This window comes from Arachis hypogaea, chromosome 1 (genome assembly GCF_003086295.3).
Source record: "Arachis hypogaea cultivar Tifrunner chromosome 1, arahy.Tifrunner.gnm2.J5K5, whole genome shotgun sequence".
NCBI lineage: Eukaryota > Viridiplantae > Streptophyta > Magnoliopsida > Fabales > Fabaceae > Arachis > Arachis hypogaea.
This window is the reverse complement of record NC_092036.1, coordinates 10,447,642-10,514,310: the sequence shown is the minus strand read 5'-3', so window position 1 is coordinate 10,514,310 and position 66,669 is coordinate 10,447,642. Positions and strand designations below refer to the sequence as shown.

At 34.1% G+C, this 66,669-nt stretch overlaps 8 protein-coding genes across 10 annotated transcripts in view; 2 read left to right on the top strand and 6 right to left on the bottom strand.

Annotated features, from left to right (window-relative positions):
• Positions 1–17,416: 17,416 nt before the first annotated feature.
• Positions 17,417–18,369, bottom strand: LOC112802526 (protein MAIN-LIKE 1-like). Its single transcript, XM_025845818.1, has 3 exons — positions 17,699–18,369; positions 17,523–17,604; positions 17,417–17,473 (listed from the first exon to the last, which is right to left on the bottom strand). Exons 1-3 carry the CDS (start codon positions 18,367–18,369, stop codon positions 17,417–17,419), a joined length of 810 nt encoding a protein of 269 aa, XP_025701603.1.
• A 5,450-nt stretch (positions 18,370–23,819) lies between these two features.
• On the top strand, positions 23,820–30,608 carry LOC112796056 (putative phospholipid-transporting ATPase 9). Its single transcript, XM_025838313.3, has 11 exons — positions 23,820–25,489; positions 25,702–27,059; positions 27,144–27,254; positions 27,401–27,677; positions 27,774–27,862; positions 27,959–28,067; positions 28,412–28,624; positions 28,718–28,843; positions 28,960–29,058; positions 29,162–29,353; positions 29,653–30,608. The coding sequence occupies exons 1-11, from the start codon at positions 25,088–25,090 to the stop codon at positions 30,283–30,285; spliced, it is 3,609 nt and encodes a 1,202-aa protein (XP_025694098.1). The 5' UTR covers positions 23,820–25,087; the 3' UTR covers positions 30,286–30,608.
• A 775-nt stretch (positions 30,609–31,383) lies between these two features.
• On the bottom strand, positions 31,384–32,216 carry LOC112796047 (probable calcium-binding protein CML15). The gene has a single exon (XM_025838306.3). It carries the CDS (start codon positions 32,042–32,044, stop codon positions 31,529–31,531), a length of 516 nt encoding a protein of 171 aa, XP_025694091.1. The 5' UTR covers positions 32,045–32,216; the 3' UTR covers positions 31,384–31,528.
• Positions 32,217–34,041: 1,825 nt separating this feature from the next.
• Positions 34,042–34,791, bottom strand: LOC112722174 (uncharacterized). The gene has a single exon (XM_025773438.3). It carries the CDS (start codon positions 34,632–34,634, stop codon positions 34,080–34,082), a length of 555 nt encoding a protein of 184 aa, XP_025629223.1. The 5' UTR covers positions 34,635–34,791; the 3' UTR covers positions 34,042–34,079.
• A 2,930-nt stretch (positions 34,792–37,721) lies between these two features.
• On the top strand, positions 37,722–39,756 carry LOC112802446 (transcription factor bHLH10). The gene is made up of 3 exons (XM_025845713.3): positions 37,722–38,283; positions 38,742–39,158; positions 39,594–39,756. Exons 1-3 carry the CDS (start codon positions 37,927–37,929, stop codon positions 39,675–39,677), a joined length of 858 nt encoding a protein of 285 aa, XP_025701498.2. The 5' UTR covers positions 37,722–37,926; the 3' UTR covers positions 39,678–39,756.
• Positions 39,757–40,396: 640 nt separating this feature from the next.
• On the bottom strand, positions 40,397–46,410 carry LOC112796034 (choline/ethanolaminephosphotransferase 1). 3 transcript variants are annotated; one of them, XM_072237340.1, is made up of 19 exons: positions 46,268–46,410; positions 45,615–45,812; positions 44,967–45,017; positions 44,614–44,691; positions 44,279–44,354; positions 44,169–44,191; positions 43,985–44,085; positions 43,599–43,693; positions 43,427–43,495; positions 42,976–43,045; positions 42,807–42,870; positions 42,686–42,726; positions 42,486–42,570; positions 42,285–42,347; positions 41,852–41,910; positions 41,709–41,761; positions 41,389–41,461; positions 41,092–41,139; positions 40,397–40,724 (listed from the first exon to the last, which is right to left on the bottom strand). In XM_072237340.1, the coding sequence occupies exons 3-18, from the start codon at positions 45,006–45,008 to the stop codon at positions 41,118–41,120; spliced, it is 1,014 nt and encodes a 337-aa protein (XP_072093441.1). In that variant the 5' UTR covers positions 45,009–45,017; positions 45,615–45,812; positions 46,268–46,410; the 3' UTR covers positions 40,397–40,724; positions 41,092–41,117. The 3 variants fall into 3 exon arrangements, with proteins under 3 accessions (XP_072093441.1, XP_072093437.1, XP_072093442.1); XM_072237336.1 differs by having other exon boundaries at positions 45,120–45,812; positions 46,268–46,370; XM_072237341.1 differs by lacking the exon at positions 44,967–45,017 and having other exon boundaries at positions 44,614–44,736; positions 46,268–46,369.
• A 2,673-nt stretch (positions 46,411–49,083) lies between these two features.
• On the bottom strand, positions 49,084–53,953 carry LOC112796025 (cytochrome c1-2, heme protein, mitochondrial). The gene is made up of 8 exons (XM_025838274.2): positions 53,622–53,953; positions 52,601–52,668; positions 50,858–51,072; positions 50,433–50,712; positions 50,276–50,347; positions 49,734–49,850; positions 49,555–49,620; positions 49,084–49,471 (listed from the first exon to the last, which is right to left on the bottom strand). The coding sequence occupies exons 2-8, from the start codon at positions 52,655–52,657 to the stop codon at positions 49,355–49,357; spliced, it is 924 nt and encodes a 307-aa protein (XP_025694059.1). The 5' UTR covers positions 52,658–52,668; positions 53,622–53,953; the 3' UTR covers positions 49,084–49,354.
• Positions 53,954–64,555: 10,602 nt separating this feature from the next.
• Positions 64,556–66,669, bottom strand: part of LOC112796018 (protein STRICTOSIDINE SYNTHASE-LIKE 10) — an 8,773-nt gene continuing 6,659 nt past the window's right edge. The window contains exons 2-3 of the mRNA XM_025838261.2: positions 66,383–66,652; positions 64,556–65,628 (exon numbers count right to left, since the gene is read on the bottom strand). Coding sequence (XP_025694046.2) covers positions 65,031–65,628; positions 66,383–66,652 — 868 coding nt within the window. The 3' untranslated portion in view covers positions 64,556–65,030. The remainder of the gene's footprint in view (positions 65,629–66,382; positions 66,653–66,669) is intronic.

Sequence of the window (66,669 nt, the reverse complement as noted above, 5' to 3'; positions counted from 1 at the left end):
ATGTCAGTAGTGGGCCCCCTATGGGACAGGCCCATATTTCCAAGGACGCTGTCCTGCAGCCGTGTGTGAGCCGTACAGGACGTGTGTCCGGGTCGGTCGGAGGGCGCGTGTCCGGGTCGGGTACTGCTTGGGTCGGGTCGGCCCAAAGTTGATTCTGGGCCGGGCCGTAACAATATGCAATAAAAAAAATACAATAAAAAAACATATTATTTTTATTTTATTTTCATCGATATTAGGACTTTCTCATTTTATTATTCCATGTGGAATATATTTTATCTTTTGTTGGATATTTCACTATTATAAAAATATAAAATTATAGGAAAAATAAAAAATGATAACTTAAAAACATTCACAAGTGATGATTTTCAGTGGCTAAGAGAAGGGGGGTTGAATCTTAGTCCCTTTTTCGCTTCTTAAAATTTGCTGGTCTTTCGAACAACTTCTCGAGATTTTTTTATTTTTGTCTCGTACCCAGCCACGAGACTTTTTCTTTTTATCTCGTAACCCGGCACGAGATATTTTTCCGTTTTATCTCCTATGCAGCAGAAACAGAAATGGAGTAGAAGAAAGAGAGAAAATCACACCACGAAATATCCTGGTTCAGCTGCCAAGCGCAATGCAGCCTACATCCAGTCTCCATCACAATAATGATGGAATTTCACTATAGTCTTCATGATTACATACACCAATTCTTCCTAGGAACTACTCTTCCTATCTGGGACAAGTCCAGAATCTAATCCTCAATCCTGAACTTGACTTGGTCACTGCCAAGCTTTTAACTACTAAGTGCTAACCCAACTTGCAAGGTAATTCCCACAGAATCATGAAACACAACACAGATGTACAAAGGACCTCTAAGGACATCTATGGCTTTTTCTTTTAATTTTGCACTCTCTACCTTTTTCCGCTCTATGGCTTTTTCTTACAAACCTCACTATTTGTCTTTTTTCATGAGACTCAAGACAGACAAAATTAAATAGAAAAATACAAAATGAAAAACATTGAAGGAGATGAACTTCTGTTAACTTGGGAAGCTATAGGAACTCTGTGCTCACTCTTTTCCTTACTTCAAACCCTGACTGTTCACCCTTATTTATAGAAGGGGAAGCCTCCAAGGTTGAAGCTCTTGAACCGAGCCAACTTCTTATTCTTCATGTAAAACCAGTTCGGCCAGAGAGAGAGGAGAGGAAACCGAATGTAAAACCCAACATGCAATTACCTCTGTGTCTTCCCTTTACACCAAGTTTCACCAATCCAAGCCATCCATCTTGACTTGCACTCCAAGAAGAATCCCTAGCCCTTGATGAGTTCTTGATGATGACATCTTCTTCTGCTCTAACTTCTGCATCTTCTCCACATAGCTATAGTAGCTAGCTCCTGTGGTAGTTGATCAAAAGCTGAGACAAACCATCCCTTAAGGATCTTCTTCTTCTGGCCGAATGGATCTTCTTCCATTTTTGAGTATGGAAGGCTTGAGAATATTTCACCTTTCCTTACCCATTTTTGGCAAAGATCTCAGCCACTCCACACTTCAGATTTTCTTTTTCTTGAAGCCATCATCACTATGGCCTCAAGCTTGCTTCTAGCTTCTTCTTTTTGCTTCTGATAGCTTGCAAAAGCTTTTATGCTTTCCCTGATGGAAGTGACCGAGAGTTATGAGAGAGATGGGAGAGAAGAAAGAAACATATTCAATGGATTTGAACAATTGAATTAAAATAAATTAATTTTTACTTCCCTCTTGCTTTAGGTAGCGTGTAGCACTAATGGTGCCATCAAATCAATTGCCTATTCTCTCTCATGTTTCGAATGCAAGTTAATTCAAGTTAATCGAATTTGAAATCCATCACAAATTGAAAGTGGGATCGGTTGAAAGCATGGAACTTGCTTTCTTTTAATATTGGTTTCAGACCAAGCAAGTTGGTTTCCAACCAAAATTGAATTGGGCTAATAATAATGATTAAAAAATCTGGCCCAATAACAAGATATTGCTTCAGCCATAACACTTAAACATTTTTTGAATAAGGTTGAAATCTTGAATTCACATTGGGCTTGCAATGATTTTCTTTTCTTTTTGGCCCAATAATAAAATTCGCATAACACAAAATTATTAATTAGTAAATGTGAATTAAAGCTCAAATTAATAATTTTGTAATTAATTATGTTAATAATGTTTGATCATCATCAACTTAATTTAGAGTTTTCCAAACTCATCAATCTCTCCCTTGATGACAAACATTATTAAAAATTGAAATGGAAGGAAATTAAAGATTAGAGTATTCCCTTTGAATATTAGGATTCCTTCCCTTTTCAACAATTCAAAACATAAATCACCAACATCAAAAGGCATCAACAAGGAATATCATGATCAATGACATCTAAGTTCTAAATCCAGCAACCAAAACAAATCATAAGTTTGTGTACAGGGGTGATCATGAATCCCTAAATATTTTAGCCCCTGTTTCTATCAACTTTTTAATTTCAATTTTTCAGTTTTTCCCCCCTTTTGTCATCAAAGGAAAACCTGCAAAAAAATGATAATGGAACTCACACAAATATAACTATAACCAAAATATCCAAGAGTTTAACAAAAAAACAGAGATCTAAAGTATCCAAACAGCCTACAAAGTTTCAAAATAATCCAAACAGAACTAGAGTTCAAATAAGCTAATCATCAAAGAGATTGTACTCAGATCCAGTTTCATCATCCTTATTAGCAGCCCCCATTTCCTCTTTGAAATTCTGAAACATCAGACCAACTCTTTCTTGGCACTTTGTCCAAGCTTTTTCATTTTTGTATGCTTGCTTACGAGCGGCCTTGTAGGAGTCCCCATCAGTTTGGACATGTTAGAAAATTCAGTGAGGACTTTCTTAATCGATTCTACCATTTTGGACGGCTCGGCTGGGCGGCTCTCAAGATCACTGTTAGTGGGCATTGACTGTTTTCCTTTGGTGCTTTTACCTGAAACTCCTCCTCCCTTAATTGATGAGACTTTGTTCTCTACATCTTTATTGGTTAGATCAACATTGAAATATTCGAAGATGCAGGTAAGAAATATGCCATAGGGAAGGTTAGCTTTTTTGGTGCTCCTAGCATATTCCCACATATGCCTTATCATGAGGTATGCAAAGGAAATAGGAGATGAGGTAATGATAGCAAAAAGCACAAAGAAATCAGAAACGGTTACTCTATTGTGTGAGCCACTCTGTGGTGTCAGAATGTGAGTAATGATCCTGTGCAGTAATGCTCTCTCTGAACCAAGGGCCTTGTGAGTTGGAACCGTGCCATCCAGCCCAGACAGATTTTCATAGATTTGTTGCAAAGCAATCTGATATGTGACTCCAACATGAGAATTCCATTTTTCTAACATATAAGATGTTGGACCTTCATCAACATAACCCAAGGCAACGCTTATTGTTTCTCTGCTCAGAGTCATGTAAACCCGCTTCACATAGGAGTGAATCACACCATCAATCAGCCTCATGTTTGCATAAAATTCTCGGACCAAGGCAGGATATACGGGTTTCTGGATTTTGAACAGAGGAGACCACTTCATATTCTCAAAAAGAGTGATAAAGTTGATTCCTTTAGTAGCAAGAGAGTCAAGGTTCACTATGTATGAAGCACACAAGTGACGTTTCTTCAACACATCCTTGTGAAACTCATAAGACGCACAAGAATTGAACCTTCCAGGATCAAAATGTGAATGATTTTTGTTGTATTTATTCTTGAAATCCATGGATTCTAGGTTCGGTGGTTCCTGTGTGTTACGTAGCACATAACTTTTGGTCTTCTGAGAGCTTCGAGCAGACGCATGTGGTGTTGCCTTCTTCGGTAGTGAGTGAGGAATGGAGGTTTGAAACTCCTCTTCTTCTTCTTCCATGATTGGTTCATTGTTCTTTCCAAGCTTTTTCCTTGATGAAGTTTTATGCACTATCACTTTCCTTCTCATTGTTTCGGTTTGTTTGGATGATGGTGAGTGAGATGAAGAGGATGTGGAGTGTATATGAATGTGTGTATGGGTTTGAGGAGTTGAGAATATGGGACTTTTTGGTAAGGGGGTTCGGCTACTCTTCCTTGGGGCAACCTTCTTTTTCATGTTAAGAAAAAATAGAGAAGGGAGAGGGAAGATGAAGAGAGGGGCCGAGGTGAGTGGAGAAAGGTGGGAGGTTAAGGAAGCATTAAATGCTGATTGGAGAGAGAAGTGGGGTAGTTATTACCCATTAAGGAGCGCGGTTATTAACCAAGGAGGGATTTTAAAATTAAAACTGAATGGTTAGCTCCTAGAATCAAGGGATGAGGGATGGATAAAGATTTAATTTGACAACAACACTTTCCTACAAGATTTGATATGACACCTTCCAAAAACAATGTGATTAAAAAATGAGAAACTCAAAAATGGGTCAGAGTAAAGTCAAAGAGATTTGGTGGGGCCCAAGATAATTAACATCAGTTCAATCTCCCCATGAATTATGGCCTGTTCATCACAGCCTGAAATTTGTCTTCTGCTTTCCTACGAGATAAAACCAAACAGAATCAAAAAATTTCACAAATTATCAATAGAGCTTAATTCTGTCATTCCCAAACTTTTTCTCAAAGCGCAGAATCTGTCTTCACATAGGAGTTTTGTAAAAATGTCAGCAAGTTGGTCTTCAGATTTTACAAATTGAATATTAATAATTCCCTTTTGCACATGCTCTCTAATAAAATGAAATTTGATTTCAATGCGCTTGGTTCTTGAGTGCAGAATAGGGTTCTTAAAAATGTTTATAGCACTCATATTGTCACAAAATAAGGGTATACTATTGATTTTTAATTTGTAATCTTCTAACTGAATTTTCAACCAAATTAATTGTGAACAACATGCAGATGTAGAAATATATTCAGCTTCGGCTGTGGATAGAGCCACTGTGGCTTGTTTTTTGCTTGACCACATGTTGAGTGAGCTTCCAAGGAAGCAACACATGCCGGATGTGCTCCTTCTATCCACCCTATCTCCCGCATAATCTGCATCACAAAAGCCCACTGCACAAAAGTCATCAGATTTTGGATACCATAAGTCATAATCACTAGTTCCCTTAATATATCTAATGATGCGTTTAACAGCCGAAAGATGGGATTCTTTTGGGTGAGATTGGAATCTTGAACATACACCCACACTTTGTACAATATTCGGTCTATAAGAGGTAAGATACATGAGGGATCCTATCATTCTTCTATACCGTGTTTCATCCACATCTTTGCCATCATCATCCTTTTCAAGTTTAGTGTTTGGATGCATTGGAGTTCCCATTGGTTTGGAATTTTCTAGGCCACATTTCTTGATTAGTTATTTTGCATACTTTCCTTGGTGAATAAAAGTGCCACTAGGAGTTTGTTTAATTTGGAGGCCAAGAAAGAATGTTAGCTCTCCCATTAAACTCATTTCAAACTCACTAGTCATGAGTTTTCCAAACTTTTCACACAAGGATTCATTGGCCGACCCAAACACAATGTCATCCACATAAACTTGAACTAGGAGAATATCATCATTAGATGCTTTAATAAATAAAGTAGTGTTGGTGGTACCCCTTTGAAATTGATTTTCCAACAAGAAGGCACTAAGCCTTTCATACCAAGCTCTTGGAGCTTGTCTAAGACCATAAAGAGCCTTTGAGAGTTTGAAAACATGGTTTGGAAATTCTTTATCTTCAAAACCGGGGGGTTGTGCCACAAATACTTCTCTATCAATAAAGCCATTAAGAAAAACACATTTGACATCATTTGAAACATTTTAAAACCCTTATGGGCAGCATAGGCAAGAAACAACCTAATTGCTTCCATTCTTGCTATCGAAGTAAAAGACTCATCAAAATCTATACCCTCTTCTTGATCGTAACCTTGGGCCACTAATCTAGCCTTGTTACGAACAACTTTTCTATCCTCACCTAATTTATTTTTGAAAACCCACTTAGTACCCGTTACCTTCTTACCATCCGGATGAGGTACTAGTGTCCAAACCTCATTCTTGTCAAATTGAGCAAGCTCTTCTTGCATGGCTTTGACCCATGATGGATCTTCAAGAGCTTGTTTTACATTGTTGGGCTCCATTTGTGACTAGAGGGCAAAGTTGCTTGGTTCGTATTGTTTTTTGGTTGAGGATCGTGTTGTCACACTTTGAGAGGGATCATCAATGATAAAGTCATGAGGATAACCCCTCATGGACTTCCATTCTCTTGGCTTCCAGAGTGATGTTGATCTTTGATGAGCTTCAGTGGGTTGATCTGTTCCAGATTCTCTTGCTAGCTCAGGAGACAAAACAGAAATGTCTCCTCCATCCTGGACAAAATTAGATGGACAGATTATTCATTTTGGGCAGATTTTAGATTTTCTTCACTGATTTTCTTGTTGACAGCATCTTCATAATCTGTATCATCTTCTATCATAGTACAGGGAATTGAATTAGAATCACAAAAAGAAACATGTATGGATTTCTCTATGGTCCTATGATCTTTGAGGTAAATTCTATAAGCCTTGCTAGTGGTGGAGTATCCAACAAACATCCCCTCATATGATTTTGGATCAAATTTACCAAGGATTTCTTTATTGTTAAGTACAAAGCATTTGCATCCAAAAACATGGAAATACTTAAGATTAGGAGGGGTTCCTTTCCATAGCTCATAAAGAGTTTTCTTTAGCCCTTTTCTGATAATAGTCCTATTCAAAATATAACAATCTGTATTCACAGCTTCAGCCCATAGGAATTTTGGAATCCTTCTTTCAACAACCCCATTTTGTTGAGGGGTTCTAGGGCATGAAAAGTTATGAGCAATTCCAAAATTATCACATAATTTTTTAAAGTCTTGGTTTTTAAATTCTTTTCCGTGATCACTTCTCAAATGGGCAATCTTTAAATCTTTTTCATTTTGAATTCTTTTGCAAAGGGTTGAGAAAGCATGAAAGGTATCATTTTTATGAGCAAAGAAAAGTACCCAACCGAATCTAGAGTAATCATCCACCACCACTAGACCATAGTGTTTACCTCCTAAACTTTAAGTTCTTGTTGGACCAAAAAGATCAATGTGTAACATCTCTAATGGCCTTTTGGTAGAAATTCCATCTTTTGGTTTAAAAGAGGTTTTTACTTGTTTGCCTAATTGACAAGCATCACAAGTAATATCCTTATCAAATTTAATGTTTGGAATTCCTCTTACCAAGTTTTTCTTAACAAGTTTAGAAATTTGGTACATGCTTGCATGACCCAATTTCTTATGCCATAGCCTTTTTCAGATTCAAGAGAGGTAAAGCATGTTATATTTTGATCTTTTAAATCTTCAAGAGTCAATCCATACACATTATTACACCTTTTAGCCTCAAACAAAATATCCCCATATTTTTCACATATAACTAAGCACACAAACTTTCTAAAAATAACTTCATATCCTAGATCACACAATTGGCTTACACTTAGTAAATTGTGTTTCAAACCATCAACAAGAAGAACATTATTTATACAAGATGAGAAGCTTTTACCAACTTTTCCAATAGCCACTATTTTTCTTTACCATCATCACCGAAAGTGACAAACCCTCCCTCATACTTATCAAGCTTTATAAAGAAGGTTGTCTTTCCGGTCATATGCCTAGAGCATCCGCTGTCCATGTACCACATATTGTCCTTTTGCTTAGATGCTAGACATACCTACAAAATGAGCTCAAGTGACCTTAGGTATCCAAATTTTCTTGGATCCTTTCACGTTAAACCATATCCTACGTCCCAATCCATTATAATAAAAAAATAAATTTGTAAACTTTGTCACCAATTATTCTTTCACCAAAGAAACATTGAACGGGAAAGTGGCCATTTCGGTTACATAGTCTACAAAATTTTGGAGTTGCTGTTTTGTTAAAGCTTGCTGAGTTTTAAAACCTTGTATCGTTGGAAGATGAAGCAATATTTTCAAAAGAAGGTTTCTCAACAGATTTGAGGAAACCCAAGCCAGCTTTATCATAAAGAGGTTTTTGACTAGCCAAGATTTGATTTAGATTTTAAGAACTTTGAGTGAGCTTGGCTCTTTAAGCTCATTGACCTCTTTAAGCAACTCTTCATTTCTTTTAAAACAGTCTACATATGCAACAATAGAATGATCACTTTCACAACTTTTAAGTTGGGCTTTCAGCTGCTTGTTTTCTTCAACAAGTTCGACAGCAGCTTCAGCCTCCCTTAATTTATCTTTGAGAAAACCATTTTCTTCTTTAAGAATGGTGATTTGTTGCTCAAGATCTTGGTTATCAATCAAGAAGCATCTAATTTTTTCAGAAAGGTGATCTATCATAAGATGAAGAGTTTCAGTGTCAGGGTTATGAATGACTACCTGTTCAACGTGATCTGCCATAAGACATGGTTGGGATTTGGTTTCTGATTCTTCATCATCTTCTGAATCGTTTTCCAAGTCCTCCCAAGAAGCCAGCAGACCTTTCTTCTTTCCCTTCTTTGGCTTCTCTTCTTTCTTCAACTTACGGCAATCTGATTTGAAATGCCCAGTTTCTTTGCAGTTGTAACATATCACCTTGCTGAAATCTTTCCTTTATTTCCTAGAGCTGCTTCCCTTGCTTCTCTCCTTGAGCTTCACCATTTTCCTGAATTTTTTGGCAAACAATACAAATTCATTTTCAGAGGAGTTATCACTAGATTCATCATCCAGAGGGTTAGAAACAGATGTAAGAGCTATTCCTTTTATTTTTGAATCCTTTTTCAAGTAAGTGTTTTCAAAAGTAAGTAAATTTCCTCTCAAGTCATCATATGTCATAGAATCAAGACCACTACTCTCAGATATTATCAATACTTTTGTTTTCCACTCTTTTGTAAGACATCTTAAAACTCTCCTCATAAGCACAGATTCAGGATACTTAATCCCTATAGCATCCAAGCCAACAATGATGATGTTGAATCTTTCAAACATTTCATCTATGGATTTTCCTTCCTTCATTGAGAACATTTCATATTCTCTGTTCAGCATATCTATCCTGGTCTTCTTTACTATGGTGGTTCCTTCATGAGTGACTTGAAGTTTGTCCCAGATTTCCTTTGTCATTGTGCATCGTGATACCCGTCGGTACTCCTCGAAGCTGATTGCACAGTTGAGCAAGTTGATAGCTTTGGCATTGAGCTCCACCTTCTTTCTATCTTCTTCGGTCCAACTGACTTCTGATTTAAGTGAGACTACTCTTTCAGCACTTGTGGTGGTTGGATATTGAAGACTCTCTAGAATGATCTTCCATAATCTGTAATCTACTGCTTGCACAAAAATCTTCATTCTCTCCTTCCAATAGGTGTTGTCTTTCCCATTAAAAAGAGGGAGTCTGTTGCTTGACTGTCCTTCTGTCAGATTGTAGGACACCAAGTTTGAGCCATTGTTTTATGCCATGTGGATCTTTTCTCCAAGTTGTAAAGCTTGATCTCTTTGAGACCAAGCTCTGATACCAATTGATGGTTTTCAGTGGCTAAGAGAATGGGGGTTGAATCTTAGCCCCTTTTTCGCTTCTTAAAAATTGCTGGTCTTTGAAACAACTTCTGGAGACTTTTTAATTTTTGTCTCGTACCCAGCCACGAGACTTTTTCTTTTTATCTCGTAACCCAGCACGAGATATTTTTTAGTTTTATCTCCTATGCAGCAGAAACAGAAATGGAGTAGAAGAAAGAGAGAAAAACACACCATGAAAAATCCTGGTTCAGCTACTAAGTGCAATGCAGCCTACATCCAGTCTCCATCACAATAATGATGTAATTTAAATATAATCTTCATGATTACATACACCAATTCTTCCTAGGAACTACCCTTCCTATCTGGGACAAGTCCAGAATCTAATTCCCCAATCCTGAAGTTGACTTGGTCACTGTCATGCTTTCAACTACTAAGTGCTAACCCAACTTGCAAGGAAATTTCCACAGAATCATGAAACACAACACAGATGTACAAAGGACCTCTAAGAACATCTATGGCTTTTTCTTTTAATTTTGCACTCTCTGCTTTTTTTCGCTTTATGGTTTTTTCTTACAAATCTCACTGTTTGCCTTTTTTCATGAGACTCAAGACAGACAAAATTAAATAGAAAAATACAAAATGAAAAACATTGAAGGAGAAGAACTTCTGTTAGCTTGGGAAGCTATAGGAACTCTGTGCTCACTCATTTCCTTGCTTCTAGCCCTGGCTGTTCACCCTTATTTATAGAAGGAAAAGCTTCCAAGGTTGAAGCTCTTAAACTGAGCCAACTTCTTCTTCTTCATGCAAAACCGGTTCGGCCAGAGAGAGGAAAGAAAACCGAATGTAAAATCCAACATGCAATTACCTCTGTGTCTTCCCTTTACACCAAGCTTCACCAATCCAAGCCATCCATCTTGATTTGCACTCCAAGAAGAATCCCCAGCCCTTGATGAGTTCTTGATGATGACAGCTTCTTCTGCTCTAATTTCTGCATCTTCTCCATGTAGCTACAGTAGCTACTTCATGTGGTAGTTAATCAAAAGCTGAGACAAGTCATCCCTTAAGGATCTTCTTCCTCTGACCGAATGGATCTTCTATTTTCGGGTATGGAAGGCTTGAGAATATTTCACCATTTCTTACCCATTTTTGGCAAAGATCTCAGCCACTTCACACTTCAGATTTTCTTTTTCTTGAAGCCATCATCACTATGGCCTCAAGCTTGCTTCTAGCTTCTTCTTTTTGCTTCTGATAGCTTGCAAAAGCTTCTATGCTTTCCCTGATAGAAGTGATCGAGAGTTATGAGAGAGATGGGAGAGAAGAAAGAAACATATTCAATAGATTTGAACAATTGAATTAAAATAAATTAATTTTTACTTCCCTCTTGCTTTAGGTAGCGTGTAGCACTAATGGTGCCATCCAAACAATTGTCTATTATCTCTCATGTTTCCAATGCAAGTTAATTCAAGTTAATTGAATTTGAAATCCATCACAAATTGAAAGTGGGATCTTTGAAAGCATGGAACTTGCTTTCTTTTAATATTGGTTTCGAACCAAGCAAGTTGGTTTCCAACCAAAATTGAATTGGGCTAATAATAATGATTAAAAAATCTGGCCCAATAACAAGATATTGCTTCAGCTATAACACTTAAACATTTTTTGAATAAGGCTGAAAACTTGAATTCCCATTGGGCTTGCAATGATTTTCTTTTTTTTTTGGCCCAATAATAAAATCTGCATAACACAAAATTATTAATTAGTAAATGTGAATTAAAGCTTAAATTAATAATTTTATAATTAATTATGTTAATAATGTTTGATCATCATCAACTTAATTTAGAGTTTTGCAAACTCATCAACAAGATAATTAATTAAAGGTTAATTAATTATATCTTATTTTACTCTTAATTTTGAGAAACAAAAATATATATTAACTTATAAATATAATTTAATTACAAACATGAATTAAGACTGATAAGAGTAGAACACATTTTTTATTTTTATTTTTATTTTTTTAAGGTCATACTTCTAATTACTTTCTAGGGTGAAGAAAAGCTTTTTTTTTTTTTACCATATTGTCTTCTATCTCCAACTTGGTTTACAAATCATTTTCAAAAACAGATTCATTCATTTAATCTTCTTCGCAACTTTCTTCAAGAATGAAAAAGATGGAGATGAAAGGAACTGTAGATTTTTAGAGGTAGATATTTATTTGTTAGGCAAGTGGCAAAGCTTACCTATAACTACTAAAAGTCAATACAATAGCAAGTGTGTTAGATATGTCAAATAATAATAATCATGGATATATATTTAATTTATTCAGTGAAATTAATGTATAGATTATTATAGTCTCACGCACGTATGCATTACCAAACCCATTAATTAATATTTGATATGATTGCATGGATATATATATATCGTTAATGTTGCAAGTAGGAAGAATGCATGAAATTAGTTTTACATTAAAGAAAATAAAAAAAGAGTGAAGAGTTTATAAGATGAGAGATCTATTAACTTGACGTCTTAAGATTTTGAGTTGTATGTGGTGTCTTCCCATATTAAGTTATCTCACTTGATTTCTCTCCGAAATCTTTATAGTAGTCGAGAGTTCTCCATAATAGCCTAATAAAGTGGTATCAGAGTCGATAATTACTCGTGGCGGAGGAGCTAAAAAAAGAGAGAATTAATGCTTAAAAATTTGATATTAATTGTAAAAAAAGTAAAATAATTAATCTTTATTTTAAAAGCATAAAAATTAATAAATTTTAAATACTTAAAGTTTATTATAAAAATTTAGATAAAATTTAGACGCTATAAAATTTATATAATTGTAGTGGTTTGGTTAGGAAGAGAGGTCAGAGGATTTATTCTTGTATATATGGATTAGCTTAGTTTGTTTCCATTTCATCATGGTTACACCAGCTATTATTCTTTTAGATTTAATAATTAATTTATAGTAAATATTAGTTATTGTAGTGAATAATTTGGAGTCACTATTGTACTTTATTTAACTATTGCATGTTCAATCATATATATTACTACTACCACAAGTTTCATATTTTTTTAAAAATAGAAATTTTACAGAATCTATAAGTATGTGATATTTCTCATTTTATGAACCAACTTTTAAAATTAAATTAAACTCATTTAATTTTAATTTTAATATGATATGATATGAGAACTTATTCAATCCAATAATATTATGTCTTTTATGTGTTAGGTGAGTGTTATCTATAGTTTTCGTAATACGTAGTTAATAATCGAGAATTATTAAATAATAATTTAGTTAAATATATTAAATTATTTAACAATTTTTTAATTTATAATTTTATATAAAGATAATTGTATATAAATTTTTATTATAAATTTAATATCTATAACAAAAATATGTAATAACTAAAAACAATTATAATTTAATTTAGTTAATATTTATTTATTAATAAATATTAAATAAAATAAATTTTATTTATTTTTTGTCCTTCTAATCTTACCGTATTTGTAATTGGAAAGAAATTAAAAGTGTTTTAATCAACTTTTAGCACGTTACTAATATATATATATATATATATATATATATATATATATATATATATATATATATATATATATATATATATATATATATATATATATATATATATATATATATATAAAATGTTCACATCTATCAGATCATGAGTCTTCCATTATTTAATAAAATAAAGAATCTTCCATCACCAATAATTATAAATACAATTATAAACTAATTAAGGTATATTGCTATTGTTAATTGGGTTGACTTAATAAGCCAATTATATATAATTGAAATTAATTAAATTAAATATAGCTAGAAATCTCCAACCATCAATAGTGAGACAACATTTTTTGCTCATATATATAATATATAATCGTCAAATTAAGAGAAGACAAATGATTTAATTTAATTAATTTATTAAACTATATTATTTCCATCAAATTATGTATGCATTTTCATGATCATACCATAATTTAAGCTACCAAATAATTATTTTAATTTGTTGTCCAATCATAACATGAAGAGTTGAACAAATGTCATAAGAAAATAATAACTAAGAAAAATTAAAAGATGCATAATAAAGACTATCTTAAAAATTGAACAATGGCCACCGTATCCACGTGAATGAAATAAATGATAACAATGGATTCGAGATAACAACATTTTAATTTTTTAAATTTTATCCGTTAATTATTTTAATTTCTAGTTTTTATAATAATTATTAATCAAATTAATTCTTTAATAATTTTTACATATTTTGATCTAAATCGTTAAGCACCATGTGTCACAACACGTCACTTGTTTTTAGCGACACACAACCATAATATTTGTTATAGATACTAACTTAATTAATTTACATTATAAAATTAAGAAACCAAATGGATTAGCTAGATAACTTATTATATCGTAACATTTTTTTAATAATTTAATTAATGGTTGAAGTAATCAATCTTTGTATGTTCATTTGCGTGATGGAGTTGGTGACTTCATTCATTTGAAATGAAAGTATGAAACTACCGACAAATTATATATTCAACTATGCAATGACGTGGAAGGTGGCTGTTTTTTTTTATTTATTTATTTTTTAACTCTTTCTTAATATTGTCATTATTGGAAATAATTGACGTAATTGATTCAAATTTGACTCATATTTTATATTTTATTGCTTTTTCTAATTTATTTTTTCTTTTTGCTTTGTCATGAAATATATTACGAAAACTAATAAAAGAAAGGAATAAATCAAAATTTGTGAAAAGTAAAATTATTACATGTATGTTAATGATAAAATCAAATAAAAGTGAAATTACTAATAGTGCAAAATGTAGTAACTTTTTTAGAACTTCTCAAACAAATTGGAGTGTGTTTTCTTACTTTCATGTGAAGCACATAGCTTGTCCCCTATTTACACTTTTAAGTCTAAAAGCTAAGAAAACTATTCCTCAACAGTGATTTGATAGGGAAACATATATAAACATAATTATTAGGGTTTCTTCTTTTCTGTGTTTTCTTCTTCAATAAATAAATATTATTGAGTAACATGTTTCTTAATGTATATTAATTAGCACAATTTTTTTATGTATTTATTTTAATTTTTTATGGTATTTTTTAATTCACAAGATAAAAAATTAATTTATTGTTGATTGGAACTGTATTTAAAAATTTGTCACTAATAAATAAATTATTATATATACAAAACGAGATTTAAACTCTCAATATTTACTTAAGTGAAGATACATAATAACAAGTAATAACATAAAAACAAAAGAACCAAAGAAAAATAATTAATCTTACTTTTTACAACTTTCACCATAGGTTAATCACTTTAATTAATTTCCAGCTTAGCATTTCCATTGATAATCATCCAAGTTTCATCAATAGTAAATTTGGTTGATTCCATATCTTAAAATAATCATCAATTAATTCCACTATTGTAGAGTAAATAAAAATAGAAAAAGTAATACCAACTATTTACAACTTAAATGGCATAATCTATCCATATTCACTTAAAAATTATGAGTTTGAATCTCACTTTTAACTTAAAAAAAAAGCTCACGTTACAAATCTCTAAAGTCACATAACACAAAAAAGGGTAAACTATTAAAATATTGTTTAAAGCAAAAATATATAATTTGTAAAGTTTAAACTAAAATTCAACAAAAAAAAAGTTATAAATTAAATTGTGTGAATGTAATTCATGTATTATGTTGCAAAATTTTGGGAAAAATAATGTTAAATTTCTAATAGTAAAATATTATTAACTTAAGGTAAGGAGCTCAAGAATTTGAATATGGTTTGGAAGGTGGTGTTCTGGCTGTTTATGGAGAAAAATTGTGTTTTACGCCTAGGTGGACGCCCCTGGTGCAAGTCCAACACGCAGAGGACGTGGTACCTGCTACACGTGGGAGGCGTGGAGATGACGTGGCAGCATGTGGTTGGACGGACCAAGAATCACGCAGGGGGCGTGATGACGTCAGCACGCCGAGGGCGTGATGATGTGGCTAAAGACGATTGGCTGCCACGCGCAGTACGTGGGGGGCGTGTCGACGTGGCTCATCGTGATTGGCTTGCTCGGTATTACGTGGGGGGCGTGATAAGTCAGCACGCGGAGGGCGTCTTGACACGTGGCAAGCTGTAATTGGCTGAGGCAATCAGCACGTGGGGGCGTGGTGAAAGCTCCCCTCTATATAAGGAAGTGCTCGGGTCCATTTTCATTCTGAGTAAGAGTGTATGAGTGTTCTTTGAATGTGTTTGTAGTGTAATGGAGGGTACCGCAAATTTGGTGGTGTATCGCGACGGTGAGATAATACGTAATACTCATGAGAGTGAGGTTTGTGTGCCAGAATCCGTTTTCATTTGTGGTTCCATGCACCATGACGTTAATGGAGCTTCAGAATGGTCTCTGTCAAAGCATGGAGATAAGTACGTTAATGAGAGTGAGCAGAATTCTGTACTAGAATTCCGTTGTAGTTTTTGGTGGTCTAATACAGTTTGATACGATGCCAATCACAGACGAAGTGAGTATGCAGAATATGTTTCAAATTCACCGGCAGACTCAGATGCGACAGCCACAGATTGAGCTGTATGTTGAGTTTGAAACCGTAGAGGTGGAAAGGACTCAAAATGATTTAGAGGTGGTGGATGATAGAGCTGCATTGTACGAGGAAATAAATAGTGACAGCGAAGAGGACTTCGAAGCCACTTATGAAGCCGGCGACGAAGACGAGGATGGTGATGTAGGAGTTGAGACAGCAGCGGAGAATGTTGTGGTTCATCCCTCGATCAGTCAACCGATGAACGTGTAACCTTTTATGCATGAGTTGGATCTTGACGCCATGCATGCACCGGAGTTTCTGGAATATTCAAACATAGGTACGTGATGACTGAATAATACGTTGTTGTTAATTTATACATTGGATTGATTAATAAACGATGATTTGTACTTTCTGTAGGCGTTGCTAATCCTGAGGACGGAGAGTTCCGGATTGGAGTGGAATACAGTTCTAGAAAGACAGTCGTGGCAGTAATTAGAAGTTACACTATCACTAGAGGAGTTGACTACGACGTGTATGAGTCTGAGCCACAGACGTTCTATGCAAAATGCAAGATGTATGGGCGTGGGTGCGATTGGCTTATCCGAGCCAGCTTGATACGGAAAAAAGGTTGTTGGGAGATACGCAGATACAACGGTAGGCACACGTGCTCAATGAGAGTGATTTCACAGGATCATTCGAAGTTGGACTCGGATACAGTTGCTGAGGCTATAAGGCCGTTGGTCGAGACTGACCCGTCCATCAAGGTGAAATCTATAATAGCCGAAGTTCAGTCAAGGTTCAACTATACCATCAGTTATCGAAAAGCTTGGTTGGCAAAGCAGAAGTCCATAGCGAAGGTTTTCGGTGATTGGGAGGAAAGTTTCCAAGCCTTGCCATGGTGGCTCTCGGTTATGGTTCAGAAGATGCCTGTGTCAGTTGTCCAAATAGAAACACGGCCACTGTACAACGGGAACGAGAAAACGGCTCAAACACTGCATGCTGAGGTGAGGGCTGAGGTGCAGGTGGCTGAGGTGCAGCTGGGCCCTGAGGATCATACTCCGACAATCTCAGCATATATTCGAACGAGCGCATGTACCAATCCCGATACTCCATGGTCGGTATAAAGTCCCAGGTCGGAAGGGGGTGCAAATCCCGCAATCGAGTGTTTTGCCTATTGGCCCACTCCACTATCCATGGCCCATGCAAAATTGTCCAGTCATGAAGCTGCAGTCCACGAAGAGCGAGGCAATGCAGGTCCAGTGGGATGTCCCTTGCTTGTCGCAGGGGAGGCTGTGCGAACCCAAACTGACGCATCACTCGGTCCGCAGGTTGCCATTCGATACACTCAAACAACAACAACGGAGCAACGGTATCACACACATCAAGATGTCCATGTAACTCACCGGGTATGATCATTCCTTCGTACGGCCGCCACTCAAACTGTCACATATAATTTGTACGTCATAACCCTAATATTAATGTTTAGAACTAGGAATCACACGAACCATAAATATTTACCTCCTGCATGTAGTCTATATCATGCCTAAATCTCGCTACGGTCTTTGCTAACCACGATGTGGTCCATTCCGAATGACTCCACCTGAAACATGATACATTGAAAAAATTTACATAAGTAACCGTAAATGAAAAATGCATAGTGAATATAAATTCCGACAAGAACCATAAATATTTACCTCATGGCAACTGGTATCTCAGCAGGTGGAAGGGTATGTCTCGGTATGGGCGCAATACACAGCATTCGCTCCCATACCCAAACAAACAACAGATTAAGAGGGACATCCATCTCCTTCGTATCATATCGTGATGCACGGTATAATGCTCTGTAAAGATGTGCGAGACATGCTGACCCCCAACTATAAGTATGAATCCGCTCGAACTCGCGAAGCAACGGTAGATACTTCGCGTGGGCGTATGCGGTCGACTTATCTGCGAATAAGGTCGATCCTAACATACAGAAAATCTGACATTTGACGTATTTCCTTATGGACTCTTCAGTGTCCAACGGCTCCCCATCTCTGATACGTCGAACCCAACCAAGCTTTATATAGGATTTCGAATTACCACTGAGTACTGGTTCACGTCCGAATATTGCCATGCTCTGACTTTGAACGAAGTCACTACTACTGTTAGTCCATCCACTCACAGGTTCTCCATTGATAGGTAAGCCAAATATATGTGCGACATCTTCCAATGTCACTGTGACCTCATCCACCGGCAACACAAAAGTGTGAGTCTCCAGCCTCCACCTTTCAACCAGAGCAGCTAATAAGGGGTGAAATCCTCTTATCACCCCAATCTTCGATACGTGGTAGAATTCCGTGGCGCGTAAATGGTTTTCCACCATCGGGTTCCACGTCTGTGGCGGATCCAGTTTACGCACCAACAAATTTCTGTTAAGCTGCATCAACAAAAATATATTTATTAGATGAGTTATAAATATTCATTTATTAATAAACAAATATTAACATATTTATTTATAAAATATATGTAAACCATTAATAATAATATTTACATATTTATTTATTTTAATATTTTATTTGTCCAGATAATTAACGTAACGTACCATATTTACTATTTAAAAAGTTTATGCATATATTTATTAGTATACAAACCGTAAATAGATATATGTATATATATTATTATTGTTATTATTTGTATATTATTATTATTATTATTATTATTATTATTATTATTATTATTATTATTATTATTATAAATGAGTGACCGTGGCGATTTTTTTTCCTGCATCAAAAACTAATATTTTTCTACTTTTTAATAACAATGCATATATTTTCTAATATTTATTTATTTATTTATTTATCATTATTATCTTACACTTATATATTAAAATTTTGAATATTTGCAACATACATATTTATTTATTTACAGAATATATATTTATTTTACTATAGTATTTTTATATTTTATTGTAAAAAAATATATTTTATTATAGAATTTTTATTATATCATATAATATACATTTTATTATAATCTTTTTATAACATAAAATTAATCTAAAAATAACAAAAAAATAAAATTATATTCTAATATGTTAAATAATAAAAAAATAATAGAAAATTAAAACACAATAAAAATATAATTTACCAACTTACATAAATTAGATGATCCAAATAATTTATAATATGTTCCTCCGGAGCACAATAATTACGAACCATTTTTCAAAACAAATACAAAGAACTATTTTTTTTCCTTCTATTTCCCAATCTTCCTCTTTTTTCCACTGCAACTCTCCTTCCCCTCTTTGTTGATCACCAGTCTTCCTTGTAGTTGGAACACACTTCAGCAACTCTTCTTCTACTCTTCCTAACACAACACACTACTACTACTGCATGTATAAATGATCGAGGGAATGGTATGAGAGGCTCCTTATAAAGTGTCACTACTCTGCTTGCTGTTTTCCGGGGTGGAAGACTGTCCCTTGCATGGAGGCAACAGTCAGTCAGTCAACACGCCTCCCGTGGTGAAGACCGCATTGGAACTTTGCAATGCCACCTCCTCCACGCCACCCTGTGGTGTCAGCTTTCTGCATGCGTGCTGCGTCATCACGCCGCCTGCGTGGTGCTTGGGTGATGACACGCGGCTGGTCAGCATGGACAGCACGTCCTCTGCTTGATGGCTGCTACCTTCACCGTCCGGTATATCACCTCACTTCCTAATAACCTTTCAAATCACCAATCACCTTTCTATAACAAAAATAATTTCTATAAGGGAGGTGGTTCACACGTTTTATTTATATTTCTTATCAAACTTGACTTTTTATATTCTATATACTAAAGAATGAAAATTGCATTTATTTGTCAGTGGACTTTTTTTTTTAATTAAGAGTGAGATTTGAATTCATTATTTTTAAGTAAATATAAAAAGAATATAAAATTTGAGTTATAATTTATTGGTAGTTTTAGGAGAATTTATGATATATAGTAAAGCTACAGTAAATAAATTTTAAATTGTCTATGCTTTGAATGGAATCATTTTATAAAATAATCATAAAAAAATTTAGTTACTCGAGTTAATTACTATATAAATTTTGGGATAGCCTGTAAACAATAAAAATATATTAACCAAAACTTTTTATAAAGTGGTAAAGGAAGGTCTTTTTGGAGAATAGAGTGGCAGTTAAGCTTTTGAAGTATCGAAAAAATAAAAAAAAAAGTGGTAAAATTAAAGAAGGAAGTACTCAAAACTTCAAAAGCGCATTCATCAATCTTTTAAATTTAAATATAAAAAAAGTTTAAATTTGATTTATTTTCAGAAATAAAATATTAAATTGATCTCTTATATTTGGATACTTTTATTGTGATTCGTAAAATTTAAAATGTCTTATCTGAATAAAAAAATATTTCATTTAGTTTTAATAATGTAGTCATGCCATAAGTAAAATCAATTTTAAATAATTAACGTTACTAAACGTTTAAATTTTAATGTCTCTCCCTATAGAAGAGGTAGAAACTTGAGAAACACATAATCAGCGGCGGATACAACACAGCAATCCACTGGCTTTGATTCAAGCACATGAAAAACATTGTCGAGAACTTGTTTTTCGCGGAAAATTCTCCTCGACAACCAAAAAGTTTGGTTATATAAATTTTCCATATCTAAAAATTGAGTTTCGTTAATTATTTAATATAGACTTTTCGGCAGAACTATATTGAAGCTAAATAAAATTTTTTTAGATTTAAATTGGACACTTTAAATCTTAGGAACCAAGACAGGATTAGACTAAAATGTAGGAGACCAATTTAGTAATTTAACCTATTTTCAAATATATAATATTAATTTGGATAAAATATACTTTTTGTTCGTTTATGAAATTTGGCAAAAATTTTAAAAATACTCTTAAGTTTTATTTTGTTTCAATTTTGTCACAGAAATTTTTTATTTGCATTAAATATACTCTCGACAGCTAAATTTTCAAAAAATTTAAGACTAATCTAATAATAATGCATAACAATTATGCTTGATTTGCTTGTATTGGGAATTGTTCTTATGAAATTATTGTTGAATTGGTCTTAAAATTTTTGAAAAATTAGACATCAGAGATATATTTGATGCAAATCGAAAATTTTTGAGACAAAATTAAAACTTAAGGATATTTTTAAAACTTTTGTCAAATTTCAGAAACAAAAAATTATATTTTACCCTATTAATCTTGCTATACCGTCAACTTAACGTTAGCAATCTATGTTTTATGGTTTTCTATTCCAACTTTCAACAAAGAAATAAAAGAAAACAATAATTGAAGTGATTTGTCATGTGTTTTATTTAGACAATTATTTCAACTCGAAATAATTTAATATAATTCTTTTTTTAAAAGAATAATTCAATATAATTCTTGAAATCCCATATATCTACATATAGTGATAATTTAGATCAAAAGTTTCATTTAACCTTTTTCTATATATTATTCAATTTCATAATAATTAATTAAAAGGTTTTTTTTTCTTCTACTGGAAGAAACAAAGAAAAAAATTTCTTTAGATGACAAAAATATTGGGAAAAAAGTTGGCTTTACCACTCTCTTAAGATAATTTTAAGTGCTTCTATGACTTTGCATTAATATAAACAGATTCTTACTCTATATATGGATCTTTTCTTTGGTGGAGCAACTTTCAATTAGTGCCATAAAAGACCAAAATTACTTGTAAGTCACACAAAACCAAAAAAAAAAAAAAAAAAAAACCACAACAAAAGAACAATAGTATGTTAATCAATAATATTATTCAATATTCATAAATTAAATACTCTTGATATTTGTATAAAAATATAGTTATTATTAATTAATTATGTATTTAAATTATTTTTAACTAATAGAATAAAAACAATACATATTAATTATTAATAAAATACTAATATTAAAATAATATCTATTATTAAAAAGTGTATGCTTATAACCATTCAAACCAAAGATACTATGATTGAACTTTTTAGAGCGGGTAAACTCCACAATTAAATCTTTTTTATACTTTAACTTTTATTATAAGAGCGGCAAATAATTCTGAAATTTCGGAAGAGCTTTATTAATGAGTGGTTGAAGGGTAAAATTATGATAATGGACATTATGTCACATCTTAATCAAAAGAATTATCACAACTATTATTCTAATATTGTAATATTTAAGGTTTATGTAACCCTTATTATTAGTTTGTCTGAATTCTTAATTAACGTAGTGTTTTATCAATTATCTTAAAATGTCAAGACTAAGAAAATGATGTATGGAGAAAAATATTTTTGTCTCCCTAGATATAATTTAAAATTTAATTTAACAATGTATCTTAAAACTAATTATAAGGACTTATTTAAAGTTGAATTAGATGAAAGACCTCACAAAATAGTACTTTTGAAAAAGTGCAAATTGTTGCATGAAGTTTTAAAGTTAAAAGTTAAAACAATGAAATCAACTACTCCTAGAATCACTAAATCCACTCTTATTTTCTTCCACACATTTTTCTCCATTTCTTTTTTCTTATGGCGTGGTTAAACCGGGGCAAATTAAAAGCCTTTTTGTTTCTCCATTGTCTCTTTAATTTCATCATTATTTATTAGAAATTAATTCTACATTTTTAACAATGTATAAGAAGTTAAGAACTAAAACGTTCATCCTTAAATGTTTTTTTATTAAGTAAGATATGTTACACCTTTGTTAATTAAATAACTTTTAAATTTTCATTTATTATATTTTAAATTACGAAAATATTTAACAACAACAAAATTAACAAGAAATCATCAGAATTTATCTTATTTAATATTTATTAATTATTGTAATAATTAATAAATATTAAACAAAAACAAGTTCTGACTTTTTATTATCTTCCTAATATCATCAGTTTAAATTGATAATTTAAAATTAAAAAAACTATTAATTAAGTTAATTATTTGTATAAGATTATTAAAAGTAAAATTTCAATGTTACATTTAATAGTATATTATTTTATAAAATATATTTTATTATCTTTTTAATACGTATTAATATTTAACAAATATATATTTATAGTTAAATAAAATATTTTATTTTTTTTATAAAAATGGAAAATAAAAAAGAAAAAAAGAGAAAAAACATAGCACATTAACACAAACAGAAATATTTAATAATTAACAAATTTTATTCAAAAATAATAATAATTTATTTTATTTAATATTTATTAATTAAATTTTAAATTTTTTTTGTCTTTCTAACCTTACTAATTACGGAACACCAGTTAGCAAATAACTAGGTACTAGGTACTTGGGTGGGGGAAAAAATGAAGACAAAAGAGAAAGAGAAAGTAGAAAACTGTAGATTTCAGGTTTTGACTTTGTCAGCAAACAGCATTTGGCATTTGCAATACAATTTGCCATTTCCCTGCCATGACGGCGCATCTTACACTCACTCTTTTCTGACTCAATCCAAACCTTAAACTTCTCTTAGATTCTCTTAAACCCCTACTAATAATAATAACATGCTGAGGTGATGTATCATTTATTCATTATTTACAATGAAATTTTATATTACAGTAATTATTAGAAATCAATTTAGTTAAAAACTTTAAATCTGAATGTATAAAATTATTTTTATTCTTAAAATGAATAAGTTATGCATGAGTTTGTTTTAAGGAAAACAAATAGACAAGGACTTGGAATCATATATATTGTTTAAAGTCACACTTATTTTAGACCAAAAAAATATAAGATAAATTATATTTTTGCCTTTGAAATATTTATTTTTTTAAATAACGTTTTTAAGTTAATTATTACCTTTTTTGTGTATATATATATTTATTAATTGTTATAATTGTTATAATTAATTATATAATTGAATATAATATAATAAACCTTCTATCATCTAAGTTAAGTAGTAAATGTAATTTCTTTCTTTCTTTCTTACATGAACAAGAACAACACAATAAACTTTTAAAAAAAAACTTTTATTTTTTATTTTTCTCAATTTGTGTAATTTTCTGACCTGTTTTTACTGTTTAGTTTACAATAGTTCTGAACTTCTGATTAGACCACCTTATTAGTTATTATTATTATTGAAAATTTGTTCTTATTTTTCTTCTGTTGATTAGTGTTGTTAATGTTTGGTGTTTATTGGATAACGAGAAAATAGAGAGAGAGAGACTTGAGTCATCGCCATTGACTAAAGCTTCCCCATTTCTTACTCTTTGAGCTTCCTGGCAAAATTTCTATGCTTCCATTTTCATATCCCATATTCTCTCTTTCCACCATTTTCGTACTCTCTTTCTTCCTGCCATTGAACTTTGTATCTTCTGAATTCTTCACTCTTTGAAACCAAAAAACTGAAATGTGAGATCTGATTGTTGTAAAAAGAAGCTTCTTTGGTTCTTCCACTGTGCTTTCTAGAATGTTCTACTTTCTCAATATTTTCTAGTTCTATTTTTCTGGGGTGTGTTTGTTTTTGGAGATTCCAACATTGCAGGCCTTGTTCTGCTGCAATTCATTGTGTATATCGTTTTGTTTTGTCTCAAAGTCTCAAACTTTGATATCATAATAATCTTCTTTGACCAACTAAACCACAACCTTATTATCCCTCTTGCTGTCTCTTACTCATAAAAGTTTAAATTTTTATTTTTTATTTTTTATCCCATCATTGTTTTTTGCTTTGTTACTCCACTGCCTTATCAAATTACTTGGTCTTTGAGCTCTTTTATGTGGGAACCTTTTCTGGGGTTTAGTATCTCTTGCTGGTTGCTGATGCTACCTTTATATAATAGTTGTTATTTATTCTATTTTTGCTTGGTATATGTGTTAATGGGTTATGGGGTTTTGGGTTGTGTGGGATTTTGGGTAAGTTGTTCCTCTTTGAACAGTCTTTGGTTCATTGATGCCATTGAAGGGTTATGATTTTCAGCCTCAAAGTTTAGATTTTTCATTAGGAATTCTTGTTACTGAGGCTAATTTGTGATTTGGGGTTAGGGAAAGTTGCCATTTTTAATGATACTTGGAGTTGGAATTGGTTTTATCTTAAGAGGGTAATTTCCCCTGCATCTTGAATCTTGATTTCGGATAATCAAATCCGAAAAAGGTTCTGTTTTTGTGAGAGAATGAGGAGTGGTAGGAAAAGGAAGTTGCATTTGAGCAAGCTATACTCATTCACATGCTGTAGAGCATCATCTTTTGAAGATGAATTTTATTCTCAGATTGGGGGAAGGGGTTATTCAAGGGTAGTGTTGTGCAATGAGTTGAATGATTTAGAATCCGAGGTTGTTAGGAACTATGCAGATAACTCTGTTAGGTCTACAAAGTACACCCCTGCTACATTCCTCCCTAAATCGCTCTTCGAGCAGTTTAGGAGAGTGGCTAACTTCTATTTCTTGGTTACTGGCATCTTGGCATTCACCAGACTTACGCCTTATAACGCTGCCAGCGCTATCTTTCCGTTGATTATCGTCGTAGGGGCGACTATGGTGAAGGAAGGCATCGAAGACTGGCGCCGGAAGAAGCAGGTAACTTAAACTCTATGTTGCACAAATAGGAATAAGAGTGTATTTGATGAAAAAGTTTGTTACAAATTAAGAATCTTTAAGATAGTATTTGATGAAACTGTTATCTGTTGCAAATTTCGTTTTATAAGGTTAATGTTTTGAACCATTTTGCACTATGCCTTGCAGCACAAGTGAGTATGTTATATAAATTCTCTGGCAAATTGCTTTTGCAGGATATTGAGGTGAACAATAGAAGAGTGAAAGTGCATAAAGGTGATGGAAATTTCGAATATACCGAGTGGAAGAATCTTAGAGTGGGGAATGTAGTGAAGGTAGAGAAGGATGAGTTCTTCCCTGCAGACCTCCTATTGCTTTCGTCGAGTTATGAGGATGCAGTATGCTATGTTGAGACAACGAATTTGGATGGCGAGACAAATTTGAAGTTGAAACAAGGCTTAGAGATAACTTCTTCCTTACATGGCAATCTCAGCTTCCAAAAGTTTAGAGCCACGGTCAAGTGTGAAGATCCGAATGCTAATCTGTACTCTTTTATTGGGAGCCTAGAATTCGGAGACCAAAAGTATCCCCTTTCGCCTCAGCAGCTTCTTCTTCGAGACTCCAAACTTCGTAATACAGACTACATTTTCGGAGCTGTAATCTTCACTGGTCATGATACTAAGGTTATCCAAAATTCTACAGATCCTCCTTCGAAAAGAAGTCGAATTGAGAGGAAGATGGATAGAGTAATCTACTTCTTGTTCTGTATCTTGTTTCTAATGGCATTTGTTGGATCTATTTTCTTTTACATCTTAACTAAAGATGACTTGCAAAGTGGACCAATGAAAAGATGGTATCTAAGACCTGATGATTCTACAGTTTTCTTCGATCCGAAGAGACCGGAAGCTGCTGCTGCATTTCACTGTTTGACAGCATTGATGTTATATGGCTTCTTTATTCCGATATCCCTTTATGTGTCGATCGAGATTGTCAAAGTTCTTCAGAGCATTTTCATCAATCAAGATATCCATATGTACTATGAGGAAGCAGACAAGCCGGCAAATGCCCGGACATCAAACTTAAATGAAGAACTTGGCCAAGTTGATACAATACTTTCTGATAAAACCGGAACTCTTACGTGCAACTCAATGGAGTTTGTTAAATGTTCTATTGCTGGGGTTGCTTATGGCCGTGGCATTACAGAGGTTGAGAAGGCCATGGGTAGAAGAAAAGGTTCACCTCTAAATCATGAACAAGTTATAGGGTCAGAAGCCGACAGCATCAACGAATCTTCTAATGGAAAAGCCTCCATAAAGGGCTTTAACTTCATTGATGAAAGGATAATGAATGGAAATTGGGTTAATGAACCTCATGCTGATGTCATCCAGAGATTCTTTCGCCTGTTGGCTATCTGTCATACGGCTATACCAGAAATGGATGAAGACACAGGAAATGTCTCGTATGAGGCTGAATCGCCCGACGAAGCAGCATTTGTGATTGCAGCCAGAGAAATTGGTTTCGAGTTCTGTAAAAGGACTCAGACTAATTTATCAACATTTGAGTTGGATCCTGAATCTGACAAAAAGGTTGAAAGGTCAGTAGCTTTTAACTGTTTTATCTTAGTAGTATTTTTATGCTTTAGGGACCTATATTTACATTAGTTAGTCTCATTTTGCAGGGTGTACAAGCTTCTCAATGTTTTGGAATTTAATAGCTCGAGGAAGAGGATGTCGGTCATAGTGGAGGATGAAGAAGGAAAAATTTTTCTATTATGCAAAGGTGCCGACAGGTTTGTAACTGTCTTAGAATAGAAATGTAGACACATTGAAAGACACAAACCTATTCAGATATTTGTCCAATTGTTTTTGTCCTAAAACAATTATCAAAGGCAAGTCTAAATGATTTTTGATTGGTTGGCTTTATGTTTTCATGCAGTGTCATGTTTGAAAGGCTAGCCAAGAATGGGAGGGAGTTCCAAGACAAGACCATGGAGCATGTTCATGATTATGCCGATGCAGGTCTAAGGACCTTGATACTAGCCTATCGCGAACTTGATGTGGAAGAATACAAGGAGTTTCATAATAAATTCTCTAAGGCTAAGAATTTAGTTTGTGCGGATCAGGAAAGACAGATTGAGAAAATATCTAACAAGATTGAGAGGAATCTAATTCTTCTTGGAGCCACTGCTGTAGAGGACAAACTCCAAAACGGGGTTAGTTCGGATGCGAAAATACATGTTTTACTCATGAGGATTTCCTTTAGTCGCATAAAACGACTCGAAGTGACGCCTTTCGTGTTGTTTTGATAGGTTCCTGATTGCATTGACAAGCTTGCCCAAGCAGGAATCAAGATTTGGGTTTTGACTGGGGATAAAATGGAGACTGCAATCAATATAGGGTACTTAATTCTAATTATGCCTTCTTTTGTTCTTTTACTTCGACTTCACGAAAATAATTGCTTTTCGAGATATCTGAAACAAGAATTGTTTTGTAGTTTTTCTTGTAGTTTGCTAAGACAAGGAATGAAGCAGATTATAATTCATTTGGAGAGTCCAGAAATTAAAGCACTGGAAAAGGGTGGAGACAAGCTTGCTATAATCAAGGTAAAACGAAATTCATCATCCTTTTCCGAATCTCTATCTTTTTCTTTATTTTCTTTTGTATACGATTGGGACTTGATTACAAAATTTTAAACTAGAGCTACCTAGTGGAAAAACATTGTAAACACTATAAAGACATGAGTCTATACTTTTGAACTTTAGGGACCTAATTAAAAACTGAGCGAAACTATCAGGACTATTAGAGTAATTAAACCTTTCAAGATAGAACATGTTGTGGCCTTTTGTGGAACTTTGGAAGTGCGACTGCTCAGCCGGCTATGGTGTTAAGTGATACTTTAGAGCTGAAAATCTATATTCTGATAGTTTTATACGGATTCGTCTTTTAGGCATCTAGGCAAAGTGTCCTCCAACAGATATCTGAAGGTGCTGCACAGCTGACAGCATACAGAGGAAGTTCTCAGCAGGCATTTGCTTTGATCATCGACGGAAACTCACTTGTCTATGCTCTAGATGATAACGTGAAGCACATGTTTCTAGAGCTTGCGATTCGCTGCGCATCTGTTATCTGCTGTCGCTCGTCACCAAAGCAGAAGGCACTGGTATTGGCCTATTATTGCTGCATTGGTAATAAAAAATAAAATAAAAAGGTAGTTTGATTTTGGAAATAACTTTGTATTGTTACTGTCTCGAAGGTTACTAGATTGGTCAAATCCGGAACTCGGAAAACAACATTAGCTATTGGTGATGGAGCTAATGATGTTGGAATGCTTCAAGAAGCAGATATAGGAGTTGGAATTAGTGGAGTTGAAGGAATGCAGGTAATGAAAAACTCGTCAAATGGATTCATTTTTCTTTTCGAGTAAGTTAGTCCCTAACTAAACAAATAAGAGACATAAAATTCTAACAACTTTTTCATCATTCTTCCATCCACCAGGCTGTAATGTCTAGTGACATTGCAATTGCGCAATTCCGATACTTGGATCGATTACTTCTTGTGCACGGACATTGGTGTTACCGGAGGATCTCATCTATGGTATTGTCATGCTAATATATTTTGATCTTAACATTCTCAAGATAGGTTCTAAAAGAGTATATGATACTTAATTATGTCAATTTTTGCTTCATTGTTCTGGCAGATATGCTATTTTTTCTACAAGAACGTCACATTTGGATTCACTTTGTTCTTATATGAGGTGTATGCATCATTCTCTGGAGAACCTGCATACAATGATTGGCTTTTATCTATCTATAATGTCTTCTTTTCATCGCTTCCTGTGATTGCTCTCGGGGTGTTCGACCAGGATGTATCCGCTCGGTACTGCCTAAAGGTATGGTTTCTACTTACAGTGTAAAATGTTTTAAACAATTGTGTCTAATCACATTTGTTCTTTTGGATTACCATTCACTCTGTCATTTAGAAAGTAGTTATTTATCCTGACATAGTGTCGTGATTGGATGCACTGACAGTGTATCAAAATTAAATTCTTGAAAAAATTGAGTGAAACTACAAAAACTACTGAGAGATTTGATTTAAGCAAAGATATTACTGTAAGCATTGAATTGATTTTTGTTATAATTGCTTGGTTTTCTTCTCTAATATAGTTAGTTCCCCTGTTAATGATGGCAGTTTCCATTGTTATATCAAGAAGGAGTGCAAAACGTCCTCTTTAGCTGGCGGCGAATACTAGCATGGATGCTTAACGGATTCATCAGCGCCATAATAGTTTTCTTCTTCTGCACGAAAGCTATGGAACTTCAGGCCTTCGACGTGGAGGGAAGAACCGCCGGGAGGGATATACTCGGCGCAACCATGTACACTTGTGTGGTTTGGGTGGTAAATTTGCAGATAGCTTTAGCTATAAGTTACTTCACCATGATCCAACATATTTTCATCTGGGGTTCCATTGCATTCTGGTACATCTTCCTCCTGGCATACGGCGCAATGCCACCACATCTTTCGACGAATGCCTATAAAGTCTTCGCCGAGACTCTGGCGCCGTCTCCGATGTATTGGCTTGTCACATTCTTTGTGGTGATCTCAACGCTCATACCATACTTTTCCTACTCAGCAATTCAGATGAGGTTCTTTCCCATGTTTCATGAAATTGTCCAATGGATAAGGTATGAAGGGAAGACAAAGGATCCCGAATATTGTAACATGGTTCGCCAGAGATCGCTCCGGCCAACAACCGTTGGATCAACTGCTCGCCTAGCCGCCATGGCTAATGACACGCGAGACAGAACGATTAACCGTAGATAATGCTATCAAGTCCTGTAGTTTATGTATAGATTTGTCAAAAGTATAGTGATTCTCTGTTTATAGAAAACCAACATTTTGTTATCATGTTGGGAAGAAGTGTAAAAAGTAAAATAGGGTAAATTTTATGTACACTTATGTTTTTTTGGGCTCATAGATAGAAGGAGTTACTTAGTGTATAGAAGAAGCAAGAATTCTTTGTAGGATAGGGTAGAAGAAGGTGGTTTCTAATCTTTTGTAGAAAATGAAGTTCTATGAACTGAACTTGAGTTGTTCCACATTTTCTTTCAACGACACACCCTTAATATATTTTTCTTTTTGACAAATTTACAAAGTGCCATGTTGTGTGACTAAAATGAACGTAATTACTAATTTGTCATCTCAATGTCATCTTCATCATAATGCTAAGTGACTCAATTATTATGTATTTATCACTTTCACCAAACACTTGGTTTGGGTATGCATCAATAACTCAACATCTACATTGACTAAACGGCTTACACTATCCATAGTTAAATTATTTTGCTTCTAATTAACCCTTTACCCTTCAATTTCATCTTTTTTTTTTCATTCACTATATACTCATTCATCACAATCATTTCATTTTTAAAATGCAGGTTTATCATTCGTTACTTATGAGCTTCATCTAATGGAAAGAAAAAAAAAAAACATCTATGACGAAAATATCAAAAATATATTCTTATAAAAATGTTTATTTAGTCATATTTTAGAAGAATAATTTATAAAAAAAAAGTTATTAATTTAAAAGGAATAACAACACTTTTAAATAAAAGTAATATTTTTATAACATATTAATATTAAATTCTTTATAATCTATTATCCAATAGTTAAAAAAAAATCTTTACATAAAGAAAATTATAAAATCTTTAATAAAATATTTAACAAAATAAAAAAATATTATTCAAAATTCTATTGCATAAATAAACAATGTCTTCACCACACCCTTAATATTTTATACTTAACATTTATATATCAACATTTCTAACGCATTAAATAATAATAATATGCGAAACTAATTAATATATAAACAATGAATGATGCACAGCGAGAACTAAAATATTCGTACTCCAATAACAGCAATTAAGTTAGAAATGGAATAAATAATATAATCACAAGTTAATTATTACATTCGGATCTGAATAACAATTCACTAATTAATTTGGAGTTAAACAAAAGTAAGAAAAGTGAAACAAGATCAAACCTCTAATATGTAATTAATTAAGATCTACGCCACCTTAATACCAAGAAAATCAGCAGCAGATTTTGCCAAAATATTCACAAACTCTTCAAAACTTATAACACCGTCGCCATTGCTGTCAGCTTGAGCCATCATGGCAGCTAGCTCACGGTACGTGAGCGGCTGTCCCATTCTGGCCATGGATCCGGCCAGCTCTGCGGCGGTAATGAATCCATTACCGTCGCGATCAAACACTCTAAAGACATCTAAAAGTTGTTCTTGGTTGAGAAAAATATTGCTGTGGCTGTGACCGTGGCTGTGGTCGACCTCACGAGGAATTAAGACATGGACAAGTTCGTCAAATTCGACGTATCCATTGCCATTCTTATCCATCTTAGATAATAAGGCATGGAGCTCGTCGCCTGATGGCTTGACCCCAAGGGATCTGAGCAGGGCGGCGAGCTCCAAGTGAGTAAGACTGCCGTCCGAGTCCATGTCAAAGCGATTGAATATGTCATTTAGTTGGTTTATTTGATCGTTATTGTTACTATTTTGGTGTGACATATTTGTGTATGATATAGTATCTAATAATCAAAGGTAAAGAAGAAGATGAAGAAGGAGAAGAAGAAAATATTAATAATTAGGGTGTAATGTATGTTTGTGTAGGGTTTATTAATAATTTGTTTATGAAGAGTTTGATTTGGTGTAAAGGGGTGTGCTATGAAAAATTATTGATAATGATAGATCTCACTTGGAATGGTTCAAGGAAGGAGACTCGTGAAGAAACCGCGTTGAATTATAAGTTAAAGTTCGAAGAGGACAAATTAAAAAAGCGTTATGAAAACTGTATAATGAATTAATAATAAGTTAATAACTTCAAGCTCGTTTTTATATGATTTTTTCCCTTTTTTTTTCGAGGAAATATATACGCATTTTTGTAACTTGAAAATTTCATGAGAAGTATATATGTTTCTTTCCTTATTAAGTCTATATTAAAAATTCAAATAAGTGAGAGTTTTCTTGTTGAGAGGTTCCCTTTTTTTTTTGTGGAGTAGAAAGTTTTAATTATATCCATTTTTTTTTAACTATTTTGTAAAAGAATAAGGACTCTTACTTTTTTTTACCAAGAATAATTACTCTTACTTTGTTTTGGCCATTAATTACTCTTACTTGCTATGCCTATAGCAAAATACAGATTGGGCTTTTTCTAATTGGGCCTTATTGGGCCAGGTTACACTATGATCTTATTGGGCCTTTATTGAGCTCTAAACTCTAACCCTAAACCCTAACAAAAAAATCTACAATTACATAAATTTCTTAAAATTAAATTCCAAAACACAATTTTTTTCTTCCTATATTTATATAAATCATCCTAGACCACTTAGCTTTAGGGTTAATTCGTTAAATATTATAATCTAAGACGATTTATGCTTAAAATTTCTTTTACAAAATGAACATAAACCGTATGAGAATATTAAGTGTCTAGAAATCTACCTAAATTATCCTAAAGCCACTAAAATAATATTTTTTCAGCTTAAAACACATTTGGATAGGACGATTTACTTATAGAATAGATAAACCTTAAAGCCTTTCCACAATTTATGTGCGAATAGATAAAGTACAAATGGGTGTCACGATTTATATATGCAAGGAGAAGAAGCTGAATACTTTTTTGCAATTAACGTTTTGGCCATTGTCACCATTATCACCACAAATAAGCTTTTGGCAAGAAGAAATTTGGGGGAGAAGAAGAGAGGTTTCTGTGGCAGTGGAAGACGGTTTTGGGGCATTAAGCGGCGAAGCAAGGTACGACGCAGTAAGTGGCAGAAAACGGTGCAGTAAGCGGCGGAGTGTCACAGATCACAATAGAGCAAGGGGGCAGTGGTATTTTGTGAGAAAGATGGTTGGTAATAAGGAAGATATGTGCCGCTTAAACGGTATTGCGCATGTGGATGGATTTATCGACGAAGAGATTAGTTGTCAATTTTTTTACAATTTCATTTTATGAAAAAAATTCTAAGCATAAATCTTTTTAAACTATAATGTTTAACAAATTAACCTAAAGGTAATTGACTTAGGATGATTTATATAAATATATAAAAAAAAAAGAATTCGTTTGTTAAAATTTGATTTAGGAAATGTTTGTAATTCTAAATTTTTTATTTTATTTAAGTGGAAAAGGTCCTTCATTTGGTAAGTATTTTCAGGAAAAGAAAAAATGTTCCATCAAAGCCACTCGTCTAAAACTCAAAATTTGACTCAGATCTAAACAAGTTCCTCAATTTTGTTTAGGTTTTGAAAAGAATTACCTCAAAATTTGACTTTATGCATACTAATTTATTAACGTCCTATTAATTGGGCCTTAGGCCCCCTTTTCTCTTAAAAAAACCTTCTATTAATTTATCATTTTATCTATTAAAAATTTATGTATAAAAATAATAAATATAATATAATTTAAAATAATAAATACTTTACACCTTTATTCGGAGGTATGGGATTTAAGCCTTACATACAAACTGTAAGTTATGAATTATATATATATGTGTATATTTAAACCACAATTAGAACCATAATTATGTATGATAATTTATTGCACAGCCTAAGAAATTGAACCAACCAATTCAATTATTTCATATCGTACAAAACTATGATCATAATCACAATTATGGAGATGATTATGTAATAAATCACTAGAGACAATTTTAGGAACACCCCATGGCTCCTTTTGACCCCAAAAACTTCCAAATGCTAACTCTCCATTTTCATAAAGTTTTTCCATCACTTTTTCAACTTCATCCATACACGACCCACTATCGTTACCATTTCGTCCTGAAGTACCATTTCTTAGTGCTATCGTGACGATCTCTTCTCGAAACCTAATAGACTGTTCATGAATTTTGACAAGAACATCATCATAAGAAGAAAAAGAAGACCCCATTAATATTTTTTCTCTATGATCTAATCTATGATCTAAACTAAGATTACTCCTACTCCTCTTGTTACCACAAAATTTCTTCTTAACATATCTTCTTGTTTTTCTCACCAATTTTGATGGAAGCTTGAGCAAAACATAAACAAGAATTTGTAACATTAAACATTGGCAGCAACATGATATCACAACACAATCCGCACCAAGCATGTTCCAATCTTCCATGCTTCAATTTGTGAAGAATTAAAGAGAGATCAATAATAAAAGTAACAATAATAATGAAGAAAAATAAATAATATTGTTGTTGTTGATGAAGGGGGTTTGGATTATTAGAAGACATGATGATCATAGTTTAAAAGAAGAGGTTTCTTATTTCCCCCTATTGAGGACTTAGAGAGGAAGAAGCAAGAGCAATAATATGATGAGGGAAAGCTAAGACACATTATATATTGAATAATAATAATAATGACATAACTTAGAACTATAATTCATGGCTTAATACATATTAATAATAAGAAAAAATATATTTTTAATCTTTAAAATTTATCAAAAATTTTAAAAATATTTCTAAATTTTATTGTTTAAAAAATTTTTGATTTGCTCAAATATATTCGTTATAGCTAAATTTTTAAAAAATTTAAGATTAATCCAACAATAATACATAACAACAACTATCTCTGATTTGTTTGTGTTGATGATTATTTTTATAAAATTGTTGCTGAATTGGTCATAAATTTTTTTAAAAATTAATCGTTAAGAATATATTTGCTGAAAATTTAAAATTTTTAAAATAAAATTTAAGAATATTTTTAAAATTTTAAACAAATTTTAAGAATAAAAAAATATTATACCGGTAATAATATGAAGTATTTAGTTGTGACCTAGACGCAAAACATGACTTGTGTAGAAGGGTTATGAAGTTGTCATCATTGTTATGAGTCATATATATAGAATATTTGAAGTCAAGAAAACAATCATATCAAGGTACGTATAAATACACATTTGCTTTTAATGGAAGATTTCTCCCTCACTCTAATAGTGATAAATTAAACTTATGTAAAAAGTTCTAAATAGATGCAACATTAGTGGAAAAAAAGTTTTCTATTAAGTATTTTAAGTTGTATACATTATATATGTTTAATTTATTAATTAATAGTATAAATTTGAGTGATTAGTCTTTAAAATTATAAAATGAATTATATCTATACATATGACTCGCTAAATAAATATCTCTTAGAAATATTAATTGGTAGATATAGACTAGTAACAAATTATTAGTAATCTAATTTTTAAAGAATGTTTGGATGTAACCTAAAATAATACTTTATATGTAAGACAAAAATAGCGGCGGTTCAAAAAGTAAATATAGTTCCTTGCCTTATAATATTTTTTTCATAATTAATAGCTAAGTTAATAAATCCAGAGAAAATGACATAAATTAAAACCACGTTATTATAATCATATACTACCTCCACTGCATTTTATTCCTTAATTTTTAGCAAAGGATCAGTTCTCAAATATCAATATAAATCAAGTATTGAAATTAAGTAACAGGGAAAAAAAATTCAGTTATCAATATTAATTATATTTAGTATAAGCTAAGGATAATTGTTTCAAAATTTCATAGTAATTAGTATCAGTTTTCTTGGAAGAAAAAACAGAAAAGCTAACTAACTATTGCTGCATTGTCAAGATGTGTTTCTAATTAATATATATATATATATATATATAAATGAAACTTTGTGTTATAATTAAGAGCTTTGGTGAATATTTATTATTAATTAGTTAAATATATTATAAGACATTTGAAATAGTTTTTACAAATTTTCAATTAAATACGACGAAAATTCTTATAACGCGGTGTTTTATTTATAGCTAATCACACTTGTCCTTTTCACTCCTTTTATTCTCAATATTCTCTTTTCTTTTCTTTTTTAAATAATAATACTGAGTTGTTAAAGAGTCTCACCTTCTCATATTCTTGTAGGTACTTCATGCAAAAGGCATTGGCTTGGAAGGTGAATCTTATATAAAAAATTAATATGAAATTATAAATCAACATTTTCTTTTATATTAAAAAAAGTGTGTTATCTGATTCATAATCATAGGAGATCATTTTGTAGGGCCCACATGACGGCACTCTGCACAACAAGTAACAGAATGAGACCCCTTTTAGTCATTTCACATACTTTCAATATCTATATCATATATGAATTTTAATTTTGTAAATTCGAAGTATAAAAATTGTTTACAAAAATAATCAATTATTTATTGAAATATTAGGAAAAATAATTAATTTTAAATTTATTTCTTAAAAAATTTTAACATATAAATTTAATTAAATAATTATATAAAATTATTTATACTATCAATATATCAAAATTAAATACTTTTTATATGAATATATGTATATCTATTTACACCTTTATTAATATTCATGATAATTACTCACTATTTTCTTAAAAAAATAATAAACAACTCATTTAGAGTATATTACATGATCTAATCACTAATAAAAAATTAATTACTTCTTTAATAGTAAAAATTTCGATTTTGTAAAAGAAAAAAAAAAAACTAAAAGCAAAAGCCAAACATTTTCTTATTTAATAATCGTATGAAACAATGAATTCTTACAATATCCAACACAAATATCCATAAATTAAAGTCTTATTTCTTAAAAAACACTATTTAAATATAATTTCTTTTAAGAAAATTACACTTTTTCCAAAAACAATCATACTATGTAAGTAATTTATTTTTAAGATTTAAGATATTTATACAAAAGCTGAGAGAGAGAAAAGAATATATATATATATATATATTAAATAAATTTTTTATAATTTTTTTTCGTAATTATTATCTTTGTATAATTGTTTATATATCCAAATTCCAAATGGTGAAATGAAGGTACAAAATCACAACAACAGACAACAAAAGCAGCTTTTCAGAGAATCTGTTTTGTTCTACTCTTTCTTTCTTTCTTTCTTCCATATGAAGTAGTTGAAGAACAACATGCAATTATATATTTCTTTCTACTACTAATATAGTTGTTGATTCATTTGATGAGGAGGTAACTATTATGGGCCAGAATCAACAAATGGAAAACAATATTGGAAATTACTTAAACACCCTTTTGGTAGAAGAATATGATGCTAATAATAGTAACAACAATCATAGTACTTATACTACTATTTCTACTTCAACTCATCATGATCAAAATTCTTTTGACCATTATTATTCCAACATGAATAACAATAATAATAATAATATTCAGTTTCCTTGTTTTCCAACACAAACAACAGATCTCCTTAACCTTTTCCATTTTCCAACAAGTCCTAAGAACTCTTCTATCTCCTTTGAAAACCACAACAACATAATAACATGTCTTCCAAACCCTAGTAGCAGTAGTAGCAACATCATTGTGGGACAAGAAAGTTCAAATTTTTCCAATGTTTTCAATGACCCATTATTGCATTTGAACCTTCAAGCACCTCCTCTGCTTCATCAATCATCATCAATGAGGGAGTTGTTTCATCATCATGGCTACTACAACATGGTACCAACAACAACAACAACAACATCAAGAAGTGATTTTTTGTTTGGATTAGGGGAAAATAACAACAACAACAATAATAATAATGACATTATTGTTGAATTAGAAAATGGTGGTTATGGGAGAGATGTTCTTGAAAATGGGGTGCTAGAAGAGTTCACTAATCATCATCAAGAAGTGGCTAATAAGAAGAGAGGAGGAAAAAGGAGCATTAACAACAATAATAAGCAATTTAGTAGTACTAACACTGAGAGACAAAGGAGAGTGGATTTGGGTGGCAAATTTGATGCTTTGAAAGAACTCATACCAAGCTCCACCAAGGTAAAACTATAATTCATACATTTAATATTATCAAATTTTCTTAATTAATTTGCATATCCATAAATAACTTTGTTTATTTAGTTAATGTACTTGTCATCAATATATAGAATATTTTATAATTGATTGATTAGTGTGCATAAATTGAATATCCTTCTCCAATCATGAGAATGAATCATGAAATTTTCAAATGAGCAAATAGATTCAATTTGTGCATATATAAACATTAAGATTTTAGAGTGAACATTTTATATATTAATTGTTAATTATTTACATGAAATGTCTCAAAAGTTAAACATATACATGATATATAATAATATAATTTATTGGTAGTATAGAACATTATATAGTATATAATATAACAAAGTTAATTAATTTTTATATGTATAAGCATAAATTGTGGACCTTAATTAATTACTTTTTTTATTTATTTGGTGGAACCAATGAATGAAATGAATAAGAATGATAGAGCATCAGTGGTAGGAGATGCTATTGACTACATCAAAGAGCTTCTAAGAACAGTGAATGAACTCAAATCATTGGTGGAGAAAAAGAGGTATGAAAAACAAAGGGTGAAGAAGAAGCTCAAAATTGAAGATGAAGAAGAAGAAAAAGAAGATGATGAGAATAATTCATCATCATATAGTGAGAGCCTAACAAGGAGTTCTTGGATACAAAGAAAATCAAAAGAAAGTGAGGTTGATGTGAGAATCATTGACAATGAGGTAACAATAAAGATTGTTCAAAGGAAGAGGGTCAATGACAATAATTGCATATTAGTTTATGCTTCAAAGGTTCTTGATGAACTTAAACTTGATCTTCAACATGTTGGTGGTGGCCACATTGGTGATTTCTGCAGCTTTCTCTTCAATAGCAAGGTATGCAAATTTATCATTGAGTTTGATTTTAATTTTAATTAATAATATTGTAATATGCCACTGTGTATATAAAAATATATATACATGTATGTGTTTTTTTCTATCAACTGTACATAAGAAAATCACACTTTATATGCATAATTAGCTATATATAATTAGAATTTGCATGATGTGTTTTATTGACAAAATCATCCCTTAATAAGAGAATAATAATTTTGAAAATTTTAACAGAACATATATATTTTTTGCACTAATTGACAAATTTAAAATATCAAACTTTGCATCTTAAGAATTGGAATGTAAAGTAGACATGAATCAAAAGTTCAGAAGTTAATGTCATTTTTTTTTGGCTAATGATAATATAGCAATATGATTTTATATATGGCAAATTATGTGTGATTTTAATTTCTTTTTCTCTCACTTTTATTTTTTCAGATATGTGAAGGTTCATCGGTATATGCTAGTGCCATAGCCAACAAGCTTATTGAGGTCATGGACAGAAGTTTGTCACCAATATGAGGCAATTGACTTTGACCAATGAGTTCTGTGGTTCTTTAATTTCTTACTATAAAGTTAATTACTAGCATGAGTTGTTCCAATTAATTAGCATATGTATTCCTTTACTTTCACTTTTAATTAAGTCATGACAGTTTTTTGGACATTTAATTTTAAGGGATAGGAAAATATAGTGAGACATGGAAATATATATATTATTCCAAACTATGTTTTACTATTTCAAAATATAACACTTGGCTAGCACATATCAAGTTTTTCCTTTATTGTTGATACATTATCCCTTATAATATTCTAGCTTTATATTTGAGTTAATTTATGTTGATTGTTGATAACAATTATTACAGTTACAAGTAAACACACGATATGTTTAGAAAACACCAAACTTTTATTTTTCATCTTTTTAGATAATATGTCAAAAAGGGAAAAAAATCCTTTTAGATGGAAGATAAAATATCAGATAATCAAAGTATATAAAAAATTATTTTATTAGCTCCAAAAATTAAACCTTTTAATGTTAACGAAACATATTTAGTTACTTACTATCTTGACTGATCTCAAATTTATTATTATTCTTATCTATTTTTAATTTATAAAAAATAGATTAATAGGTACACTAATACCTATTAATACACTAATATCAGTATAATCTGATAATTAAACAGTCCAAAAATATGCATATTTAAGCGTTGGTTGGCGGTCATTTGCAACAACAATGCGTGGTGTTTCAAAGCATAATATGAGCACTTATCATCCATCATTGTTCAAAGCAAATCAAATGTAACATACAATCTAATTGAATTATCACAGGACTTTGGAAGAATGATAACATACAATCTAATTGACCCATCTTAATAGAGTAAATAATTTTCTTCTCTAGATGGCTTTAAAAAATGGAATTAGCACATTTTTTAATATTAGAAATCAAAATAAATAATAATTACAAAGTACCATGATTTGATTGAAAAACCATGACTAAATTCAATTCTATCAAAATTGGGAAATTTGGTATAGACCAAAATTTTTTGCCAGCAATTTTTCCTGATTTGCAAGCTGAAATAACAAAATTAAAGTGACTCAGAATGAGTAGAAAAGCAAATATATAAGGCGTTGAGATAAAAATGAATGATAGCATAAATATATACATAAGGTGTGCATTCATTGGTTTCTATAACACACAGATTCTACAAATAAACTCTTCTATATAATTGAAAGAATAAAAAACCAATTCTTGTTTGAAGTTTCTATTTTCAGCTTCTGAAAGAATGAAACTTTCTTTTTTAATCCTTATTATTTTTAAACATTTATTCAACTAAGTAAAAATTGATTTTGTTTTCAACAAAAAAAAAATCAAATAAACTGAAAGACATACACCCTGAGACACAATTTTTTTTTAATTTACAATTTTAAGAGTTCATACCTCTAGAGAAAAATGATCCCAAAACATCAAGCTTCCTTCCTAGTTATCCTGCAATAAAAATGATAATTCAATGAGTAAAGAAAACCATTGGCATTGTTCTTGTCATAGACTAAACACATAACACTATATCTGGCAATAGTCAACATTAGTTTTTTCAAATAAATCCAATGATACAAAATTTCAACACAAGATTCACATATAACAATAGCAATGTTTTTCTGCATGCACTGATTGCGTAATTGATGAATTCAATGTCCGAACAATAACCCCCATGTTTTTTTATATTTTATTATTTACCTGAAACAGCATATCCCCAAGGCATTTGTGATCTCGTGAATGACGGTAGTGGCGAAATGCAGGTAAAGCGTCACTGTGTCCAGAGCGCAAAAATCGTCAAGTCAGAGAGCGAATGTATATAAGTTTCACCAATGGCGTAAACTAACAACAGCAGCAATATAACGCATTTGTTTCTCATGTTCATAATCTGCATCTTTTTTTCTTTTTTGATGATTTTCCTTTAAAATGTCATCATTTTCTCTTATTCCTTGCCATTCTATAATACAGTAATATTTATTCTTTTATCAGACAAAGTTAAAACGGTAACTTGATAACTGTACCTGTATATGCGCAAAAACCAAGAAGAACCAATCTCTCATCTACTAATGGTACCCTGCCATAAATACACCAATCAGTTTCTACGACAAAAAAAAAAAAAAAAAATAATCAACAGAACTTGGAATGGTAGAGTCACAAAACATACCCATCATTTAGTCTTGCCGTGAGTGCATTAGCAATGGCGAGTGGAAGATACAGAAGGGACTGCAGAACGTAAATAAAACCACATATCAATCTTGTTAGTGCTGTCAAAACATTAACAATGACTACAAGATTTGAAACCTGCACTAAACAATTAAAAAACAGAATTTGAAACAAAACCATAGCATGACAGATAGTAAATGCTTCATATTTCCACGCAATGGTATAGAGAAACAAACTTTTCATGGTATAATTTCTCCAAGATTTGTAGCTTTTTTTTGTTTTTTTTGGGGGGGGGGGGGGGGATACCGAAATACAGCCATACAAGCTCTGTTTACCATGGCCAGATTTGGAGAAAATATTATTTTAAAAATAAATAAATAAACAGAAACAAAAAAGAAAAATTCAGATGACATCCCAATGAAAGAGTTTGGTACCATGCACATTCCAGTCTTCAAGCCCTTAGGTTCATCGCACAGATGGGCCAAAATCATCCTTCCCTGCAAAATTAAGCCTTCTTCAGTTAACATTGGAACATAGAATAGATTGCCCACACAAAAGCTAAGAAAAAAAGGTATTAATATGTTAACGCAATATCAAAAACCATATAAACGTGGATAGTTTCTCAAAAGTCTTACCACTAGAAACCCGAAAGCAAGTCCTGTTCCTATAATTACTAAACACGGGTGGTTGCCCATGATGTCAGATGGCGATAAATGATCCCTGCGTAAAAGATCGCTCATGTGCTTATATGTACAAAGGCATAGAAGAAATGTTTCTCATAAACAAAACCGATGACCAAAAAGCCAAAAAAGCAATTGAACAACTTAAGTTATACCACAAGAGAACTGCTCCAACAAGGACGGTAAAGGGATAAAGCTGCGCAAGAAAAATGTGTCAACGAACGAACCAAAATTTGAAAAGGAAGAGAGAATCATCTATAAGGAAAATGGTATCACCATAGCCAAGGCACGTAACACGCTTCCATTTTTTGCCCTCACAAGTTTACAGACATTAGACACACTGCATTGAACCAACATACAATGTTAACATTTGAAGACACTTATTTGAGAATGCAACTATGTAGATTATACAATCAAGAAAATTTTGGACTTGAAGAAAACATACTTGCCAAAAACTGTTGGTCCAACACCAAAAACCATCAGCAACGTTAAAGCAGCTTTGTATGTTGGTATCCCTGAAATACAGTAAAAATCAAACTAATTATTAAGAAAGAACCTATTCAATAAAAATTCAAGATTCTACCATCTTTCAATAATCAACACTGCCCCAAATTTATCTGATGCAATCGTTCATAATCCAATACAATCTTGTGTAACCACCCATCCATGTAATCATCCTAATATTTGCAATGTAAAGTTCATGCCCAAGTGGGATTTTACCACCCAGAATTCAGTCCCATACAACATATCACCCTAAATCTAAATGTAATGTTTACAATATGATCAAAACTTGGCGTGAGTACCAAAATTATGACAAATAGCATCAGAAACAAGACACAGTGCAAACTTTTGTTCCAGGAAATATAATAAATATTACATGACAAGGACAATCTCACCCGAAACAACAGGCATCCAGCTTAAGAAAGGTACAGACTTCCCAAATTCATGAATCCACCACTCAGCACCTGAAGAATAATAATAATAGGTAATCACAAGACCACATCATAAATGTAACAAAACTGTGTTGGTGGTTGGTACAATAGAACAGAACCCAGAGAAGGGGCATACCCACAAGAGCAGTAAAGAAGTGACAGGTGTATATCAGCATGAGACCCTCCGTAGGACCATTTATAACTGGTAGTATAAGTGAATGGGTGAAATAGCTACATCAAAATTTAAAAGAAAATTAAAAAGTTTATATAATGTTATGGTCAATAAATAATAGATGTTCAATTCACACTGGCGTATGGAGTGCAAGTTTAGATACAGTTCCACCACCCAGAAATTTTAAATGGTTTGTGTGGGGTGGTGGCATAAGTATTGAAAATAAAAAATAAAATATATAGATAGCCCTCCCTATTAAATATAAAAAGGGATATAATCATTCCTTAAAAATAAGAGGTAGGGAATAATAATAATAATAATAATAATAATAATAAAGAATAATAACTTACTGCTCCCAAGTTGCACCATAAAACGGAACAGCAGATAAAAACCAGAACCAAAAAGCGTCTCTCCCACACATGGACGTGCTCCCAAAAGCAATTGATTCAAACTGAAATACAGTTCTCATAGATTTTCATATTTGTTCGTTCCATTTTAGAGGTTAGATATAACAGCCAAAGTGAAGAAACTTACAGTACAAGCAAGTGCATCACATCCTGCAGAAGAGTTTTAAATATTTTTGTTAGTGTTAAACAGGAGTTAATTAGAGAAATGCTAAAATGAACATGACACAAGTAAATTACCATGATCAAACAGCTCCCCCAGTGGACTGGAAGAACTTGTCCGTCTAGCTTGCTTCCCATCAACAGCATCAAATGTCTAGCATACACATCAATTTTAAAGAAATAAAGAAAGTTAATTACCTATAGGAAAAATAAGATTCTAAGTATCAAATAATATTAGTACATTGATCAGGAATTGCACGAATTTTGTAACCAAAAAAATTAAAAATACAAAAAAAGGGGAAAAAAGAGTACGATGCACGAAATGAGATCTACTCAACAAGCTAAATAAACAGGATTCAAAAAGCCAAAAGAAGGGAGCAATTTATGCTTGCAATGAAAGAACTTAACTAGACCTGGTATAGAAACAACAGTAGGCCATGGGCAAAATGAACCCATCTTGGTGGAGCTGTGTCCAATTGAGGTGAGTACATCTGAATAGAAAATATACAGAAGCGAAAATTGAATTAGAATATGTCCTAAGATTCGGCTAGGTAATGAACAATTAAACAAAAGAAGTAAACAGCAACATGTGAAGTTAATCAGAAGTCGTCAAAACACTTAAATACCAGGGCATTACTAATTAAAGTTTCATTGTGCCATCTAATCTAGTAAAATGAGAATCAAAATAAAGTGTTCGGAAATAAGATAAGCAGTACTGTAACTTCAGCATTAAGTACAATGTTTAATTAATTGCAGGTCCACTCACATAGCCGATGAATGCAGAGAGCATTAAGAACATAAATCCCATAAGAGTAATCTGCAACCAAACAATTCATGGAATATCAGTGTCAAGGATATTATCGCATGCGATAGCAACAGTAAAGTATACACGTCAATAAGAGAGGAAGCAAAGGTATACCATGTTTGGACTGCAAAAGATGAACGAATACCACAATGCCAAGTGAGGGGAGTAAACAGAAGAACAAGGTACAAGTTAGAAATAGAATAACTCAGAATTCAATAGTGAAAATATAGAAGAAAAAAATTATATTAAACAAATGTATAAATTAGGAGATGAAAGTATTTCACCTTCAAGAAAGAGTGGCAAAGTTATAGACAGAGCACATAACATGTATATCTACTTATAATCAACATAAGTGTGCTATTGTTTATTAACAAGCTACAGCACTATGGCATACCAAATTCAGATTACAGTTTAAAACTATTGATGATTCCGATCATGCAATTTTGGTCATGAATTGTCACAGAACAAATAAACTGTGAATATCTCATTTCAACTCTCAATATTTAACAGTTTAGCTTCTAAGAGAAAACAGGGAAAAGCAATGAAACCAAGCATTCATATTTACAACAAGAACCAATGAAAGAACCTTAGTTCAAAAACCGAAATTACTCACGGCATCCATAGAGGGAAAACTGTAACAAAGCGAGTCCAAAAAGGCTGCAATACATATTTGGCTACATAAGAATGGTCTACACCACTATATTTGTATCTATGCAGAGCTGCTACACCATGAGCACCAATATAACCCATTTTCTAGGATTAAACTCCAGAATTCGGCTTCGATTACCGGCTAAGCCTCAGCACAACCTGCTTTATTGGGAAGGAACAAAAGAAAAAGGAACAAACATGATCAAGTTAAATATAGTAATTTTTGCTGGATACTCAATTATCAAAATGACGAATAACATTGAATTTCACACTCAACAAAACCTACTTGATGTGTTTTCAGACAAAGCCAGAATGTTTTGTAATGAATTATACTGTTTAAAAGAGGAATCTTTTGTAATGGATCTAAAGTTAACCAAAAAAGGCAGACTTTTATTTACCAAAAATACACTGAAAAAGTGATAATGGAGGAACAAACAGATTAAAAGAACGAATAAAAAAAAATTCATAAATTGAACATTCAAACACACAGTTACCAGAATTCACACATTCAAATTTTCGTAGTCATTGGAATGTTCAATGGAGAAATACCGAATCATCGGAAATGAGAAATTAGCGAAAAAGAAGAGGATCGAGGAATGGTGCTGAAAACTCACCCTACAAAAACAGGATTCGTTGATCCCAAAGAGCGAGAAAGAGAAAGTGAGACAGGAATGAGAGGAATAGCGGAAGATTTGAAAAGCGTGAATTCGCTGCTATGTTTGGTAGTTCTCTCTCTCTCTCTCATATGGAGAAAGATTTTTTATTTTTCTTTTAATTTTATTTATTTATTGAAGGTAGATTTTTTATTTTAAGACACATTTACTTGTTTGGTGTTTTTTTGGGTGAAAACTCAGGTGAAATAGGCTTCACGTGAACATGAAGTTGATATATCATAGTTGTTAGATGAAAATTTAGTCAAATCAATCAAATTATTTAACGACTCTCAAGTATTAACTTCATGTGAAGTCGACTGTAATCGAGTTTCTAATCCCTTTTTAATGTATTACAATTTGCTTTTCTTTTTCTTTAACTTCATGAAAAATGTTTTAAGAGTTTAATTATTATGTATTTTATATTGTCATTTAAGTTAGATGTTTATATTAGTTGTAAATAGTTAAATCAAATATTTTTGTTAATATAATAATATATGATTGGATGTTTGTATAAAATATTATATTACATTTGATCCATGTTATATAGTTATTCTAACTCAAAAAAAATATACATCAACATTGTTAAGAAAACTATATCAACATAGTTTCTTTTATCTACACTTAACAATACCAAAAGAAAATGTGGCTTTAAATATTTGTGTATTAATAGACACGTAAAAATTATTTATTTATTAAATATGTATCGTAATTAATAAATTTGTGATTAATTAAAATAATAAATATCTCACAATAATGAGATTTCAAGTTCAAAACTTCAAATTCTTCAAATTATAACAAATAATAAATATATAAAACAAAGAACATTTTATAAACAAGATAGTAGAAATAGTAGATAAATATATTAATATTAAATTAAGGCCTGCTACACATACAAGTCTTTTTGGCTTACAAGTCTTACAAATCCAATAAAACACACGCATTACACTTAATTAATGCATTACACACTTCCACATTCAAGAGTAAATAAAACACACGTTATTCAACAACTTTCTGTTTTCAAAGCGCGCTACTCACCATGCATTATGAACGACTCTTCTTCTTCCTCCTCCGTGAAAACAATTTTCTTGCCAAATTTAAAGATAATGGAACTTCAGAAATACACTCAAACAATTACAGAAATACACCCAAACGGTTACAGAAATTCACCCAAACGATTATAGAAATACACCCAAAGGATTTAAGAAATACACCCAAAATTTGTTGAAGTACACCTTATGCATATTTCAGAACTCTTTTTCTTTCTCCTCTTCATCTTCTGCTGCTTCTTTTTCTTCAAAAACGATTTCAGAGCTTGATGTAAAAAAAATGAAAATCGAGAACAAAGAAGAAAGAAAACAGAGAGAAAAACACGTAAATGAAGAAGAATGTGCAGCAAGAAGAAGAAGAAGGAGAAAGAGAAGGCAAGAAACGAAAGAAAAGAAGAAGAGGAAGAGGAAGAGGAAGAAGAACGTGCAAGAAGAAGAAGAACGAGAAAGATAAAGCAAGAAACGAAAGAAAAGAAGAAGAAAAAGAAGAAGAAGAAGAAGAGGAAGAAGAACGTGCAGCAAAAAGAAGAAGAAGAAGAAGAAGAAGAAAGAGAAGGCAAGAAACCAAAGAAAAGAAGAAGAAAAAGAGGAAGAGGAAGAAGAAGAACGTAGACCTTGCATCGCATTTTTAGAGTTTAAACGTTAATTAACTTGTAAAGCATACAAACCCTGATGAATTGTATGCAGGGCTTTTCTCTATTAAAAAAATACAACCTAACTTGCTCGAGTTTTGGAGAGTAATTTTTGTTTCAAGATAAAATAAATATAAAAGTTTTTTTTGGAAGAAGCAACTCAATATAGCGAACAAAACCTTTTTTATGACATTTTTCAAGCCAATAAATTGTTACATACACGAAGCGGAATTCAAACTCCACATTTGTTTAAACGGACTAGTGAGTTGACCACTAAACCAACCCAAGTTGATTACCGAACAAAACTTTTAGTTAAACATTTACAACCCAACTTGAAAATAAAATAATATGCAATCATTTTTTCCACTCTTAACTTGTCAACAATGTACAAATTTCAATTTCTAAGTAGATGTCGTTGTGTGACTTCGATTGTTTAAAATTCAACCAAATAAGTCGTTTCCAAACGTATTAGTCCGCCTTAACCTTAATGGCGTCTTTACATGTATTTATTTTATTTCTTCAAATAGAAAAATGAAACTTAATGGACAAAATTTAAAAAAAAAAGTATAGGTAGACAATTAAAAATATTAAACAATGTGAACAATATTTTGATTTGATTGGTGATTGTTCATGTTGTTCAAAAAAATTATTGATTAGCATTACCCAATTTAAAAAGTCACTAATACCTCAAAAGTTAATTTGTTGGATAATTGTAGATATTAGCTAAAAAGCCAAAAACCTGTTACATTTCGTTCATGCTTCTCAACAATGATTTATGCTCCAATTTTCTTGCATCAAAGTTTGAAATTTAACATGCACCAGGGCCTATTACTATTTTTCTTTCATATTCCCTTTACTATCTCTAAGGTTTTGTAAACCAGTGCATTACATGCCACAAATGATTTCAATCCTCCCAAACATGGCCTTAGTTCACACCTTCAATGTAGCTAAGCACAATGGCCTTTTCAGCCTCAATGCCATGAGCTGAATGATGATAATGGCAAAATATCATTGTTTTCAGAGAAATTTCGCAACTTGAAATTGGGTAATGTCGGATGAGTTTGCGACTAAGCCGGCGCAAAACACAATCGGGGGGTCATTTGCCATAAAAGCATGAAACTGAATAAAGATATTATTACAAGATTCCAGGAGAATCTAACAATACACAGGTCAGACATGGGAAATATGTAAAGTACCGAATCTCCTATATGGAACAGCTTTATTTCCATCTCAAACCAAAAATTGAACACGTTTCCAGTTAGCTCCATTAACGAATTTGACAAAGATATAAGACAACTAATCATTCGACAAAATTACTGCCAATGATAATATTGTTTCCTTATAACTGAAAAAAGAAACCTGAAGGTGGTTTAATTGACGACATCAAGAACCAGCTTGCGAGACTTTAGAACAGACCACCTAAGGCGACGGTAGTAGCCAGCTTGAAGCAATGCCAATGTTAGAACAAATATCCACTTAAATCCCATCTGCACATAGTAGCAGTCTTGTTAGAAATTAAGATCTTTTCTGCTTTGATTTTGGTAACAGCAAAATATTATAAGAAACATACCAGTTTTCTCTCTTCCATCTCCGGTTCGGCAGCCCAAGATAAGAATGACACAACATCTTTCCCCATCTGCAGCAAAACACAACACCAGCAAGAAAATTACCTCCATTCTCCCGTAGTTCATATGTAATACACATTCCGTGATGAGATTGACTGAAAGGAATACTAAACAAACAGAATACCTGAGATTCAGTGGCGGGAGTACCATCCTCATATTCAACAGCACCATCGTTAAGCATTTTAGGCATGGCAATGGCACCACCAGGGAAATAAGGGTTATAGTGCAGACCCTCTCTAATCTATAACGTTATTCAAGAAAATAATAGTAAATGAGTTTACCTATGGTTAAATACATTTTACACTTCATAACTGACAACAACTTGAGTTGCAAAGTAAAAGAAACATTTCATTGTAAAAATGGCAAACATCAAGCTTAGTTGTAAATTGATACGCAAAGAAAATCATGGAAAATGCCAAAGAACCTACAACAAACCCCAGTCTATCCTGCACAGACACTATAGTCATTCGTGCACAAAAAAGGGACACGAAAATTGTTGCGCTGTTATTGCCTTTCCTTGCACAGATTCCAAGCCACAACAGATTTTATAAAAGTTTGTTTTAGCCCTAAACTACGCAATAGATAGTTGGCAAATCTATATAACTTCTTCATGATGCACAAGTTAAAGTGTATTAACTCTCAACAAGTCTTTAGAGAGAACTTTACCGAAACACCAGCAGGGGGATCACGATAACCAGTTAGAAGGGCAAACACATAATTCTGACCATTGTGACGGGCCTGTAAATACAACGTGCAAGAATAATTAAAGATCACATGACAATAGAAAATCTCTTCATTCCTAGCAGATAATAATAGACATTACCTTGGTAATAAGACTTAGATCTGGAGGATAGGCTCCTCCATTAGCAAACCTAGCAGCTGCTTCATTTGCATATGGCTGAGGAAAGCGATCACTGAGTTTACCGGGGCGAGTGAACATTTCACCCTCATCATTAGGACCGTCAACCACCTCAATCTCAGCTGCCATGGCCTTTACTTCATCTTCTGTATAAGCAACACCAACCAAATCACGGTATGATATCAAAGACATAGAATGGCAGGAAGCACAAACTTGTGTATAGACTTGATGACCACGACGAATCCTGTTCAACAAATTAGTTGAATGCAGTAAAGCCAGAGTTAGATTCATAGTTATATAGCATTCAGGTGAAATTTGACACAAATACATAATAGTGGCATAGAGAATTATCAAGATCCACATATACGGAAAGAATGGGCAAAACTCACGATGCATGATCATATGAACTGAGAATGCCAGCATGAGGCCATGGATAGTTTGGGCATGCAAGGCCATGCTCAGCTTCATCAGCTGATGCTGTTGTTGCAAAACCCAAAAACCCAGTGACACTAGCTCCAATCAACGCAAGAGCTCTAAATGAGCTGCTGCCAGTAGAGCCAGCATAATCTTTCTTTGTCATAATGGAAGACATAAGAGAACCATTCTGCAATAAGTATCAAGTAGCTATCAGCAAAAGATACAATCAGCTTATTCCATAGTAGTCAAATTTTCATAGAATCATAAAGAAAATATCGTGTGCAAGAGCACATACTAGTCTGCAAAAACAGCTTAACTCATGTCAAACACCCACCGAAAACTTAAAATGGAAAATAGCTTTCATATGTACTCAAACTTGTAAAAATTACAAATAATGAATCATACTATGAAATTGACATGAGAAGTGAGATTTTAAAGTGTTATAGAAATTGTAATGCTGTTCCAGAGTAATGGGTTAATGTCCAAACTAGTCTGCAATTTGCAATATGACACAACTGAGGCAGTTAATGCGACTTAGAAGTTGCAGCTACATCAAGTGATGCAGATGGAGATTTAAACATTTTGATACAGAAAGCTTAAGACATGAAGACAATAAAAAATTAACTAGAGAAATTATGTCATTTTAGGTCAAGTCACTTGATTGGATGGTAAGCAAGAACAACCACCACGATCAAAGGTTGATTCACTGGATGTGGTCAGCTATGTAAATCAAAAGATGTCATAGTGTGTTACTGTAGCCATAGCTCCTCCTCACACACAATAGACCACCTAGACAAGATTCTACTATATTCTTTACCGTAGCCATAGCTGCTCCTATAACTTCCTCTCTAGTGTACTTATTTCTGACTCTATCTTGTCTGGTTTACCCATACATCCAAAGCAACATTCACTTACTATCCTTGTTTCCTTCTTGTCTTTTCATCTCTCAACACTCAATCCTATATAACATCACATGTCCTATGAACTATAGTTGTGTGATACTTTTCTATCACAAATAACAATCAAAGCACTTCTCCATTTTACCCACCCAGCTTGTGATAAGATGTAAAAAAAGAAAACAAAAATATTTCCACTGAACTTCATTGAAGAAATCCCCATGATGAGGTGCCATGAGAAGTTTCATGTGTATATAGGTAGTATATAAACAGCAGTAGAACACATATTCAAACTGAAGGAATGTGTATGATGAAGCAAGACATGCACAAATTCTGTGTGTAAAAGGCTCAAGAGCAAGTTCCTTGCAAAGGGGGAAGTCCAAACCTATGAGAAGTAAATTATAAACTACAATTGTAGGCATAAGCTTTCGAATCCAAGAGCTTCAATTTATTAGATTAATGATATGGTATTGGTTTCTATTCAACATTATTTTCACATTAACTTAACAGTACTAGAATTAATAAGTTTGATGAGCTCAACAAAATTATTGCACAAATGAGAAATTTGTAATAAGTGATGTTATATGACTTCAAAAGAAAACATTGCTAAAAGGGGAAATCTAAGTAAAGATAAGCTCTAAACCCCCTCATCTCCACCAAAAAAAGGGGCGAAGAAAAGAAGAAGCAGCTATATTCCATTCCCCTATTAACAAAAAGAAGTTAATTTTTCCATCTTCTCAGCCTTCAACTTTTATTTGAAGCAACGACTAGAAAAGTAAATAGTAGAATAAAACTTTCAAGAGCAAGGAGAATGCTTACAGGAGAATGAGATTGGAGTTTCCTTCTCAATAACTGCTGAATTACACCTCCAGCCATCTCGGTTCACACTGAAAATCATTCATAAAAACTTTTAAGATACTACATCCAAACAAGTACGGGTGATAAAGTTCTATAAAATGAGCATTAGGAAAAGTCATAAAGGCAGCATCACTAGATATGCAACAATGTAATTAAGAACCATGACATTTAACCTCTAATATGAAAACATCACAAGAAACTAAGCAGAACATATAGTGTGGATTGTGGTGAGATGATTATAGCAAAGAATCACTTTAAACATTAAATAGGTATCTAATCACTGCTGTTTTGCAATTAGCATTCAAATCACATTGAGATAGCCATTAGGGCCTCTATTGATTTTTGGGAAGTATATAAATTCCATCAAATTTGTTTGTTTTTTTTTTTTTTCTTAAAAAAAAATATCAAACCCTTCTCTTCCGGTTTAAAGGGAGGAATGGAGGATTACCAAATTCAAAACACTAACTTCCCAAATTTCCTCTTTCCAACTAACTTGAGAAGAGAACACATGGAATGATTATATAACATATGAATTTAATTCATTCATGTGTATAAAATGATGCAATTTCAGTCTACTACTACTACTACCACAGATACTTAAAAATTAAGGGCAAAGTGTGGCATTGCATAATCACAACAATGCAGCAGCCTTAGACAAAACAACAGCATATTGCAAATAAATAAAATTGCACGGGGATTTCAATGGGAACAGATACAATAATCTCCTAATAACAAACATAACATGTAAAGAACGAAGCTTTATTATACACCAAAATGGTAAAAAACAATATAAATAAAAAATGAACATGTTTCAATGGTTCTAGATGCAAATAGATAAATACATAAATAAATACAGAGAGCGTAAAATTGAGGAAACACAGAATTCAAAAGTGAGTCAGAGATCCGAGTCACAGTGATAGCTGAACATAGCTCACGGAAAAAAAAAAGATACAGAGAGAGAGGAACGAAAATAGAAACTCACGAAGTGAAACTCGATTGGGAACTGAGGATATTCTATAGATCCAACGAAGAAGAAGAAGAAGAATAAGAAAAATCTAAGGTACTAATGGCAGAGACGAGAGACGGAGACGAGAGAAGAGATTTGGGACACGAACGCTTCTATTGTGGCAGCCACGAGTGCTGCTAGCTCTGGGCTTTGGGCTTTTGGGCTTTGATTTTACGGGCTTTTGGGAGAGATCGATAATGGCGCAAATATGAAATTAGGGTTAGAGAATTGGGCCTACAGGGAAGACCCCATTCCTAATTGAGTAATGGGCCAAAAGCCCATATTATTTTTTGGTGACACAAGTGAACAAACAAAAAGAAATCTTTGCAACCCAAGACCAAAGACAAATATTGATAATCAATTTAAGTTAGTGCTAACTCGTGTGGGGAATTTAAATCTCGTTTTGTGTACATAGTAATTTATTATAACAAATTAGTCTTTGATATGTTGTTTAAGGTAGATAGATGTCTTAGTTCCTCAAATTCAATTTATCGCAATAATAATAAAAAATATCTTTGATAAAATTTTGTGAAGGAATCTGTCAAAGTTAAATTAATTATATTTGTAATAACAAAATTAAGGTTTCTTTTTTGTCCTTATATTTTTGTAAAATTTTTAATTAGATTTTTATTTTTTTCTTTTAATTGAGTCATTGTACCAATTTATTTTTTCAATTATAAAATGTGTAAAATCAGTCTTTTAAAATTTTTTAACTGGACATTAATTTCGAAATTTTTTAATTTTTACATTATATGTGTTTGAAGTTTAAAAATCTAATAGTTGATTTTTTAGGAATAATTCTTTGTATAAAATATAAAATTTTATTCACTTCCACTAAAGTGGATATTTGATATTCTTGTATTAAGAAAATAGAAGTTAAAATACAAAATTATTAGTATATCCTTTAATTATTTTGTTTCTTGTCAAAGAGATCCTCGTTTTACTAATACGGAGTCTATTTTAAAAAATTAAAAAATTATTTAAAAAATTATGTATAATAAATTTGTTTACTAATATAATAATTTGATTTGATATACATATAAATCTCACAAATTTTACGTTTTTTTTATTTTTACTTCATATTTTACATGGTTCATGTTCATACCCTACCCCAATGATAAGGTCCAAGACCCAACAAAAGGCTCAATCCATCACCCTACACCGACCTTCAATCTACGAAGTCGGTGCTTACCACGACTTGTTCTAAAGAAGTCGGGAGCGAGGGATTAGCTAGCAGATAAACCCTCACTCAAGAGGATAACTGCCCCTAAAATCTCTCTAACCACTTCCAGGAGCAATATCTCAACTTCCCTAAGATAAAGGGACGGTTATTCCCCTTAAAAGGTGAAACTACTCCAACGGTGGTTATAGGTTCACCACTATAAATACACTGACATCCCTCAGGTATCTCTAAGCCCAATACTCTCTAGACCTGCTTACACCCTTGCTGACTTAGGCATCGGAGTGTCTTTGCAGGTACCACCCCCCATTCTATCACATACACAACTCGGAGGCGGCTCCCAGACGTAAACCAAGTCGGAGACCGCCTTCCTCTAGCACTTGGGCCTCACAAACAAGCCCAACCACCGTCCGGTTCTAGGTAAGCCCCGGAACATTGGCGCCGTTGCCGGGGACTTGAGAGATCAACCAGTAATGGCGGATAATTCACCAGAAGATGGACATACATCGTCTGATTCCGAGCAAAAAAAATCCAGATACCGGAAACAATGACGCAGACATGACCCTTCATCAAGGAACCAACGACCAGCATAAAGAAGGCACCTTTGGGCTCAAAAATCCAAAGGCAAATTCCTCGGAAGGACGAGAGTCCGGAAAGGAAGGGCCACCCCATGCAACCGAGCTAATGGGGCTGGTCCACGACCACCAAGGTCGTTTGGAGCAACTAGAACAGGAACTAGAACGACAACGAGAGGCAGAGCGAAACCTCAGGGAGGAAATAGAACGACGAAAAGAGTTGAAAGAAAAATTCACAAAGCTTGAATCCCCCCTTAAAGCCCGAGACTCCTGCGACAACCGAGAAGAGTCGCCCTTGGAAGGAGAGGACCCGTTCAGCGAGGACATAATGAGGGCGAAGGTTCCAAGAAACTTCAAAAGCCCTGAGATGAACCTCTATGACGGAACCACAGACCCAAAGCATCATTTAAGCAACTTCAAAAGTCGGATGTATCTGGCTGATGCTTCTGATGCAAGACGTTGCAAGGCTTTTCCGACCACCCTGTCAAAAGCGGCGATAAAGTGGTTCGATAGCCTCCCTCCAAGGTCAGTTACCAGCTTTGAGGACCTCTCAAAAAAATTCCTGATGTGATTTTCCATCCAGAAGGATAAAGTAAAACACGCACCGAGCCTCTTGGGAGTTAAACAAGAGGTCGGGGAACCTCTGCGTGATTACATGGAAAGGTTCAACAAAGCGTGTTTGGAAATTCAAGATCTGCCCACAGAGGTAGTTATCATGGGATTAGTAAATAGACTAAGGGAAGGACCCTTCTCACAGTCCATATCAAAAAGGCACCCGACCTCTTTGAGTGATGTACAGGAGAGAGCGGAAAAGTACATCAATATGGAGAAAAATGTCAGACTGAGAGAGTCGAGTTGGCGATCTGGGCACCCTCCCTCGATAAAAGAAAAGGAGAGGGAACCCAAGAAGAAAGAAGACCTTGGTCTCGACAGACCCAGGAAATATTACTCTTATACTCCTCTAAAGGTTTCTATAGTGGACGTATGCAGAGAAATTTGCAATACTGAAAGGCTGCCGCCTCCTAGGCCCATTAAAAATAAAAAAGGGGGGAGTCGCAGCGAGTACTGCGAGTACCATAAAATATATGGTCACTCAACAAACGACTGTTACGACCTCAAAAATGTAATAGAAAAGCTGACCAGAGAGGGCCGACTTGATAGATATCTCATGGAAAGGTCGGACAATCATGGGAAGAAAAAGCCAGATGACGCAGATAGAAGAGACCCACCACCGCAAACTCCGGAGAGACATATACATATGATCTCAAGTGGATTCGCGGGAGGGGGACTCACCAAGTCCTCTCGCAAGAGACACCTCAAGCGATTCCACCAGGTCGGGAACGAATCGCCCGACCTTTCTACCATCTCATTCACAAAGGAGGATGGGCAAGGAGTAATCCCTGAACACGACGATCCAGTGGTGATAACCATGATCCTGGCCAATGCCCATCTCCACAGAACTCTAGTAGATCAAGGAAGCTCGGCGAACATCCTTTTCAAACCCACGTTTGACAAGCTAGGGTTGGACGAGAGAGAGCTAAGAGCCTACCCCGACACCTTATACGGGCTAGGCGACACGCCAATAAAGCCACTGGAATTCTTACCCATTCATACTACCTTTGGAAAGGGGAAAAAATCCAAAACTCTGAGTATAGACTTCATAGTCATTGACGTAGGGTTAGCATATAATGCCCTAATCGGAAGAGCTACCCTAAATCGACTCGGAGCGGTGGTATCCACCCCCATCTCTGCATGAAATTCCCGACAACAGCAGGGGTAGCAATGGTGCGGGGAGACCAGAAATTGGCAAGAAAGTGCTACAATGAAAGCTTGAACCTGAAGGGAAAAAGCAAAGAGGTTCACACCATAGAGCTCGGCGGTGCAAGGGCCAAAGAAGAGTTGCGACCACAGCCAGGAGGAAAGACCGAGAAAATACAGGTCGGCAAAGAGGAAGGGAAAAATACCAACGTAGGAGCCAACCTAGGGGAAACCCTGAAGCAAGGGTTGACTAAGCTCCTAAGAGACAATTCTGACCTCTTTTCCTGGAAAGCCTCCGACATGCCTGGGATAGATCCCGAGCTTATGTCCCACAAGCTCTCGGTGTATCCAGGATCCCGACCTGTTCAACAGCGAAGGCGCAAGCTCAGCGCGGAACGAGCCCTAGTGGTGGAGGAGCAAATACAGACACTCCTAGAAGCCGGCTTCATCAGAGAAGTTAAATATCCAACATGGCTAGCAAATGTAGTGCTAGTCAAGAAGCAAAGCGGCCAATGGAGGATGTGTGTCGACTACACCGACTTAAATAAGGCGTGTCCCAAGGACCCTTATCCACTCCCAAGTATTGATACTCTAGTAGACTTTAGCTCGGGATATCAATACTTGTCGTTCATGGATGCCTACTCGGGATATAATCAAATCCCTATGTATGAGCCAGACCAAGAGAAAACATCGTTCATCACGCCCCGAGCAAATTTCTGCTACGTGGTCATGCCATTTGGACTAAAAACTGCAGGGGCCACATACCAAAGGCTGATGAACAAGATGTTCGCCCCCCACCTCGGGAGCTTAATAGAAGTCTACGTAGACGACATGCTAGTGAAAACTAAGGAAGAAGTTGATCTCTTGACAGACCTCTCGCAAGTCTTCGACACCATAAGGTTGCACGGGATGAGGCTAAATCCCGCAAAGTGTACCTTCGCAGTAGAGGCCGAAAAATTCCTAGGGTTTATGCTGACGCAAAGAGGGATTGAAGCCAATCCCGATAAGTGTCAAGCTATACTGGAAATGAAGATCCCGACTTGCTTAAGGGAGGTTCAACAACTAAATGGCCGACTTGCAGCCCTCTCCAGGTTCTTGGCAGGATCAGCATTAAAATTCCTTCCACTATTCTCCTTATTAAGAAAGGGAAGCCAGTTTAAATGGATTCCAGAATGCGAGAGAGCGTTCCAGGAGTTCAAAAGGTTCTTGAGCCAACCTCCAATCCTGACCCGACCTCGAGTTGGGGAAGATCTCGTCCTATATCTGTCCGTAGTAGACAAAGTTGTCGCATCAGCCCTGATCAGGGAAGACGAGGTCGGACAACATCCAGTGTACTTCATCAGCAAAGTTCTACAAGGCCCCGAACTAAGGTACCACAAATTAGAGAAATTTGCTTACTCCTTAGTAATAGCCTCACGGAGGCTACGATCTTACTTTCAAGCTCATACGATAAGAGTCCGAACGAACCAACCCATGAAGCAAATCCTTCAAAAGACAGATATTGCAGGAAGAATGGTGCAATGGGCAATAGAGCTCTCTGAGTTTGACTTAAAGTATGAAACTCGGATAGCGATCAAAGCCCAATGCCTCACCGACTTCATAGCAGAATACGCGGGAGATCAAGAGAAGCCAACTGCATGGAAACTTTACGTAGATGGCTCCTCAAACAAGACAGGAAGCGGTGTAGGCATAATACTGGCCGACGAAAGGGGAGCTCAAATAGAGGTATCCCTCAAATTTGAATTCCCAGTTTCAAATAATCAGGCAAAATATGAAGCCCTGATTGCAGGATTGAAGCTGGCATAAGAAGTCGGTGCAACAAAAGTGATTATATACAGTGACTCTCAAGTGGTGACCTCCCAGATAAATGGAGAGTATCAGGCTAAAGACCCGAACATGAAAAGATACTTGGAAAGAACTCTGGAGCACCTCGGGCACTTTACGAAAACCGAGGTTAAGCACATAACCCGGGATCTCAATAGTAGAGCAGACGCCCTATCCAAGTTAGCAAGTACCAAGCCAGGAGGGAATAATAGAAGCTTGATCCAAGAAACTCTCTAAGAACCCTCTGTGGTAAAAGTAGAGGACAAACGAGATGTTCTAGAGGTAACTGGGCTAAACCTTGGATGGATGAATCCCTTGGTCAAATACCTGAAATTCGACATCCTCCCCAAAGAGGAAAAAGAGATTAAGAAATCCGGAGGGAAGCACAACATTACACTCTGGTGAAAAATATCCTTTATAAAAGAGGAATATCAACACCATTGTTGAAGTGCGTACCGACCTCAAGGACCACTGAAGTACTGGAGGAGGTTCATAATGGGATCTGCAGAAACCATCTCGGAGCCAGGTCGCTAGCTAGGAAAGTAATCCGAGCTGGATTCTACTGGCCGACCTTGCAGAAAGATGCCACAGAATTTGTGAAAAAGTTCCAGCCATGCCAAATGCACGCAAATTTCCACGTGGCTCCCCCCGAGGAGCTAATCAGTATAACTTCTCCATGGCCCTTTGTAAAATGGGGGATGGATCTGTTAGGTCCTTTTCCCCAGACCCCAGGACAAGTCAAATACTTGATTGTGAGAATAGACTACTTCACAAAGTGGATAGAAGCAGAACCATTAGCCACCATCATAGCCCAGAGAAGTCGGAGGTTCCTCTACAAAAATATCATCACAAGGTATGGGATACCATATTCCATTACTACAAATAATGGAACCCAGTTCACCGACTCTACCTTCAGAAGCCTGGTGGCCAGTATGAAGATCAAACACCAGTTCACCTCGGTGAAACATCCACAAGCAAATGGACAAGCCGAGGCAGCCAACAAAGTCATACTGGCAGGACTAAAGAAAAGACTGCAAGATGCAAAAGGAGCCTGGGCTGAAGAGCTCCCACAAGTATTATGGGCTTTCCAGACGACGCCACAATCTGCCATTGGAGAAACGCCCTTCCGACTCGTCTACGACGTAGAAGCCATGATACCAGTAGAAATCAGCGAACAAAGTCCAAGGGTGATTCTCCACAATGAGATCGGAAACATACATGGGCACAAAGAGGAGCTTGAACTGCTCCCCGAAGTCCGAGAACAAGCCCAGATAAGAGAAGCAGCATTGAAACAAAGGATGACTACCAGGTACAACAAAAAAGTCATTCGAAGAAGGTTCACCCCAAACGACTTGGTCTTGATCAGAAACGACTTTGGAGTCAACAAATCGGGGGAAGGAAAACTTGCTGCTAATTGGAAGGGACCATACAAAATTAGTGAGGTCTTAGGAAAAGGTTATTATAAGGTGATCGACCTAAACGGCACCAAGTTACCAAGGTCGTGGCATGCTTGTAACTTGAAAAGGTACTATAGTTAAAAGTGAACTCTACTCCCTGATGTACTCTTTTCCCAACTTCACGATTTTTCCCCAAAAAATCAAAGGATTTTTTCTGAAGAAGGGTTTTTAACCAGGCATCACAGTAGAGACTAAGGGAAAATAGACTATCAAAAGCCCTTAGTAGCAGTAAAGTACCTTCCCAAATAAATAAAGATCTTTTACAATATCTCTTATAAATTCCTTCTCATTTTTTTCTTTCTATCTACGAAACGCGCCGACTTAAGCTCGACAAAGCGTGAAAATCCCATGAACCGACCTAAATGGTCGTCATGATAAAACGACGAGGTACAAGTCGGTGTAAAGAGGTTATAAAGGTTGATCGCGAAGAACTCGGAAACATTCCGACTCATAAGTCATAATGAAGAACCGAGCAGCAAAGAAAACGCATCACAAAAGTAACCTAAGTCATAGGAACTCAATAAATTCTGAAATTGAGTATAAGGAATACCAAAAAGAGATCGAAAAACCTATAAAAAATGTCAAAGCTAAATACTGTCCTAAGTCCTTAGAGAAAAAGAAAAAAGGACAGACGGCCTCAAAAAAGGTTTTTAAAAAGATCAAAAGGGTTTCTCAAAAAAGCTAAAAAGCATGCACGCAAAAGGTAACTTAACCCTTATCCAAAAAAGGGTATTCTTTCGTTAACTTAAAACCCTTATTCAAAAAGGGTAGTTATAAATATTTTGTTTACGGCCTTAAAAGGCTAAGAGAAATGTCAGAGAACGACCACCACAACATGAAAAAGAGTTTAAAAAAGGGGAGACCCACAGGTCGGGCCCCCATATAGCCAATAAATGTTTTAGAGAACATCACCACCAGAGCCGAAGAGAGTAGTCGGATCACCACCAGAGTCGAAAAGAGCAGACGGAGCGCCATCAGGTCCAGGGAGAGAAGCATCCATGGGAGACGGAGAGGAGGTTCTGTGAGACCTTGAGGAACTTGGAGCATCCTTTGGACGAGGAGGGGACTCAATGATTCTCTGCCCCCGAGTCTTCAAATCTGACTCAGAGACAACCTCGGGAGCAGGGGGAGAAACTATGGCACCATCAATGACAACCTTGTCAGGATCCAAAGGAGAGAGATCCAGGTCGGGAGCAAGGACCCCACCCTGCTCCTTAAAAATCCTCCAGGCCTCCTCGGCTCCTTCAGCAAAGAGTCCTCCAACTCGGCGTAAGTATTCCGAGAATTCAACAAGTCCTTCCTCACCTCCACGATGTCCTTGAACAAGCTCGAATAACTCTCCTGCGCCTTCTTCCTCAAGCCCTCCTCCATATTGCATTGGACTTGTAACTTGCTCTTCTTCTCCCGAAGACCATCCCTCTCCTCCTTCAACTTAGCGACCTCCTCCTTCAACTCCTTGTCATTTTTCTGATATATGAGAAGCCTTTCCTCTAACTCTTCAACCCTCGAGGTTGAACCCAGAGAGTTAAGAGGAGTCTTCTAAAAAATATCAAGAAACTTGGTGCACACCGCCGCCGCCCTGACACTCTCCTGAGCCAGAATAGTGAGGTGGTTCCGGATAGAAACATCATCCATACCTATACGGGTATGAGGATAGATGTATTTTCGGATAAACGCAGGAGCATCCACCTTAGCCTCACCTTCAAAAAAAGAGCTAGACTCTAAGGTCTTACGCTTCTTCTTCTCTGACTCAGGAGAAGGTCGGGGGGGAGGGGGCGGCTGAGAAGAAGCCGAGGAGGAAATAACGATAGGTCGAGAAGGGGTCCCCAAATTTTGAGAAGAATGAGGAGGAGGAAGAGAGGAGCTAGTTACCCTGGCACCGCCGGTCCTGGCACGAGATCTCGCCTTGTCCTCCTGGACTCTCTGGTAAGACTCACTGGAATTCTTCTTCGCCATCTCTGTAAAAAAACAATTAGTAACCAAAAAGTCAGCGAAACAAGTCGGTAAAAACAAGTCGGAAATAAAGTAGATCAATAAAAAAGGCTACCTAGTTGTATCTGGACAAAGGGCGGCGACCCCTGGAGAGATTTTTTGGTATCCAAATATGGGGCCCTCCCCCACACTTCTCGGAGGAATCCCACAACGGCCGCCTCCACCTCATCCAGGTCGTCCAAACCATATTTCTCACATGAGGAAGCCTCTAACCAGTATAGAGGAAAGCAAGGAGAAGAATTCTCATCCAAGAAAAAGGGGTGGTGACCCTCTACGGCTTGAACTCTGAAAAAGTAATTTTTAAAGTCATGGAAGGATTCATCAAAAAGGGTGAAGACCCTCCGACCTTGTATAGCTCGGAAGGACACCCACTGCTGCTTGTTATTTTGCCCACTGAAGGGCTTGGTCATGTGGAAAAGAAAAAAGAAAATCATCAAAGAAGTCGAAAAGTCTAAGGCATGGCTGACAAACTGATAAATTTTCAGAAAACCCCAGGAATTGGGATGAAGTTGGGTAGGTGCAACACGACAGTGACGTAAAATAGCAATCTCAAAATCAGAGAAAGAAAGAAAAACGCCCAGGCAGGTGATCATGCTCTCATACATATAAAAGAAATGAGGGACTACCTCCAAAGTCCTATCGAAGCAAACCCGGTCTTCTGGACCCGGGACAAGCAGTTCATACTTTGGCTCATCCTCATCAGAGGTGCAGAGCTGGTGACGAGTGCGAAGATCAGTAATAAAATCAGTGTCAATCCAAGGTTCCTCCCCTAAGACTGTGACATCGACCCACTGAGCAAGAATTTCTACGGAAGACATTTCTTTTCCTAAAAAGGGTTAGTGAAACCTACAAAGGAAAAAGAAAAGAAAAGAAAAAACATGGTCTCTAAAGGGGGTACGGAATCAAACAGAAGCCTACAAATCAACTTCTCTCTCTCTAAAAAATAAAAGCATGCAAACAGAAAGCACGTTGTAAAAAGAGAAGAGAAGAAAAGACTAACCTTTATCTAGAAATAAGGTAGAAGAATATGAAAGCCTTCAAACAAGGAATGCCCCACGAACGGATGAGAAGAAGAAAATTCGAAAAATCGCAGAAACGAAACAACGAAAGAGAGGAAAAATATTTATAAACACGTTAGGAGCATAATGGTAAAAACAGAAGCGGTCATTAATGAGTGCACCGTTACCAAGGTAATCAATCCCTACGCGAACCTCTAACGGACGCGACGTTTGATTAGACGTAACCGTGAAAATCAAAAGCCATGAAAAGTCACGTCGGCTCCCAATGATCACGTCGGTTCCCTCCTAGGTTGGCTACGATCCCGAGTAGAATACTCGAACCCAAATCTTAAAAGAAATTGGGCTCGAGTAGGGGCACTGTTCATACCTTGACCCAATGATAAGGCCCAGGACCCAACAAAAGGCCCAATCCAAAGGATTGAGACTCACCCTACACCGACCTTCAATCTACGAAGTCGGTGCTTACCACGACTTGCTCTAAAGAAGTCGGGATCGAGGGATTAGCTGGCAGATAAACCCTCACTCAAGAGGATAACTGCCCCTAAAATCTCTCTAACCACTTCCAGGAGCAATATCTCAACTTCCCTAAGATAAAGGGACGGTTATTCCCCTTAAAAGACGGAACTACTTCAACGGTGGTTATGGGTTCACCACTATAAATACACTGATATCCCTCAAGTATCTCTAAGCCCAATACTCTCTAGACCTGCTTACACCCTTGCTGACTTAGGCATCGGAGTGTCTTTGCAGGTACCACCCCCCATTCTTTCACATACACAACTCGGAGGCGGCTCCCAGACGTAAACCAAGTCAGAGACCACCTTCCTCTAGCACTTGGGCCTCACAAACAAGTCCAACCACCGTCCGATTCTAGGTAAGCCCCGAAACAATTCATAAAAAAATTACTTTGACTAAATAGAATTGTACAACTTTTTTTTCCGCCGCTAAAAAGGTTTAACACATAAATTTAACATTGACGACCAACGTGAACATCAACAGAGTAGGTAATTAAAATTTATATATATATTTGTCTATTGTATTTGATATCTAAAATAGTACAAAGATATAGAAATAAAAAACACAAAGGTATATCTGAAACTAAATATGGTACAAAACAATATTTTTTTTACAACAAAGATAGAACTACATTTAATAAGAGAATTACAAAGTGGACCATTGCAATCTCCAGCTTACAAATTAAAGAAGTAGAATTTTCCAACAAAACTACTTCAAACAAAATACATGAAATTCAATGGAAAAAACAAATTTATAGAAGAAAAAAAAAACCTACACATTTCTACAAGACATTATCTTCATATTTCCTTGTTCTTTCACAAAATATCAGAATGTGTTCGGTTTGTGTTTTTATTTTCAGTTTTTATTTAGTATTTTCTGTTTTCATAATTTAAAAAAAATAATAAAAACAATGAAATTAAATTTTCTATTTTCAGTTCTTATTTTTTTCTTTCACAAAATTCTTATAAACAGAAAATATTAAAAATAAAAACAAAAAATAAAAATACAAACCAAACTCACCCTTATAATTCTATATTTATATCTTTCTCCACCGTCAAACACGGTTAAAGCGGCGTAGGGTTTATGACTCCGACATAAGGTTGCACATTAGAACCCAACCACAATCTTCCACCAAATTCTTCGACTTCACTAACAGAATCAAGTTGGTCACCAAACCCTCCATCAATGACCTCAATAAGATTTCCCTCTTCATCAAATTTAATCCCCACAGGATCTTCTGATAATGGATCAACTACATTTTCTCCAATAATATTTTCATGATCTTTCACTAACCCTTGAATCTTTCCCCTTCCACTATTAAGTGCCACCCAAAACTCACCTTTCTCATTCCTCTTAATATTATCAGAGTAACGTGGAAGCGTTGCAAAATGTTGTACATAGTAGTAGTTGTTGTTATTGATATTAGTAGGGTTATTCTTATTATTTTTATTATTAATATTATTATTATTATTATTAATGTGAATCTTCAAGATCTTGAATGTGTCTGAAACAGCTAAGAGAAGGAAAGAGTTGTCCTTGCTTAGGGCAACACCATTGGGGAATGCTAAGCCATTGAGCACAACATGAACTTGTTTTGTTCTTGGATCATATTTTAACAATCTTCCAGTTGAATCATCCGTCAGTATTATTGGCAAATATGACCTTTAAAATAAAAAAGAGAAATTAATTAAGAAATTTTTTTGGAGTCAACAAGTTTAATATTTTTTGTTATTATTTGACTAATATGAGCATTAAATTATCTTGAATAAATAAATTTTATTAATTTATATATAAATTTTAAAAAAATATGGATACAAATTATATTTAATTTATGTGTGTAAATTATATATTTATTGTGTATAAAATAACTGTAAATATAAAGACAAATTATTACTGATAAAATGTTTGACAAAAACTAATAATATTTAATAGACATGTAACAATTCTCGTTAATTAATTCATTAAGAAGATGAGCTACAAGTGTGAAGGGGACATATATATTTATCAGTAACATTAATTACTAATTTACTATTGAATATTGATACAAAATCTATATGATAGTATAACTATTTCATTTAGCGGCAGTTATAAAAACTGTCGCCAAAATACCATTGCTACCTGTTTAAATTAATCTAGTGTACACAATTTAAAATTTTACGATATTTTTTATAATTTTTTTTACTTGAAACCAACATAGAAATGGAATGAGAAAACTATACAATTAAAATGCTAGATAATGAAAAGATATTTATCATATTTACCAACTTTACATGTATTATTATTATTATTATTATTATTATTATTATTATAAAAATATGTTTATTGATACTCTAGTTAATTAATAATAAAAAGGAATAAAACAATATTATGTTAGGCAATGAAAGATATAATCATATATTTAGGATAATATAATTACCTTCTTTGATATATACTGCTGCTATCTGTGAAGTACACTTCACCAGTTTGAGTGTTAATATCCAAAGCATTTGTGAACTTCAATGGAACTTTATTTGCAGAATGGACCAACTGTTTTGCCACGCCGCCGGCAGCTCCGACCACCACGAGTCCAAAGTAGGCGTCGGCGACATACAGATCACAAGTTACAGTGTTGAATTTGAGCCCTAAAGGCCTTCCACACAACGGTTCCAAGGTTGTATTTGTCAACCCATCACATAATTTTTTGTCCCTACACAATCATGAACC

Bases quoted from the DNA above. Each gene is read 5' to 3' on its own strand.
- LOC112796047 (XM_025838306.3), bottom strand. From the start codon at position 32,044: ATGTCACACCAAAATAGTAACAATAACGATCAAATAAACCAACTAAAT.
- LOC112796025 (XM_025838274.2), bottom strand. From the start codon at position 52,657: ATGGCTGGAGGTGTAATTCAGCAGTTATTGAGAAGGAAACTCCAATCT. The intron at 49,851-50,275 runs GTAAAGTTCTCT...ATAACGTTATAG, and splicing joins ATCCCCCTGCTGGTGTTTCG to ATTAGAGAGGGTCTGCACTA. The intron at 49,621-49,733 runs GTATTCTGTTTG...GTTTTGCTGCAG, and splicing joins CTCCCGCCACTGAATCTCAG to ATGGGGAAAGATGTTGTGTC.
- LOC112796056 (XM_025838313.3), top strand. From the start codon at position 25,088: ATGAGGAGTGGTAGGAAAAGGAAGTTGCATTTGAGCAAGCTATACTCA. The intron at 28,625-28,717 runs GTATTGGCCTAT...ACTGTCTCGAAG, and splicing joins CACCAAAGCAGAAGGCACTG to GTTACTAGATTGGTCAAATC. The intron at 29,354-29,652 runs GTATGGTTTCTA...TAATGATGGCAG, and splicing joins CCGCTCGGTACTGCCTAAAG to TTTCCATTGTTATATCAAGA.
- LOC112802446 (XM_025845713.3), top strand. From the start codon at position 37,927: ATGAGGGAGTTGTTTCATCATCATGGCTACTACAACATGGTACCAACA. The intron at 38,284-38,741 runs GTAAAACTATAA...GAAATGAATAAG, and splicing joins TCATACCAAGCTCCACCAAG to AATGATAGAGCATCAGTGGT. The intron at 39,159-39,593 runs GTATGCAAATTT...TTATTTTTTCAG, and splicing joins GCTTTCTCTTCAATAGCAAG to ATATGTGAAGGTTCATCGGT.
- LOC112722174 (XM_025773438.3), bottom strand. From the start codon at position 34,634: ATGGAAGATTGGAACATGCTTGGTGCGGATTGTGTTGTGATATCATGT.
- LOC112796034 (XM_072237336.1), bottom strand. The intron at 44,692-44,966 runs GTGAGTGGACCT...TTTTCTATTCAG, and splicing joins TCTCTGCATTCATCGGCTAT to ATGTACTCACCTCAATTGGA. The intron at 41,762-41,851 runs GTATGTTTTGTG...TATTTATGGCAG, and splicing joins ACGGCAAGACTAAATGATGG to GGTACCATTAGTAGATGAGA.
- LOC112802526 (XM_025845818.1), bottom strand. From the start codon at position 18,369: ATGGTGGAAAACCATTTACGCGCCACGGAATTCTACCACGTATCGAAG. The intron at 17,605-17,698 runs GTAAATATTTAT...ATCATGTTTCAG, and splicing joins GAGATACCAGTTGCCATGAG to GTGGAGTCATTCGGAATGGA. The intron at 17,474-17,522 runs GTAAATATTTAT...CATTAATATTAG, and splicing joins ATATAGACTACATGCAGGAG to GGTTATGACGTACAAATTAT.